Source organism: Xiphophorus couchianus, chromosome 8, assembly GCF_001444195.1.
Source record: "Xiphophorus couchianus chromosome 8, X_couchianus-1.0, whole genome shotgun sequence".
NCBI classification, from domain to species: Eukaryota; Metazoa; Chordata; class Actinopteri; order Cyprinodontiformes; family Poeciliidae; genus Xiphophorus; species Xiphophorus couchianus.
Genome location: NC_040235.1, coordinates 5,235,313 through 5,288,993, shown reverse-complemented (window position 1 = coordinate 5,288,993; position 53,681 = coordinate 5,235,313). Strand labels below are relative to the sequence as shown.

The 53,681-nt window shown below is 42.1% G+C and overlaps 1 protein-coding gene and 1 long non-coding RNA gene across 2 annotated transcripts; both read right to left on the bottom strand.

Moving 5' to 3' along the window:
- Positions 1-4,887: 4,887 nt before the first annotated feature.
- Positions 4,888-27,250, bottom strand: LOC114149903 (NLR family CARD domain-containing protein 3-like). The gene is made up of 8 exons (XM_028026013.1): positions 27,119-27,250; positions 20,697-20,804; positions 20,310-20,538; positions 18,383-20,174; positions 17,773-17,946; positions 13,679-13,852; positions 5,693-5,739; positions 4,888-5,543 (listed from the first exon to the last, which is right to left on the bottom strand). The coding sequence occupies exons 1-8, from the start codon at positions 27,248-27,250 to the stop codon at positions 5,017-5,019; spliced, it is 3,183 nt and encodes a 1,060-aa protein (XP_027881814.1). The 3' UTR covers positions 4,888-5,016.
- A 21,774-nt stretch (positions 27,251-49,024) lies between these two features.
- On the bottom strand, positions 49,025-50,088 carry LOC114149836 (uncharacterized). The gene is made up of 2 exons (XR_003596602.1): positions 50,011-50,088; positions 49,025-49,861 (listed from the first exon to the last, which is right to left on the bottom strand). It is a non-coding gene; the product is annotated as an uncharacterized LOC114149836 (long non-coding RNA).
- Positions 50,089-53,681: the final 3,593 nt, after the last annotated feature.

The window sequence follows — 53,681 nt, the reverse complement described above, 5'->3', positions numbered from 1 at the left end:
AGCAAATTGACTAATACAAATTTCTCTATCAGCAGCTGAGATACCACAGATATTGTTTTCCAGAATAAATGTTGCAAGAAGTTGAGCTGCAATCAGGAATAAATAAGAGGAAACGGGGCAAACCTGTCTCACTCCTCTGGATACTGGAAATCTGGGACAGGAGCCATGCTTCAGTTTAATACAGCAGTTACCTTTCTGGTAAAGAGTCTGAATAGATTTTATTGAATATTGCCCAAAAACAAAATTATCTAAGGCCCGATACTTAAAGCCATGATCTATAGAGTCACAAGCCTTATAAAAGCCTAAAAACCAAATAAAGCTGTTATCATTTATTAGTTGTGAATAGTCTAGTAGATCCAGCACAAGCCTTAAGTTGTTTGTGTTTGTGGGACATGAAACCTGATTGAGATTCATCAATAATAGAACTGAAGGTTTGTTTAATTCTTCTGGCCAAAATAACAGTAAAAACTTTATATTCATTGTTCAGTAAGCAAATAGGTCTCCAGTTGTCAATGAGTAATTTGTCTTTGCCAGCTGTTGGGATCAGAGTAATAAGGCCTTGTGTTAAAGTAGGAGGCAATTCTCCACGACCAATAATTTCTGAAAGAGAGCTGAGAATAAAGGGACTAAGATCTTTGACACATTTCTTATAAAGCTCACTTGACAGCCCATCACTACCTGGTGATTTGTTGTTTTGAAGACTTAAAATAGCCTCTTCTACTTCCTGTACAGTGAGGTTAGCATCACACATTTTGTTATCAGCCTCAGATAAAACTTTACAATGTTTCATGGAGTCAATCAGTAAAGAAGCTTTTTCATCTGAGTATTTAGAAGAATAGAGGTTGTTGTAAAAATTGGAACAAAATGAACCAAGAGTTTTATGATCTGATACAATCTTGTCATTAACTTTAAATGTGTCTAAAGTATTATGAAGTTTAGATTTTTCTAAACCAGAAAAGTAGGAAGAACACTGCTCCACTTCCTCCAACCATCTCGCTCTAGACCTGACAAACGCGCCTCGAGCTTCTGTTTATATATTTCATCAAGTTTAGTTTGACATTCACTAAAGAGAGAAAGGTCATCATCTTTAAGGTTATTATGGCTAATCCTGGATAAAGAAGCTATCTGAGAGCAAAGACTTTCTGCCTCTTGCCTTCTCTTTTTTGCAAGGTTACTACGAAAGGATCTCATAAATTTTCCTATGTCATATTTTAACAGTTCCCAAAAAGGACTAAAGGAGTTTTGTCTCCAGGCTTCCTCCCAGCGGGATTTAATCAGGGATCTGATGGTTTCAATAACATCCTCATATGAGAGACTGTTGTTCATCTTCCAACAGACAGCTCTAGGAATGCCGGGCGCCGAGAGTGAAAGGCTTAACATGATTATTTTATGGTCAGAGAAAGGAGCAGGGTGCGTATCAATATTAACAGCAGCAGAATCGACTTGCTTTGATACCAGCCAAAAGTCAATACTGGACTTTTTAGAAAGATCTTTGGTAGGGAGGCTCCCATCAGGGTTATTGCTGCCGATTCCGATTCCGATCACCCATGAGGCCGATCTTTGCTGATCGCCTGGATTGACTGTTTATTTTTTGCAGTAGTTATAAATGATACTATGTGATGTGGCAAAATGTAAAAATGATCTGGTTATAAATTCACCTAATTAACGTAAACATACAACATACGTGCAGGAACAATACAGCAGCTACTCAGTCAAAAGAACAAGATAAGATAAGATTTATTTGTCATTGTCATCAACAGATTACAATGAGATTGAGATTTGCTCGACTCGAGTTAAGATGCAGGTTATGTGTATATACATAATATACAAAGATAAAGAAATAAATAGTACAAAATGAGAAATAAACTTAGACATCAGAAGATGGTTGCAGCGCCTGGAGGTGTCGCAACAGAATTGACATTTTTAACAAAGTGGTGTCAAGAGCAGAAGTTCTTATGCCTTTGAATTTAGTGCCATGATTGCCATCGGGTAAAAACTGTTTTTTAGGCGATTTGTCCTGGTTTTTATTGCTCTGTATCTCTTGCCTGATGGCAGCAGCTGGAAGAGACCATGGCCAGGGTGTGAAGAGTCATTTAAAATGTCCAAAACTTTCTTGTGGAGCCTGGAAGTGTAAATCTGTTCCATAGTGGGGAGGGGGCAGCCTATGGTTCTCTCTGCTGCCCTAACAACCCTCTGAAGCGCCTTCTTGTCCGCGGATGTGCTACTGCCGTACCAGACACACATACCGTACGTGAGCACACTCTCTATGGAGCAGTGATAGAAGGCCTGCAGCAGGTCTGAGGGGAGACGGTTCTTCTTGAGTATTCTCAGAAAGTACAGTCTCTGCTGTGCCGTCTTCAACAGCTCCTTGGTGTTGGTGCTCCAGGTTAACTTGTCCTCCAACTCCATGCCCAGAAACCTGAACACTGGGACCCTCTCCACACAGGTCCCACTGATGGTGAGAGGCTGGATGTCCGTTTTGTTCTTCCTGAAGTCGATCACCAGCTCCTTTGTTTTGGAGGTGTTGAGGAGCAGGTTCTTGACTTTGCACCACTCTGACAGCCGCTGCACCTCATCCCTGTACTCCAGCTCCCCCTTCCTGCCTGAGATGAGACCAACAACAGTCGTGTCATCTGCAAACTTTATGATCTTGTTGCTGAGGTGGTTGGAGACACAGTCATCAGTGTAGAGGGTGTAGAGAAGTGGGCTGAGCACGCAACCCTGTGGCGATCGGGTGTTCAGGCTCAGAGCAGTGGAGGTGTGGGGGCCCAGTCTGACCCTCTGGGAGCGACCTGTTAGGAAGTCCAGGATCCAACTGCAGGTGGCTGATGGGAGCCCAAGGTTTGCTAGCTTGGACACCAGACGTTGGGGAAGTATAGTATTAAATGCTGAGCTGAAGTCCATGAAGAGCATTCTGATGTAGCTCCCCTGCTTCTCTAAGTGGGTCAGGGCAGCATGAAGTGCAGTGGATACAGCGTCCTCTGTGGACCTCTTTGCTTTGTAGGCAAATTGGAGAGGGTCCAGCTCAGCAGGCAGGCCAGCGAGGATGTGACTCCGCACCAGTCTCGAAGCACTTCATGATGATCGGTGTGAGTGCCACTGGACGGTAGTCGTTCAGGGTGTTGATGTTGGTTCTTTTCGGCAGGGGGACAATGGTAGAGGACTTTAGGCAGGGAGAGACAGTGGCTTGAGACAGGGACTGGTTAAAAATCTTCGTGAAGATTCCAGCCAGTTGGTCTGCACAGTCTGTAAGCACCCGTCCCGACACACCATCAGGCCCCGCAGCCTTCCTTGGGTTCAACTTCCTCATCACCTGCCTCACCTCACTCTCCTCTACTGTGAGAGCAGAGCTGCTGTGGACAGGCAGCTGTGATGGAGTTGTGGTAGGTGTCGCCTCAAAGCGGGCAAAGAAGATATTCATCTCCTCTGCCAGGGAAGTGGTTCCCTCCGTGCATGGCTGGTTGCTGGATCTGTAGTTTGTAATGTGCTGAACACCCTGCCACACCTGCCTGGTGTTGTTGCTCCTGAGCTGCTTCTCTATTCTCCCTCTGTATGATGCCTTCGCTTGGCAGATGCCTCTTCTCAGGTTGGCTCTGGCAGAACTGTAGACTGCTTTGTCCCCAGACCTGAAAGCAGCGTTCCTGGCTTTCAAGAGGCCCCAGACCTCCTTAGTCATCCAGGGTTTCCTATTCGGATAGATCCTCATGAGTCTGTTCCTGGTGACATTGTCCGTGCAGAACCTGATGTAGTCCAAGACTGCTGAGGTGTAGTTGTCCAGGTCCTGATGTGCAAAAACCTCCCAGTCAGTTCTCTGGAAGAAGTCCTGTAGTTGGTGGGAGGCATCCTCAGGCCAGATGGTGACAGTCCAGGTTGTACTGGGGACACGTTTCCACAGGGGAGTGTAAGCAGGGATCAGTAGCAGGGACACGTGATCAGACTGGCCAAGGTGTGCTAAGGGCTTAGCCCTTGTCTGATGTTTGTGTCCAGCTTGTCCAGAGTTTTATCACCCCTGGTTGTGCATTTTACATGTTGATGGAATTTGGGGAGGACTGATTTCAGATCAGCATGATTAAAGTCCCCAGAGACGAAACAAGAGAAAAACCTGCAAACAGTTAAACAAGATTTAACAGTAAAGTTCTCTGGACCATAAATTATTCATGAGTCAAATAAATCTCACAACACTGAATATATCAAATAATGTCTAGTAAAAGAGGGAAATATTCATTCAAAGTTAAATGCAGGTTGCATCAAAATAAACAACCCTAAGTTACTGAATCAAAACTTCCTAAGAGCGGCTAACTGATTAATTCTGGTTCTGATTGTTTCTGACTGAGCCGAGTTATTCTGCAGAAAACAGGAGGAGGGAGAGGAGATTCGGGTAGAAGTTCTGAACGAAACAGAAAATATTAAGATTTTCCCATCCTATACTTCAAAGCATTGACCTCTGACCTTCATGTGATGGGAATGTTTTACTTTAAATTAGGACTTTCTGAAAGGCAAAGTTGATGAAAAACATCTTTTTAATGCAAATATTTAAATTTGACCAAGAAAAGAACAGAATGAGCAGCAAATGAAACAAATACAGAAGAAAAATGGTTTATTTCTCTAAAACACATGAAGAAAAACTGCAGCAAATTTACAAAAGGAAGATTTAATATTCAAATCTGACATGTTGAGAAAAATAGGAGCCAATAGAAACAGAAAATGTTCAGTGATTGAGAAAAACTGATCAACATTTCAATGAAATCTGATAAATAAAAGAAAAGATAAGAGAAACAATAACTTGATATTCAGTGTGAAGCTTTGACTGGAAACAGACAGGAAAACATAAAAATCCTGGAATAATCCTGGAATATTTCTAGCTTCCATCTTTATGGGACGGGAAGAAGAAAAAGTTTCCAAGGATTCAATCAGAATTGTTTCACCAAGAAATAGATTGTAGAGACTGAACTATCTGTTCAACAGTGAGAAAGTTTCTCTGACAGGAGGAAAATCTTTAGACTCTTTAGACTGAACTCAGCAGGGAAAAACTGAGGAACCATAAGAACAGAACCCAAATCCAGGAATCAGAGGTTCAGTGAATGTGGTGTTGAAGGTGTGGAGGAGGATCAGTGAGTCAGAGGAAACTCTGTAGAAGGACAGAATGCCAGCAGGACTGTCCACATACACTGCTACTCTGTTAGAGACAAAGGAGGAGGAGAGACGAGTTACTATGTTATTGTGCCAGACAGAGTAACCATCATCATCAGAGCAAATCAGACTCCAGGAATGATCATTCCATCCAAACACACAGTCTGTACTGCCTCCTTTCCTCCTGATTCTTCTGTAACTCACTGATATATTAACTAATCCTCTCCACTCAACCACCCAGTAACAGCGACCAGTCAGACCAGTTCTACATAGCAGCTGATTCCAGATATCAAATCTGTCTGGATGATCAGGATATGACTGAAGCGCCTTCACACATGTCACCTTCCTGATGTCTTCAGACAGTTTGAGTTCTCTGCTCACTGTGTTTGTGTCGATGGTGAGTTGACAGGAATCTGATGGAGAGAACAAACACAATCCAGCTGCAGTTATTGATCATTTATTGACACTTTGATGATGACTCCTGAATGAGTGATGTGACAGTTTGAAGATGGTTGAATGTGAGCTGCTTTGTTGTCATGAATCAGATGAAAAACACACTTACACTTCCTCAGACCTGGTGTCAAGAATGGGACTCCAGCAGGCTCCACCCTGAAAGGAGGAGGGGGGTCAGACCATCAGTCTCTTTCAGCAGCAAACATGGACATTACATGTCTCTCAGACACACATTGTCCTCCACTGAGACAGGAACAGTCCAACATTTGGATTGCAAACTGCAGTGGATGTAGGAAGGACAGTTGGTGCTGCTGCAGCACAACTCATTTCTCCAAACACAGGAAAAGCTCCAACAGAGAGGAGAAAGGAAATCCCTCAGTAACAACCTGAATTGGAGGAACCAGCAGCAGCTTCCAGGAACAAACCTTGGGAACCTCTGGAGGAGAACATGGAGATGAGATTCCTGCTTTAATCAGTGGATTCATTGATAGAAAACATGACGACTGAAATATCTGAGAGCTGCAGCTCCATTTTCTACAGATCTGCTGGAACATCAGATAGAAATGAAGAATTTCATCATTTCACATCAAATCTGTTCATCTTCCACAGAAACAACTGAATTATTGACCTGAACTGGTTCTAAAGGTCTGGATGGTAAAAACATCCATTGTTTTTATGTCTCATTAGTTTCCAGAAAGAGTTGAAATGTTTCAGAAGCTTTTATCCAGCAGCTCAGTAAAGATCTCTCCTCTTTCCAACCTGATTTAGTCCATGAAGCAGAACATCTCTGCTGCTGCAGCAACAGGAGGAAACTTCTCCAGCTCTCAACTTCTACACTCTGACTGCTTGGAAACAGATCATGGAGGAACAGCCTTTTCTCCAGGCTGCCTCCTCCTGACTCTAGCGCCACCTACTGGCTGCTCACCAGAGGTGGAGAAAGAACTCAAACAATGTACTGAAGTAAAAGTACAAATAAACAGACAAAAATGTTCTCTAGTAAAAGAACCACATTAACATTTTTACTTGAATAAATGTTTAAAAATAATACAAATATTCAAAGTAAAAGTATTTGCTGAATGTATTACCTAATGGCTAATACAATATCATTAAGTGTACCGATCATATTTAATTGTAATACATCAGTAATGAGCCATTTAATGAACAAAGCTGCAGATAAATCATGTTTTTATTGTGTTTACTCTCTGTGACAGTTTAGATTTCTGATCCATCTGACCAACATTGAGTTACTTTTCTTCTCATCTTTGCTTCTTGGGGCTGATTGGTCTGGAGCTCCATCAAATATTGTTTTAAAGTCCTTTCTGTCATCAGTAGATCATCATGGAAATCTAACTGAATGTCTCTTTTATTAATTTAGTCAAAGTCCCTATTAAACTCTATTAAACCCATCCCACTCTTTAATTTTCCTTGTGAGCCGTTCTTAGTCAGGAGAATATTCCAGAAAACTGGGTAATGATCTCAGCCTCCAGATGAGGCGTCTAATAATCTCATTTCACAATCAGCTGAAATCTTCCTGGACACTAGAGTTAAATCAAGGACTGATCCATTTCCTGGATCAACATCTGTTGTTGTTTTTTAAGCCATCCAAACATCATCAGTTCTTACCCTCTAAATATTCTTCTGCTGTTTCTCCATTTACTGATTTGTTTCCATTCCATAATATTCCATGTTTATTATAGTCACCACATATTACTGATTATCTACACCAGAGATGTCAAAGTCAAATACACCAATGGCCAAAAAACCAAATTTGCTACAAGCCGAGGGCCAGACTGGCTGAATTTTTATTAAAACATATTGAAATGATTGCACATAGCCTATTGAACCAAGACCTAACACAGTGTATATTATGTAATAATTAAATTAATAAAGCAATATTTTATTATGGCTCTGTCAGTAACCTCATAGGAAAACATTTTCAATAGGCAAACAGTAAAAAAATTTATTGTTTTAAAAAACTAAATGTTTCTTAATATCAAGATAAAGATAAATACATAAATAAAAGTGCATGCTTTATAAACTGAAAATGCATTATTGTGCTGCTCTATGATCCTACCATCACTGCTTTCAAATAGTAAAATAAGAAAATAATTTAAAAAATCAAATTAGTTGAATTCTTTCTCATGGCTCTTATCTGCCATTTTCCCTGAGTCAATTCAACTGAAAAATAAATATGAATAAATAAAATGCAATAAAATAAAATAAAACACAAAAATCTATGGCATACAGACAAAACAATACTTCCTTCAAACAAAAATCATGTCTTGTACAAACAAATGTAAAAATGTAACTGAATTAAAAACTGAAAAATACGTTACTGCTGTGTTGTGACTTTCACGTTGCTTTCCATGAACAAACAGATCTCCTCACGCAGCTCAAAACATCTTTGCAGCACCTTTCCCTGGCTTAACCATTGCACCTCTGTGTGATACGGTAAGTCACCATACCCTGTATCTAACTTGCCCAGAAATGCTTTCATCTGGCAGTGATTTAAACCTTTTGCGCTGATGATGTTAACTGCTCACTTTATGGTGCTCATTACATGTTCCATTTTTAAGCCTTTACCACACTCTTGGTGTATGATGCAGTGATAAGCTTTCAGCTCATCTGTGACATTTTCCTCACGCATCTTTGCCACCAATCCACTCCTGTGCCCACACATTGCGGGTGCCATGTCTGTGGTTATTCCCAAACGTTTATCCCAAGGCAGCCCCATTTCATTTACACATCTGGACACCTCTTCGTACAGATCCTGTCTTGTGGTTGTGCCATACATAGGACATAATGCCAAAAATTCTTCTTTTATGCTCAGGCTGGAGTCTACTCCACGGACGAAAATTGACAGCTGGGCAATGTCAGATGTCCCCATGCTCTAATCCAGTGGTCCTCAACCCCAGGGCCGCGGACCGGTACCGGTCCGTGGACCAATTGGTACCGGGCTGCGCTACAAATAATTAAATATTTCCATTTTAGGTATTGAGTCTGGAGGATCTTTTATTTTGAAAGTACTTTAACCGGATTCTCTCGGTTATGTCTTGTGCGCCAACATTGAGCCCACAAGCAGCAGAATGAGTTAGAAACAGCAGCGACAGCATTGTCTTTGGTCCTCCCCCTTACCCCGCGGTCCACAGGAAATTTGAAATATTGAGATATTTTAGTCCACGGCACTAAAAAGGTTGGGGACCACTACTCTATTCCACACCAAGAGAATATGCGATGAAATCTTTTCCCTTTCTCAAAAGTTCTTGTATATTGGTGGAAAGCTGGTCTACACATTCATCAATGGTGTTTCTGCTCAAACTCACAATTGAGAATAGTTGTCTTTTGTCTGGGCACACTGCGTCACAAACTTTAAGCATACAGTTTTTAATAAACTCTCCTTCTGTAAAGGGCCGGGCTGATTTTGCAACCTCTTTTGCCTCGAAAAAGCTAGCCTTGACAGCAGCCTCGCTTTGTGATTTAGCATATGTGAACATAGCCTGCCTGGACTTAAGGCCTCATTTTAATTCTAACACGTTCTATACCATTTGTTCGGTGTCCATGTTCTTGTCTTCTTCTGTGTGTTTCTGAGAAGTTTGATAGTGCCTTCTTAGATTATTTTCTTACATTATAGCCAAACATTCTCCGCACAGAAGACACACAGGTTTGCCTTTTACCTCCGTGAACATGTACTCTGAAAACCCCCTGTTCTCAGCGTCCACCTTACGTATTATAATTGTTGAGGAGGGGGTAACTCAAAGTTGATCTCTGATCTGACTGCTGAGTCAGAGCAGAGAGTGCTTGTGCGCAGTGCTGTGACTTTGCGGGCTACTGTTGCATCGTGGGGAATGTAGAGCTGGTGCATGAAAAACGTAATTGAATATCATCCATGGGGCCATAGATAATTAGTTTGTGGGCTGTCCGACCAGCGGCCCTTGACTTTGACATATATGATCTACAGCTTTAATCTGGATTAGCTGAGTCTAATCTAACTTTAGATTACTTTAGGAGATCTATTAACTTTAGATCTCCTTAGCCCAAGGAGAGGGGGCTACCCAAGGAGAGGGCAACCCCTCTCCTTGGGCTGCCACCTTATCGTGGTGGAGGGGTTTGAGTGCCCCAATGATCCTAGGAGCTATGCTGTCTGGGGCTTTATGCCCCGGGTAGGGTCACCCAAGGCAGACAGGTCCTAGGTGAGGGACCAGACAAGTGCAGCCCGAAGACCCCAAAGATGAACGGCACCATTGGACTTTGTGTTCCCTCACCCGGACGCGGGTCACCGGGGCCCCACTCTGGAGCCAGGCCTGGAGGCGGGGCACAATGGCGAGCGCCTGGTGGCCGGGCTTTTACCCATGGAGCCCTGCCGGGCTCAGCCCGAAAAGGAAACATGGGCCCCCCATCCCATGGGCCCTCCACCCGTGGGAGGGGCTAAAGGGGTCGGGTGCATTGTGTGATGGGTGGCGGCCGAGGGAGGGGACCCTGGCGGTCCGATCTTTGGTTGCAGAAGCTGGCTCTTGGGACGTGGAATGTCACCTCTCTGGTGGGGAAGGAGCCGGAGCTAGTGCGTGAGGTCGAGAGGTTCCGGCTAGAAATAGTCGGTCTCACCTCGACGCATGGCTCTGGTTCTGGAACCAGCCTTCTTGAGAGGGGCTGGACATACTTCCACTCTGGAGTTGCCCAAGGGGAGAGGCGTCGGGCAGGAGTGGACATACTTATTGCTCCCCATCTCGGCACCTGTACGTTGGGGTTTACCCCGGTGAACGAGAGGGTAGCCTCCCTCCGCCTACGGGTGGGGAGATGGGTCCTGACTGTCGTTTGTGCGTACGGGCCGAACGACAGTTCAGATTACCCACCCTTCTTGGAGTCCTTAGAGGGGGTACTGGAGAGTGCTCCTCCTGGAGACTCCCTTGTTCTGCTGGGGGACTTCAATGCTCATGTGGGCAATGACAGTGAGACCTGGAGGGGCGTGGTTGGGAGGAACGGCCCCCCCGATCTGAACTCGAGCGGTGTTCTGTTGTTGGACTTCTGTGCTCGTCATGGATTGTCCATAACGAACACCATGTTCAAGCATAAGGGTGTCCATATGTGCACTTGGCACCAGGACACCCTAGACCGCAGTTCGATGATCGACTTGGTCATCGTTTCATCGGATCTGCGGCCGTATGTCTTGGACACTCTGGTGAAGAAAGGTGCGGAGCTGTCCACTGACCACTACCTTGTGGTGAGTTGGCTCCGGTGGTGGGGGAGGAAGCTGGTCAGACCTGGCAGGCCCAAACGTGTTGTGAGGGTCTGCTGGGAACGTCTGGCAGAATCCCCTGTGAGACGGAGCTTTAACTCCCATCTCCGGCAAAACTTCGAACACGTCCCGGGGGAGGTGGGGGACATGGAGTCTGAGTGGACCATGTTCCGTGCCTCCATTGTCGAGGTGGCCGATCGGAGCTGTGGCCGCAAGGTTGTCGGTGCCTGTCGCGGCGGCAACCCTCGAACCCGTTGGTGGACACCTTCGGTGAGGGATGCCGTCAGGCTGAAGAAGGAGTCCTTCCGGGCCTTTTTGGCCTGTGGGACTCCGGAAGCAGCTGATGGGTACCAGCGGGCGAACTGGAGAAAGACCAGCCATGGAGAAAGACTTCCGTATGGCTTCGAGGCGATTCTGGTCCACCATCCGGCGTCTCGGGGGGGAAGCAGTACAACACCAACACTGTTTATAGTGGGGATGGTGTGCTGCTGACCTCAACTCGGGACGTTGTGGGCCGGTGGGCAGAGTACTTTGAAGACCTCCTCAATCCCACCAACATGCCATCCATTGAGGAAGCTGAGCCCCGGGACAATCTCTGGGGATGAGGTTGCCAAGGTGGTTAAAAAGCTCCTCGGTGGCAAGGCCCCGGGGGTGGATGAGATCCACCCGGAGTTCCTTGAGGCTCTGGATGTTGTAGGGTTGTGTTGGCTGACGCGACTCTGCAATATCGCATGGACATCGGGGACAGTTCCCCTGGATTGGCAGACTGGGGTGGTGGTCCCCCTGTTCAAAAAGGGGGACCAGAGGGTGTGCTCCAATTATAGAGGGGTCACACTCTTAAGCCTCCCTGGCAAGGTCTATTCAGGGGTCCTGGAGAGGAGGGTCCATCGCATAGTCGAACCACGGATTCAGGAAGAGCAGTGTGGTTTTCATCCTGGTCGTGGAACACTGGACCAGCTCTACACCCTCGGCAGGGTCCTGGAGGGTGCATGGGAGTTCACCCAACCAGTCTATTTGTGTTTTGTGGACTTGCAGAAGGCGTTCGACCGTGTCCCTCGGGGAGCCCTGTGGGGGGTTCTCCGGGAGTATGGGGTACCGGGCCCTTTGATACGGGCTGTCAGGTCCCTGTATGACCGGTGTCAGAGTCTGGTTCGCATTGCCGGTAGTAAGACGGGCTCGTTTCCGGTGAGAGTTGGACTCTGCTAGGGCTGCCCTTTGTCACAGATTCTGTTCATCACTTTCATGGACAGAATTTCTAGGCGCAGCCAAGGTGTTGAGGGGATCCGATTTGGTGGCCTTAGGATCTCATCTCTGCTTTTTGCGGACGATGTGGTCTTTTTGGTTTCATCAGGTCATGATCTGAAGCTCTCGCTGGAGCGGTTCGCAGCCGAGTGTGAAGCGGCCGGGATGGGGATCAGTGCCTCCAAATTCGAGGCCATGGTCTTGAGCCGGAAAAGGGTAGAGTGCCTTCTCCGGGTCAGGGGGGGTGTCCTGCCCCAAGTGGAGGAGTTTAAGTATCTCGGGATCTTGTTCACAAATGAGGGAAGAAGGGAGCGGGAGATCGACAGGCGGATTGGCGCAGTGTCTGCCGTCAAACGGGCTATGTACCGGTCCGTCGTGGTGAAGAGAGAGCTGAGCCAAAAAGCGAAGCTCTCGATTTACCGGTCGATCTACGTTCCCACCCTCATCTATGATCATGAGCTTTGGGTCATGACCGAAAGAACGAGATCACGGATACAAGCGGCCGAAATGGGTTTTCTCTGTAGGGTGGCTGGGCTCTCCCTTAGAGATAGGGTGAGAAGCTCAGTCATCCGGGAGGGACTCAGAGTAGAGCCGCTGCTCCTTCACATCGAGAGGAGCCAGTTGAGGTGGCTCGGGCATCTGGTCGGGATGCCTCCTGGACGCCTCCCTGGTGAGGTGTTCCGGGCACGTCCCACCAGGAGGAGGCCCCGGGAAAGACCCAGGACACGCTGGAGGGACTATGTCTCTTGGCTGGCCTGGGAACGCCTCGGGATTCCCCCGGATGAGCTGGAACAAGTGGCCTCCCTTCTGAAGCTGATACCCCCGCGACCCGTCCCCAGGTAAGCAGAAGAAAATGGATGGATGGATGGATAATCTAACTTTCATTGTTAATTTCATCTAATTTATTATTGTCTCTATTGCTACATATTCTTTATTAGTTCCTCTACTTGTTTCTCTGAATATAGATAATCTTTTCTAGATGTTGCTCATCCTTCTGTTCCTTTTTTCCTGTCACTGCAACATTTTGTCATGTCTTCAGTACCAATAATATCTGCTTTATTATGTCATTTATCTTCATATATTTAACTTCTTGTCCATCAGCCAATCAGTTTCTTGTATTTTCTCAGTAGATCCATCAGTGGAAGCCCCGCCCAGCCCATGATGCTCCTGGTTTGTGAAGACAGAGAGACAAACTGAACTCTGATAGGAAACAGTTTCAAACTGATTTTCTCTCTCCAACCTCTTGGTTCCACATGGAGCTATATTTGGCCCCCTGCTGCTCTGACTACCATGTCATTGTGGTTCCAGTAGATGGGTCGGTTTCCCAGGCTTATTCAGCACTTTGTGAAAGATTCCTATAGTTTAAATGGGCGGCTGTTTGCAAAGTTACACAGTCAAAAATGAACAGAAATAGCTTGAGTTATTTAGCTTGCCATAAGACACAAAATGAGGTTAAAATTTTATCCATTAATTTATAAATGCCATGGTTGTAAACTAGATATTTAATTATCAAACTATTAAGCTTCAAACTAAATATTTCCCAGCAGACTGACTAAAGACATTTCTCCCTCTTCCTCCTCTATCAGACCTTCTCTGGTCCTGCAGCAGGTTCCTCCATACCTGAGAGCTTCCAGTCTCCAGTGTGGATCCTTCAGTCCAGCCGACAGCAGCTTCACTCCTGAGTCTCCTGGATGATTGTAGCTCAGGTCCAACTCTTTCAGATGGGAGGGGTTGGAGGTCAGAGCTGAGGCCAGAGAAGCACAGCCTTCCTCTGAGACCAAACAGCCTGATAAGCTGCAGACACACAATTCATCACATGATGAGAATATGAGAACATTGAGGTAGAGCCCAAGGTTTGAACTGGTTATTTTCAGAAGAGGAAAAAAGTCAATAAATTAACCCGTCAATAACATGAAATAGTAATAACACTTTAATTCAGTTACATGAGTAATAAAAATCAACATTTGTCACTTATAGAATGGTTCAGAATATAAACATCCTTCATTTTTCCACATCAGGTAGTTCAGGTTTACCAGCACGAAGTTTAAGGTAAATGGAAGAATCGGATATTCAAGAAAAGGTAAAAACAAAGAATAATTGGAGACATTAACAACAGAGGAATAATAATGCTGTACATTTACTAAAAACGACATTATCAGTCTTAAAAAAGTCCGCTGAGTAGGGCAATTTATTATCATATGTAAGATGTGTATATTTGTATGTTGAAACAGCAATAGACTATTTAAAAAACACTTAAAAAGACTGCATGTAACATCCAGGATATACACAATTAATGAGTTTTTTGGGAGCAGTTCTGGTTAGAATGTCTAACAACTGCTGGGAGGAAGGATCCGCAATAATGCTCTTTTTTTTTTTACAAAGATGGATTGCTAAAGTCTTTGCTTCTCTGAGTGTTTCACTGGCATGGTGTATCAAATTTATTTTTATAGATAGGTTTATAATTGATGCATTTAAAACCATGAGAGTTGACCAATCACACAGCTGGTACCTCTACATGTTGCCTCGTGCTGCCACTGCTTGATCTCTGAACCCAGATTGCATGCTCCTCTTTTCACTCAAACTGGACACAGGCTGGCCTGTATGGACATGGATGTAAATATCAGGTGGGTTGGGGGGTAGTTACCACCAGCTGACAGCTCTGTATGCGAGCCGAGAGCAGAGGGGCTATTAAAGCTGATAGTAATACAAAATAAATTATGCTTTTTTTTCTCATCATTTTCAAAGTATAGGATTTGAAACCACAAAATCTATCCATCCATCCATTTTCTTCGGCTTTGTCCGGCGTCAGGTCGCAGGGGTAGCAGCTTCAGAAGGGAGGCCCAAAATTCCCTCTCCCCAGCCACTTGTTCCAGCTCCTTCGGGGGAATCTCAAGGCATTCCCAGTCCAGTTGAGAAACATAGTCCCGTCAGCATATCCTGGGTTTTTCCTGGGGCCTCCTCCCGGTGGGACATGCCCAGAACACCTCACCAAGGTGGCGTCCAGAAGGCATCCTGACCAGATGCCCAAGCCACCTCAATATTGCAATATTACAAAATTGCAATATTGCAGAGTCGCGTCAGCCAACACAACCCTACAATATCCAGAGCTTTAAGAAACTCAAGGCGGATCTTATCCGGGGGACCTGCCATCGAGGAGCTTTATAACCACCTTGGCGACCTCGTCCCCAGAGATTGGAGAGCCCAATCCAGAGTCCCCAGGCTCAGCTTCCTCAATGAAAGGCATGTTGGTGGGATTGAAGAGGTCTTCGAAGTATTCTGCCCACAACATCCCGAGTTGAGGTCAGCAGCACACCATCCCCACTATAAACAGTGTTGGTGCTGTACTGCTTCCCCCTCCTGAGACGCCGGATGGTGGACGAAAATCGCCTCGAAGCTGTGCAGAAGTCTTTCTCCATGGCCTCTCCAACCTCTTTCCACACCCTAGTTTTTGCCTCAGCAACCACCTGAGCTGCATGCTGCTTCGCCCACCTGTACCCATCAGCTGCTTCCGGAGTCCCACAGGCCAAAAAGGCCCGATAGGAGTCATTCTTCAGCCTGACAGCATCTCTCACCGAAGGTGTCCATCAACGGGTTCGAAGGTTGCCGCCACAACAGGCACCGACAACCTTGCAGCCACAGCTCCGATAAGCTGCCTTGACAGAACATGGTCCACTCAGACTCAATGTCTCCCACCTCACCCAGAATTTGTTCAAAGTTCTGCTGGAGATGGGAGTTAAAGCTCCGTCTCACAGGGGATTCCGCCAGACGTTCCCAGCAGACCCCCACAACACATTTGGGCCTGCCAGGTCTGACCGGCATCCTCCCTCACTACCATGGCCAACTCACCAACATGTATTGGTCAGTGGACAGCTCTGCACCTCTTCACCTGAGTGTCCACGACATACGGCAGCAGATCCGATGAAACCATGACAAAGTTGATCGTCAAACTAGGGTGTCCTGGTGCCAAGTGCACATATGGACACCATTATGCCTGAACATGGTGTTCTTTATGGACAATCCGTGACGAGCACTGAATTCCAACAACAGAACACCGCTCAAGTTCAGATTGGGGGAGCCATTCCTCCCAACCACGCCCCTCAAGGTCTCACTTTCCCCCAGCAGAACAAGGGAGTCCCCAGGAGGAGCACTCTCCAGTACCCCCTCTAAGGACTCCAAAAAGGGTGGGTAATCTGAACTGTCGTTCGGCCCATAAGCACAAACAACAGTCAGAACCCGTCCCCCCACCCGAAGGAGGAGGGAGGCTACCCTCTCGTTCACTGAGGTAAACCCCAATGTACAGGGGCCGATATGGGGAGCAACAAGTATGCCCACTTGTTATGTTCTTGGGGCACATTATAATTATTTTTGCTTATTTTTTTCTTTCTAGATTGTTTTGTACTGACTTTAGTTGAATGACTTTTGTTTAATATGCTTTGGAGTTTGGATAATTCCTTTGTGTAATGTAATTGGTCTTGTTAATTTGTGGCTTTGTTGGACCGCCTATAAATAGGCTGGGTTTCAACATTTTTGGAGTCGGCCCTACCGCCCTTCCGCTTGCTCCACCACCGTCACCAATGAGGATGCGTCCTGACGCAGTGCGCGCACGTCCCCAGCCTGCCATGTGGTATTTTTGTTAGCCTTTGTTTGTTTGCCATTTTTCATTGTGATTTTGGCCTGGTGGGACCGGTTGTTCTTTCTTTGCAGTAGATTCTTTTTTGCCATAGTCCAGTACTAGTAGGGGCTTTGACGGCCCTGCATAGGATTGGCCCCCTGCTGTACCGTTTTGTTCTTTTTGATCGGCTCACCAGGTCCACCTTTCTGTTAATACTTTTGGGATTTTTGTTTGTTCCTTTCTTTGTTTTAGGACACGGGGACCGGAGGACGTTTAATTCTCTCTCTTTCCTCCACAGAGAAGTAAAGCTGCTGAACCAAAAAAAATTCAAGAGACATTTAAAATAAAATAATTTTTTGAACCCTCAGTTTTGCCTACGTGTCCTCAAATATGTTGTACCCTTGTTGGACGTAACACAACTGCTGCCCGACGCCGCTCACCATGGGCAACTCCAGAGTGGAAGAATGTCCAGACCCTCTCAAGGAGACTGGTTCCAGAACAAAAAGCCATGCATCGAGGCGAGGCCAACAAATTCTAGCCGGAACCTCTCAACCTCACACACTAGCTCTGGCTCCTTCCCAACCAAAGAGGTGGCATTCCACATCCCAAGAGCCAGCTTCTGCAACTGAGGAACGGACTGCCAGGGCCCCCTCCCTGGACTGCCACCAATCTCACATTGCACCCGACCCCCTTATCCACAAAATAAAACGCAATAAAATAAAACACAACACAAAATTAAATCTGAAAATGTTTCTAGAAAACTCTTGTGCTCAGCCTTAAGTTTAAGTTATGAAACTTCCCAAATATTCAATTTCTACATATTTATAGGTTCTCAGCAGTCCAGGACATGAAAAAAGCCCCAGTTGTTGCAGATCCTATCACAGTCCCACTCTGAAATTCACTGAGTTCCTGAGAGGAATCCATTCTTTCACAAATGTTTGTAAAAACAGTCTACATGCCTAGCTGCTTACTTTCATACACCTGTGGCCATGGAAGTTATTGGAACACCCGATTCTGATCATTTGGATGGGTGGTCAAATACTTTTGGCAATCTCTACTAGCAGCTAGTGGATATAAATCATTAAGATTGAGAACGTGTTACCTGAGAGTTTCTAGGTTGCAGTTTGGACTCTTCAGTCCAGCAGAGAGAAGCTTCATTCCTGAATCCTGCAGGTTGTTGTTACTCAGGTCCAGTTCTTTGAGACTGGAGGACTGGGAGCTGAGAACTAAGGACAGAGCTTCACAGCTTTTCTCTGAGAGGTTACAGTCACTCAGTCTGAGGAGACAGAGAGAAAATCATTAAGAAATCCTCAAAATGTATGTTCTTTCAAATCAACAATGTTTTTATTGGACAGATATTTTACACAGCCTTTGTATTTGTTGTGAACTGCTTCATTCTACAGTTGGACCTCTAGCCTTAAAGGACATAACTGCAGGTAACAAGGAGGTTGGAAAGAGAATTATAAAATTCCATAATTAACTATATTAATCCAATTTCAATTTTAACATAAAGTGGAGGAGTTTTGTTGTCTGAATATGTAACATTATGTTCAGCTGCTGAAGGAAGTCTGTTTCTTTTTTTGCACATACCCCCAATGGGACACTTTGAAGAGACAATGCTCCAATATATAAATTGAAGCATGAATATTTACCTCATGATTAGAAAATTTCTATCTATTAAGAATAAATGCAGTAACAATCTGTGTCCTTACAGAGCTTTGTTGGAGGCTTTAACCACTGGTAGCAGCCTCAGAAGAACCTCCTCTGAAGCAGAGTATTTCTTCAGGTCAAACACATCCAGATCTTTTCCTGATGACACTAAGATGAAACCCAGAGCTGACCAATGAGCAGGAGACATTTTATCTGTGGAGAGCCTTCCTGAACTCAGAGACTGTTGGATCTCCTCCACTAGAGAACGATCATTCAGTTCATTCAGACAGTGGAACAGATTGATGCTTTTCTCTGCAGACCCATTCTCACTTATCTTCTCCTTGATGTACTTAACTGTATCCTGATTGGTCTGTGATCTACTTTCTGTCTGTGTCAGCAGACCTTGTAGGAGTCTCTGATTGGTCTGGCAAGAAAATCCCAGGAGGAAGCGGAGGAACAAGTCCAGGTGTCCATTTGGACTTTGTAAGGCCTGGTCAACAGCTCTCTGATGGAGATGATTTATATTTGACCTGTTAAAAAATGTAGAGAGAAATGATAGTGTATTTTCTTTCATCAGGTTGACACCAGAGTTTATGAAGGCCAGATGAACATAAAGTGCAGCCAGAAACTCCTGAACACTCAGATGGACGAAGCAGAACACCTTGTCCTGGTACAGACCTCTCTCCTCTTTAAAGATCATTGTGAACACTCCTGAGTACACTGAGGCTGCTCTGATATCAATGCCACACTCAGTCAGGTCTGACGCATAGAAGATCAGGTTTCCTTTCTGCAGCTGATCAAAAGCCAGTTTTCCCAGAGACTCGATCATCTTCCTGCTCTCTGGACTCCAGTGTGGATCTGTTTCAGCTCCTCCATCATACTTGACCTTCTTCAGTTTGGTCTGAACCACCAGGAAGTGGATATACATCTCAGTCAGGGTTCTGGGCAGCTCTCCTCTCTCTCTGGTCTCTAACACATCCTCCAGAACTGTAGCAGTGATCCAGCAGAAGACTGGGATGTGGCACATGATGTGGAGGCTTCGTGATGTCTTCATGTGGAAGATGATCCTGCTGGCCAGTTCCTCGTCTCTGAATCTCTTCCTGAAGTACTCCTCTTTCTGTGGGTCATTGAACCCTCTGACCTCTGTCACCATGCCCATATAATGAGGAAGGATCTGATTGGCTGCTCCAGGTCGTGTGGTTATCCAGAGGAGAGCAGAGGGAAGCAGTTTCCCCCTGATGAGGTTTGTCAGCAGAACGTCCACTGAGGTGGACTCTGTAGCATCAGTCAGGATCTCCTTGTTGTGGAAGTCCAGAGGAAGTCGACTCTCATCCAGACCATCAAAGATGAACAGAACCTGGAAGTGTTCAAAGCTGCAGATTTCTTTGGTTTCAGGAAAGAAGTGATGAACAAGTTCCACCAAGCTGAACATTTTCTCTTTCAGCAAATTCAGCTCTCTGAAGGTGAATGGAAATATAAACTGGATGTTCTGGTGGGCTTTGTCTTCAGCCCAGTCCAGAGTGAACTTCTGTGTTAAGACTGTTTTCCCAATGCCAGCCACTCCCTTTGTCATCACTGTTCTGATGGGTTGATCTCTTCCAGGTGGGACTTTAAAGATGTCTTCTCTCCTGATTGTTGTTTCTGGTCTTTTTGGTTTCCTGGATGCTGTTTCAATCTGTCTGACCTCATGTTCATCATTAACCTCTCCAGTCCCTCCCTCTGTAATGTAGAGCTCTGTGTAGATCTGGTTAAGAAGGGTTGGACTTCCTGCTTTAGCAATCCCCTCAAACACAGACTGGAACTTCTTCTTCAGAACAGATTTAAGTTGATGTTGACAAACTGCAGCAAGATGTTCTAAGTAAAAAAAAACATCAGGAAGGAATTAAAATCATATTCTGAAAATAATTTGAAGAAATGTGATCCCATCTCTCCAGACATCAAAAAACGTGATTTATCCATCAGTTTAAATCTTTGTAGAAATCCTCTTACTGCTCTGTAGACAGTCAACCAGCTCCTTCTGCTTCATCTTCCTCAGGAAATTCAGTGTGATCTTCATCACTGCTTCTCTGCTGATCCTTGTCTGCTCTTCATCATCACCTTCCAACACCTCATCATCCTCTCTCTGACTCTCTGAGCATTCTGGGTAATCTGGACTCAGAACCTTCCGGATGTTGTTTAGCTCTTTCCTCACAAAAGTGACAATGTTGTTCTCCAGTAGCTGGAACAGAATAATAGATTAAGGAAACAGACTGACATCATGGAGCCAAACAACAGATGCATGTTGGACAGACTGACAGTCCTTTGGTCTACAAAGTGCAGCATGGAGATTACTGTGAACAGAATCCATGGAAAAGTAGTTGTTGTTCATATACAGACCATGAATATGGAGTCCAGATGTGCTTCATGCTGCTGTTCAGACAGACCACTGGGAATCTCTGAGCTCTGCTGGTCCACACTGTGGAGGAACCAGGAACAATTAGGAAGTCAGGAAATATTCATCCAGCAGTATTCATAGAGAAAATAACAGTTTCACAATGAATTGAAAGCAACTGAATGGAACATCACATGAACAATATACAAAGAAATTAGAAAGAGGAAGATGAACTACAATATGAAGACCAGTAACACCAGAATCACCCAGTAGACATTTTCATTAGTTGGTGCTGAACTTGTACTTCAAAAATTCCACATCGTCAGCAGATCTGATGCTGGTGGAGACAGTTTCCCGGAGCTTGGGAACAGTGGAAGTGAAGGCTCTGTCCACACAGCTCTACTGTGTGGACAGAGCCTTCACTGTGTAGAGCTGTGTGGGACAGTGTGGGACACCCATCAGGTTCTGATGACTAGATCTGAGTTGATGTAGACATGGAGAAGGTCTGAGATATGTGGGTGTGTGTCCATGTGGGAACCTCTCTTGGATGGTATATGGAGGATTTAAAATGGATCCTGTAGATCCCTGGAACCCAGTGAACTCACGTTGTATCTGTGCACACAGAGATGATCAAAAGGTAATGGTTCGTCAAGTGTTATATGGATGTGAGCAATAAACCAGATGATCCAAGTAATAGTAAAGATTTAATGTTCCTGCTGATCCCACTAAGAACCAGCCGGTCCTCTGATGGTCCAGATCAGCTCAATTTGGTTGAGTTCCAGCAGATCTCACCAACCAGATCTCATGAAGCTATCCTTCCCTGCTGAACTGCTCTCACAGTCCACAAGGGAACCAAGTCCTGCTGGTTCGTTTGTGCATAGGCACAGCAAGAAGAGCTTTCATGCAACAGACCTAAGTCTCAGTTACGACAACACAAACTCAAACTGGAGGGTAAACTCAGGCCTGCCTTGGTTCCTTTGTGCATTGTGGAGCAGTAAAGCCAGTGTCATCCTCATGGACGAGACTGGCATTACCAGGTATTTCACAGGGTGGGTTGTGGAAATGTGTTCCACCAATAGTCTGACATGGAGCTAGGAAGCAGCAGATCAGCATCATCAACACCCAGACATGAAGATATGAAGGTGTTGTCAATATGGTTTAGGTTTGGTGAGGAAGGGGACCTCTTCATTATTCTTCATCTTTAAGGCCTTTACTGGCTAGACACATAGTGGAGTTCTTTGATGCATGCAATGGAGCATTGTCCGGCATAAAAATCATTGTTTTCTTGAAAGATGCAAACTTTTTCCTACACCACTGCATTAAAAACTGGTCTTCTAAAAACTGGCAGTACATTTGGAGGTTGATTTTGAGTTAATCTTCAACCTAAAAGGGTCTAACTAGCTCATGTTAAATAATACCAGCCCATACTAGTATCCCACCTTCACCTTGCTATTGTCTAATGCGAAGTGGAGCTCTGTGGCAATTACTGATCAATCTACAAGCCCATCAACCTGGGCCATCAAGAGTCACTCTCATCTCATCAGTCCATAAAACCTTTGAAAAATCTGCCTTCAGATATGTTGTGGCCCCGTCTTGATTCAACTTGTTTCAACTTATGTGTCTTGTTCAGTAGTGGTCGAGTTTCAGCCCTCCTTACCTTGGTTATGTCTCTGAGTTCTGAACATCTTGTATTTCTGGGTGCTAAAGGTTGGAGTTCTGGAATATGATGGCGTCAGGAAGATAATGGCTTCCTGGTAGCTTCACATTTGATTCTTCTCAAATTTTTGGCAGTTAATTTACATCTATTTTTCTCAACATGTTTCTTGCGACCCTGTTAACTATTTTGCAGCAAAACATTTGATGGTCCTGTGATAATGCTCCAATATCTTAGCAATTTCAAGAGTGCTGCATTCTTCTGAAAGACATTTTACAATTTTGGACTTTTCAGACTATGTTAAATCTATTTTTTGGCCCATTTTGCTTGAGGAAATGAAGCTTTCGAACAATTACGCACACTTTGATACAGGGCAGTGCTTCTCAATTCCAGTCCTCAGGCCCCCCTGCTCTGCATGTTTTAGTATAATCTGAATCAGCTTTTATATTTCAGAACAGTTGAAATAGTTCAGCTATTTTGAACTATTTCAGCAGTTCTGAAATTGCCGATTTCAGCTCATTCTAAAACAGCTATTTCAGCTGTTTCAGAATGAGCTGATACAACAACTCAATCAGCTGTTCTATTTCAGAACTGCTGATTCAGATGATTGCATGGCCTCTTCTGCAGCCATTAAATACCACAGAAAGCTGTTAATCACTCACAGATTCAATCCAGATGTGTGTGTAACACTCACGATGTGTTTACAGTTTATAGAACAGACAATCAGACCAGTGCTAGGTTCGGCTACGGGAGTAGAGAAATGTGCAGGTGTATTAATGACCACAGACCAGAAAATACGTTTAAACTGCCGGCTTATTATTTGCTCTTCATCATCTATATTATTAAAGAAAAAAAACAACAATATTACAAACAACTGACGTACAATGACACAAAATTAAATCTAAAATAGTTTCCCCGTTTCTTTCAGAATATTGTATTTATCCCTGCTTGAAATTTTAAAAATGTTAGGTATTAAAGGATACTATTTATTTTAACCTAGGTTATAATTCCATGTAAGTTCAAGTTGATACTGTTAATCTATTTAATTTACAGTTTGGTTGTTTTAATCTTTTAAATCTAATTTTAATTATTTAGAGTTCTTTTAAGAAGTTAAGGTTTTTTAATTTCCTGTTTTAACCATTTCTTGTTTCTATTATAACCAACAGACAATTTCACATTAAACACTAACAATGGATATTGAATGTGGTTCGTGAAAAGAAAAAACAATAAAACACAACAAAAACAATCCAGCAAAAGACCGAATAACTTGTGTTTCAAATCAATGTCTTTTCTTTCTGATGATCCTGAAGGATTAATCCCGTTTCTCTGAATCCAGCGCTATTTCAGCAGGAAAACATGGGCAGGTCATACCAGTTTGGATGAATTGCAATGTCCAGCAGAGGGCGTAGCTCCTGGGTTACGGCTCGCCATCTTGTTTCTCACTAGCGGAATCCAACTCAGAAATCGACTCGGAATTTCCCGGTCCAATTTCCAGCAGAACCTTAAAAGGCCTGGTTTAATAACCAACAAAGCATAACAAAAGTTCTTTTAGCTTTACTTTGTACTGAATAAAATAAAATACTCGCCGATTTGGCGGCTGAACATCGTGTGTGTGGAGAAAACATGCTTCACCCACACCAGCTCATCCGCTACTTCCACGGTTTTTGAACATAAAACAACATAAATGTGCTACTTTAGATTTCCGTTTCAATGAAATAAAATTGTCTTACAAATACATCCTTCACAGAAAATAAAATGCACTTTTTAACTCACCAAGTCCAGTTCTGTAACATATAACACTCCGAACGCAGTCAGTAAAAAAAAGCGGAAAGCTCCTCCTCCGAAGAATGGAAAAGGTTTCCAGTCAGCAGGTAGACTTTTTAATCGTCTATTTTCTCTTATCTCTCTCTCTTTCACAGCGCAACTCTTTGCTTCTGCATTCTCTCTCCTCCTTCTTCGCTCTTTCTGCTTCTTCTTCCAGCGCCAGAGAACATAGCAACCCGGTTGGCTGGAGCAAGTCACATGGGCTACACATCAATGTGACCCTTCAGAATAAGAGATTTTACTCAACTTGACGGTTTTAGCTGCTGACAAAATAATACTCTGTTTTATACAAATTTTTAACCAAATAAAATATCATAACATGAAATACAGCATTCTTAATGTTTGTAATTATTACTTTTTATATTTTTAACTATTTTAGGACCTATTTATTCTCTATTTATTTCCTATTTATGCATTTTATAGCTAGTTTCTATGGAAAGGCTTATTTTTAATGAGGCTATATTAACCTGGGTTACATGTGACAGAAAGGAAAACGGCCAAAACATGCAAGGTGGGGGGGCTTTAGGATCGGAATTGAGAAACATTGATATAGGGTGTTGATCTACTTTATGCCCCATCCTTCCTCATTAAACAAATACACGTCAGCTGAAATTCAATAAACATTCCATGTATACTGCAAGGAGTTGAAAATGTGCATAAAAATGATATGGTCAAAAATAAAACTTGCCTAGTAATTGTGCAAACAGTGTAGGTGTAGTGAAGCATTCAGACCAGAGTTTCTAAACTCGTCATTAATTTGTCCAGTTCTCCAATGTTGTCTGAAACTCAAATGAGATGTTTTGAATCCAATTATATATTCAAGAAGAAAATGCCGCACCTTGAAACTCATTTAATGAAACAGCCCCAAGTCACTGGTAAAGTACACGTGATTGTTCCAACTACAGCTGAATATAACTGAAACTCTTCATCATTAGAACTGAGGAAGACTTTCAGATAAGTCAACATAACAAGATGGGAACAACAAAAGAATGTCCAACTGGTTCCATGTGAAATAAGATTAAATCACTTTGAATGAGAGGGACTGCCCAGTCCAGTTATGACAGTAACATGTTACAGAGAACCAATCAGAGAGAGCTACAGTCCAGACTAATTATTTCACCTTAAGAAGAAGAAAGTGTTTAATGGTGGCAACTAATCAAGGAGGCCCAACTCAACCTGATTATATCTGTTAAACATGATGCAGCATCATCCAGGATGCCTTTAATAACATGTATTCTTTCCACTTTGATTAACTGTAAATGGCTTTGACTAGTGCCTTATCTAGTCCAGAGGACCCCAATGTGCATCACACTTCAGTCATTCTTTGACGGTGGCAAGCTACATTGTCCTGAGACAGGTGAATTGAGCTATCAATGCTGTGGTTCTGGAAAACGCGCCATACACACCATTTCACACAGTGGTGCAAAAAGTGAGTATGCACTGAATGCAACGCACAGGGGTGCTGCACTAGAGGAGGAGCAAAAAATGATGTGGGGATTTTTTTTCTAGTCAGCATTTTATGTAAATAATAGCTGTTTGTGTATGAAATGATCAATAACAGAGGAACAGCACTGATTAGGCGCCCCTCCCCTCCTGCCAGCCGCCCTCCCCTCCCATACAGGTAGCTTGGGCACAGTCCCTTCGAGAATGCGCTGATGCTGGTTTTTTGTTTTATTTGAATTGTAGTAATAAACTTGACATAAAGGAGCTAAAGTTGGGGCGGCAGAAAGAAACTACAGGGCACAAACCAAAAAACGTAAGAAGGGGAAGGATGAATATGTTGGATAGACTAAGAAAAGCTTTTCAAAGTGGTTGAAAGACAAAAGGTAATGTTAGTGTATCAACAAAAGAGTTGTAAATATTCAGATTAGCTTAAGCTAGCCTAAAATGACAGGTGGTTGTTGTCTCCACCCTTTATTGAGTCAATACAGAACGTGATTTATTCTGTATTGATTTAAATGTCAGATAGACACACCTATCACACACATCTCAACAATAAGTGTAATAATAATGACCAAAACAAAACACAGGAAATAGTAAGGTCAGGTAAATTGTTGTTGGGGGACCTAAATAGGACCCCCCCACAAATTGACGCTGTTTTCATGGCTGCTTAGAGACGGACACTACGCAGCTGTGGTGAGCTGCTATCAACCCATGTCTTTTGAAAATGTCCACCTGATACTACACCGTCCTTAGAAGCAAAATCTCTGGCAAAAATACAGACGTGAGTGGGAAGACACACATTCCAGACTAAAAAATCACAGTGAAGTTTAATAGGGGCTTTAAAAAAATGTGTCAGTTGTTACCTAAGTAAGTCCAGAACAGGCTGGTGTCTATTTCGGCTCGTTTGCTGGTAACAAGCACATAGGTTCTGCTCTGCTGGCGGCAAAACAAGGAGGAGGCAGATGAAAGCTTGTAGAACTTTATTCCTCTTGGCAAGTTGAGCAACAACAACCTCTCCACAGCTCGAATCTGTCAAGCTAACACACTCCACTCTTCTTCTTCTCCCCAATTCTAACCATCGCTTTCTACAGCCCCCCCTAGGGAAAGGCTGGGCCTGTAACACTACCCCCACTCTGGATGATGTTTAAACATATTTAACATTACTCCAGCAAACATAACTGGTTAGAACAAATCCCCCAAAATCTAAACTAGAACATTTCATCGATGATCTAATGCGGACAGAGGCTACAGTGCTACAAGACAATACACCTGTAGAATAACGAGCCAAAGTCAACTAAAAGAAAAATAATACTAATAATAATCCACAGCATGTAGTGCATTACACTAGGAACTGAAACAGGTATGCTGTATACATTATTTATTATTTTTTTTAAATATCCACCACCTGAACTGGGCAGTGATCCGCCTACACCCAGATTCAGGCTAATAAATAAAAGAAAACAAAAGAGTTTATTTATGCATGTGGACATCTAGCTGCTGACCCACCAAATCGGTCAGGGTGTCTGCATCTCCTTTGTGGTCTTTGCTGAGGTCCTGCTCTTTGAAGGACCAGTGGCCGCTGCTCCTCCAAAGAATCCTCAGTGTCAACTCCTTCCGGTAGAAACTGGCAAGCTTCATTCTGAATTTGGTTGTCTCCATATGAAACTGAATGGGCAGGCAGAGACTGAGATGGATGGTCCATAGTTGATTCCTCCATCTCTGAGAAGCCATCCCAGGGATTTAAAGGCCCATCATGATCCACATCTGAAGAAGCATTGACCACTGGTGAAGGCACCTCAACTGATGCTGGGCTATGAGTGTCTTGGAAAACCCAGCTATTGTCCAACGGGGTTCTGATGTAATAAGGCTTGAGCTTATCACGATGAACCACTTTAGCTTGTGAACTTGGGCCCTTCTTGATGCAATAAACAAGGTCATTTTCCAGTTTCAAAATAGGGAACTTCGTAGGAAGGGAGGAAACTCCGTATTCTGTTTCTCACTCTCTTAGTGCCTTTAATCAGGAGCCAAACAGCTTCTCCAACCTCATACTGCAATTTGTGCATGTTTTGATCATATTGCCTCTTTGCTCGCTCAGAAGACCTACCCAGCCACTCCCTGCCCAGTTGATGGGAGAGTTGTAACCTCTCTTTCTGTTGCATGACACACTGTGGAATGTTGGAACAACCATTGTCAGGGAATGGAACAGCAACAAGATCGATAGGTTTGGTTATCTCTCAACCAAACAGCATCATATTAGGCATGAATCCAGTAGAGCTGTGCTTGGTGGCTCAGTAAGCCATAAGTGCATATGGAAGCATCAGATTCCACTCCAAGTGGCATCGCTCTGCAGTGGTGGCAAGAATTTTCTGCAAAGTGGCATTAAACTGTTCCACTTGGCCATCGGATTGGGGGCAAAATGGGGTAGTTTTGTTTTTTCAATGCCCAGCAGCTCACACATGCTCTGGAAAAGAGCAGACTCAAAGTTGGTGCCCTGGTCACTATGGAGTGAGTGTGGGGCTCCATATCTGCAGACCCATTCAGACACAATCTTCTCTGCCACAGTGGGAGCTTGCTCATCAGATAGGGGATAAGCTTCCATCCATCCACTTACTGAAATAGTCCTGCACCACCAATATATAGCGGTTATGTCTCTCAGTTTCATTTAAGGGTCCCATCAGGTCAACTGCTACCCTTTCTATGGGGGCACCAACCTGCACAGTTCCCATGGCTGCCTGGGGCATTTTCCTTGGCCGAACAGCTGATGCAGGTACGGCCCCACAGAGTAACATCATCTCTCATATTATACCAATAATATCTGTTTTTCAGGCATGACAGAGTCCTCTGCCCCAAAATGGCCACTTATAGGCCCATCGTGCAGTTGTTCCAATACAGAGCTGTGGTAAGACTGCGGTAATACTATGCGGGTAGAAAACTTTGCCCTCACTGCAATAAAACTTCCTCAACATGAATCCATCTTTCCTGTAGAGTCTCTTCCACTGTAACCATAGAGCTTTGGTGGCCGGACTACACGCTGTTATGCTGGCCCAGGCAGGACGACTTTCCCCTCTATCCATCCATTCCCAAACTGGTCCTATGTTGGGGTCATTCTTTTGGGCAGCAGCAAGCTGCTTGTTAGTCCAACCACAGAACAGGTTAGGCTGAGGTGCTTCGCTCACCAGGTGGACATTAGGATGAGTGGAGTTCTGCCTGTCGCCATTTATGCAGTTGCCCACTACCCCCACTAGAGACTGCCCTGGGGAAGTTGAAAAGTCAGTTTGTACTGATGAGCTATCCATTAGGGCACACTGCACAACCTTATGTTGAAACTGCTTCCTGCTCAGCTCTGGATCTGGGATGTTACATGCACAGTTCTCACAGCAGGGCTTCCTGGAAAGAGCATTTAGGTATTTAATTCCTGGGCAGTGAAGCACTTGGAAATCATACTCTGCCAGTTTCTCTAACTAGCGAGTGAGTTGACCCTCAGGTTCTCTCAGTCTGGTGACCCATCGTAGGCTGCTGTGGTCAGTTCGAATGGTAAAGTGTCACCCCAGCAGGTACTGTCTGAAGTGTGAGGTGAACACCACAGCTAAGAGTTCCTGTCTGGTGGTGCAGTAGTTCTTCTTGGTAGCCGACAGATATCTGCTGCCATATGCCAGGACTCTCTCCTCCCCCTCCTGTATTTGAGAGAGAGCAGCACCAATACCACAGTCACTGGCATCACCATCAAGGAGCAACTCACCGCTATCCAGAGGGTAGCCGAGGACAGGCACTGATGTTAGGCGTCGTCTGAGTTCTTCAAAAGCCTCCTGGCATTGAGTTGTCCAGTAAAACGTGCATACTTTTTGGTGAGCTCGTGGAGTGGCTTGGCAATGGTGGCAAAATTTTCCACATAACTGCGATAATATGAAACCAGCCCCATAAACTGCCGCACCTCCCCCACGTTTTGAGGCATGGGCCACTCCTGTATCTGCTGAATCTTCTGGGGGTCTGTGGCAACAAATTCAGCCGAAACTTTGTGGCCTAGAAAAATTACTTGATCCCAAAACAGGCAGCATTTGGAGGGTTTGAGCTTGAGCTTAGCTGCACGCAGCCTGGTGAACACATGCTCCAGTCATTCCAACATCTGACCAGTGTTTTGTCCTAGAACTATAATGTCATCGAGATAGACCAAACAGGTCTCCCATTGCAACCCTGTCAGGACACGGTCCATGAGCCTTTGGAAAGTGGCTGGAGCATTACACAGTCCAAAAGGCATCACGTTCCATTCAAAAAGCCCTTTACGTGTGCAGAATGCAGCGGTTCTTCTTGCCTGAGGTGTCATTTCCACTTGCCAGTATCCAGATGTTAGGTTGAGTGTGATGAAGAACTTCACAGTGGAGAGGGTGTCCAGAGACTCTTGAATCAGAGGCAGTGGGTACGCATTCTTAATTGTTTGTTCTTACTTGAGATGGATTGCTGTCGATGTTTCTCGGATGGCTCCCACTGGGACAGGTCGCAGCCCTCATGCACCATTGGTAACCTGGCCCCCTGAGATGTCAAGTTGTGTGTGGTGGGCTGCATCAATTGTGTGACCGCACGGGCAGCCATCCTTGTCGCTTCATATCTTTGGGCTATTCCATTATCCAATGCAAGGGTGCACGGTCGCTCCTAACAGTTTTTGGATCAGATCAGGGTCTGCTAGAGCATTAAAGAAAATCTCCACACTGATGTGATCTTGCTCCCTCTCTGTACAGTTGGCATAAACAACAGAGACCTTTTCATAGATGCCATCTCTTAGTACATGTAGAGCTTCTCCAGTTTTCTTGACTCTTTGCTTCAGTTTGATGCCAATAGCTGCAGCATGTTCCGAACAAGGTCCGTAAGCAGCTTCGACCTCCTCAACAATCTGCCGATAGCTCCAATCAGCTGATCTGGGATTCTTATGGACAATGGCTCCAGCCGGACCAGTGAGGCAGAACCTTAACTGGACAGCTTCCGTCTTTTCAGTCCAGTGATTAGCCTTAGCACAGCATTCAAACTGGTAAAAGAAGCCTTTCCATGAACCTGTTCCATCAAAATGGCCTGGCCGCAGTATTGGAATCTTCTCATTACATGTTTGACACTCACTGCTGCCTATGTCATTCAATCCATGCACAAGATTAAAGGAACCGGAGTGCTGATCACAGACTGTATTTTGCAGCTGGGGTGAAATACAAAATCTGTGGTTGTTCTCTACTCTGCCAAATGGTGCTACAACATGATGTATGGAGCCTCCGCGCATGTGAGGGAAATCCAGTCGTGCAGGTGGACAAATTTGTAGTGTGTGGCCAAACCCCTCTGACTGATGAATAAGTGGTACCGTGTTGGTCAGAGATGAAGCTACACAGCGTTCCCAGTTCGGTGCAGTAAGCGGGGAAAGAGGAAATCTGTCAACAGCACGTACACCTCGGCTATCAGCCTTATTATCCATATAACATGTCGTCACATGAGGCGTGGATGCTACGTTTCCAGCGCCACCATGACTTGGATAGAAATGGGCTAAAGTCTCACCGCAGTTTGTTAAAGGGGTTGTAATGTTCTGATGGCGGCGGGGTAAGCGGCCATGGTAGAGCGTAATCAGCAGCTTCGCTCGCGGCTGGAATTAATTCCATACTCGTCACCCGCTGATCATCACCACGCTACTCCATTTCATCACACAAACCCGCATTGTCCTGTCGGGTCTCTTCTATATCCATCAGGAAGGGGTTTAAGCTTACTCTTTGGCTCCTTCCCTCCAAGTGCGTTGATACTTCGGCAGCAGCATTGGCGCCAGTCACAGCCATCTTGGGAACTCCCACAAAGTTCTTTCAGCTTGCTTCATCCATTTCTTGCCATTCCCCACCCCGTTTCTTTTGCTTTCTTTTTTTTCTAGCAGAGTGATCCCGGAGCGAGCCCCCAGTGTTACCTAAGTAAGTCCAGAACAGGCTGGTGTCTACTTTGGCTTGTTTGCTGGTAACAAGCTCATAGGTCCTGCTCTGCTGGCAGCAAAACAAGGAAGAGGCAGATGAAAGCTTGTAGAACTTTCTTCCTCTTGGCAAGGTGAGCAACAACAACTACTCCACAGCTCGAGTCTCTCAAGCTAACACACTCCACTCTTCTTCTTCCTGCTCCTATCCATTGCTCTCCACCGCCCCCCCTAGGGAAAGGCAGGGCCTGTAACACAGAGATATTCAGTGGCGTACACTGGACTGTTTGATATCAGACAGAATGGATTTGGAGAGGAACACCGCATACCCATCATAACCTAAAGAACCAGACATCAGTCTCTTCATCCCTCAATCATTTCCTGAGACCGAAAAATAATATAAATGGCAATTTAAAGAACAAATCATACAAATAGATTAATAGATTAATAAATAAATTAATAAATATTGTGAAGTGAAACCGTTTATTAGGATTGTGTAGGAAAAATCATTGATATTTCTTATAAATATAGTGTTTTGTGGTCAATATTATTTCACCATTGTATTAATGTGGGTGACCAGATTGGATAAGACTTCCTATCAAGCTATAAGAATGAAAGAAAACATGCAGCCCATAGGCGGTTCTAGACACAGGCTAACAGAAGTGGCTCTTTGGCTCACTTATATATTAAATGATGAAATATTGCCCTGTCTTTTGTTTCATTCTTTTTTAATTGCACTGTAGGCAGCAATTTATTCACATATATGTACTTTTATTATTATTGATACTTTAATTAAAGATGAGTTGTACAAGTTTATGTCATAGTGGGGGGTGGTGTGGGGAGTCGCCGAAGCAGTGGCGCCGGATTCATTTTTGAGGTGGGGGAGCTATGGGTGTTTCGTCACCTCTGTTACGCACTTTGAATGTCAGGCGCGCACACTTGTTCAATTGATATGATGGCACGTGTCAATAAATTCAGTGGGTTTGTCCCAAAGTAAACAGTAAACATCCCTTAACTGGAGGACAATGTTTTTGGGTCTACCATGCGCTGCAGTCATAGTGATCTGGTGGAAAATAAGTTGTCGGTGGGGAACATGCAGAAGGCAGCTTTACACAGAGCATTTAGATGGCGGAATGGACTTTATTTCATTTTCCGAAAAGGAGTCTGGAAAAATGTAAAAGGGGATAAATACCTGCAACCGACCTAAGAACAGCTGAATACAGAGATCGACGGTATTAAAACACTGTGTTTGTATGAAGGTTTTGTCATCATTACATCATTGGTATGAATGCACCAGCACCCGGTGAAACAGTTGTCCAACCGGGTGACCCGTCAGCTCTTCAGTTCACCAAACCACACACACACACAAAAAGCTCATAAACCAGCAAACCGCCAGAACTGTGCACACAGTAAAAAGCTCTGGCAGGATCCAAACGACCGCTCTTAGAACTACGGGAGGATTCAAACTCCACTCATTCATTTTTAGCTTACAGAAAAAGAGCCAAGTTGCCAAATTTACAAAAGTAAACTGATCAATAACATTTAGGCTTTGGCGTATTCACCCCCACAGACTCACACAGACTCGCTACCTACAAGATGTTTTGACACAATATAACTTTTTTATTACTCCTAAATGTTGTTAATAGTAACAACATTTTTATTAGATAATAAAAAATAAAAAAAAATTCTTTTCTGTTTTAATTAAATCAATCAATGAATCAATCAAATTTTATTTGTATAGCACATTTCAGCCGCAAGGCATTTCAAAGTGCTTTACATCATTACAAACACAGAAACACAAAGCAATATAGAATCAATAATCAAAACACAGCATTAAGTCAGGTTCCATCAATAAATTTGTAATTGATTACATTTCAAATACAATCCTAAACAGGTGGGTTTTTAGTTGAGATTTAAAAGAAGTCAGTGTTTCAGCTGTTTTACAGTTTTCTGGAAGTTTGTTCCAAATTGATATTTATGGCTACTGATGGCTGATTGGCTTTTGGAAGAGCAAAGAAGAAAAAAAGAATAATGCTATTATTTTTCAACCTGAGCAAAAATGATCTGCTCTACGCAAAGTGTGGGGGAGCATTTGGTCCGGACCCGTAAACGGACATGGCCTGATGTTCTTTTTATTTTTTGTCACCCCAATGCCATTAGAAAGAAAACATTGTCACAGTGCTATATATGGTGACAAATACAGAAATCTCATTTAATTTTTAGGCAGAATTGATCAAAGTTCAAGCCTTTTTTCAGATGTGAGGCCGGTTCACGATCCCAACCCGACCCAAAGCTGCCGCATGTGTGTAAACCTTTGGGTGACTGTTATGATCTGGAGCCTTAAATTTGGTCCAGATCTCAGTGCTGTAGGTTTAGTCTGTACCTCTGTCTGTATATAAACACAGACTCATGTCAGTCACGGATTGCCCGAGTGATTTGCCCGCCTGTGTAAATGTCTGGTGGGACCAGCCGACGGGCAGGCCAGGGTTGTAAAGTGTGGGGCCAATGGCCCTCTGGTCCCCATTGTTCCGGCGCCTATGCGCCGATAACATGTTTGCATACACCTCAGAAAGTATGTAGATGAGCCCCTGATTTCACATATGAACATAGAAATGCTGGGAAATGAGCTGAGCTCACAACAAACACATTTGAAATAAAAACTTTTTAGACTGAACAGTTCGTACAGTTACAGCAGTTAGAAACATCTCACCTCTCTGATGGTGGAGATCCAGGAGATTTAAAGTCAATGTGTTTATCATTTGACCTGTTGCTCTTCATGGACACACAGCTGGACTCTGGTTCTGGTTTGAGTCTCTGATGGATCCTGATAGAAAAACTCATGTTAAGAATCTTCTGTGGAGTAGATTATTTTTTAATCTACTCCACAAACAGATCATCAACCAGATGTTTTAAATTATTCCCATCAGAACCGGTCCAATCCTCCAACATGTTCCTGATCATTGATCCTCCTGAATAATGTCCAGCCTTGTTTAAAGAGCAGAAAGATCTGATTCTGAAACAAACATGTTGATTTGAAATGACTGAGAGGAGAATCTGATGGAGCTTCATTCAGAACCAGATGGTCAATTATAAACCATCTGGTTCTGGATGAGATCCACATGAGATAATCCACCATGTTGGATAATGTTTGAAGCTCAGAGTTGAACCTGAAATCATGAAATTAATTTAAAACTTTTTTTCTTTCAGTATTAATCTGTCAGATTTAAAGAACAATCCAAATATCAACCTAGAAAAGAAATTCACTTCTGCCTTCATGTTTGTGTGTTAATATTAATCTTAAACTAAATAAATGAGTCTGTTTCATCTGGAAGAAAATAGTTTGATGGAGAAAAGGATAAAACACATTTAAATATTTGTGCTTCAAGTCTCATGTCAGTATAATACTTAATATATCTATGTCCTTATTTGTTTATTCTTTACATATATTTTAGAGGTTATAGCAGAAATGTATGTTAATTCTGGTTAAATATTTTGTTTCCTGTAATTCACTAGCAGTATTATTTTACTTATGGTCTCAATATCTGGCCAGTAGGGGGAGTATCACTATAAGAATGATGATTAAATTGATCTCAGTAAAACATCAGATCAGATATTGATATTTCTGTTTACTAGATGGACCCGGATATGCACTGGGTAAAGAATGTGGATCTAAACAGACCTGTTTTATTCACTGATGTTCTTCTATCAGTGAGAATGCATTATTAAGATCCTGTTGATGATTTTTGGTCTTTACTTCTGCAAACTTTAACTATTTTTTTCAATGTATCTATCAAAATGTTCGGCTCCTTCTGCAGAACTGTGCTATATCTTTTGCTAAATTTTACTACTGTACTTTTTGAAATATTTTAGCTTTTATGCAAAGTTTAGCCCCATAAAATCTTCAAAAGTCCACAAAATTCAAGAAAAATTTTCGTTTTCTGTCTTCAAATGATTTGGATTTTGATATTTTTTAAGATTTTTCAATGATTGCGATTTAAGCTTTATGCTGATTTTTGAATGTTTTCAGGTTTACAATGCAATCCTATGATGGAATTATTTAACTGTTGTCAGATACACACACACATACACAGATATACATACAAAGCCCTGTCACAATAAACAATAAATCAATTAATCGAATGATAAATGAAAATGATCAACCTCATTTTAATTCATCACCTTTATCGTTTCTTCCTGCCTTTTCCTCTTTCTATTGATGACTCTGGATGAAAAAAGGCTCAACTCCTGTGCTTTTCACTGACTCCTCCCTTCCTCATTTCCTTAGTGTAAGGGAGGAGTGAACTACTGCATCAGGTAGTCGGATATGTCCATCTACTCTATCTAAATCTAATAACTGAACTTCCTGAGGGTTCTCAGGAGGAACAGCATCAAGGAGAAGCTGCTGGTGTCCTTCTACAAGTGCTCCATAGAGAGCATACTGACCTACTGTATCTGCATATGGTATAACAGCAGCACTACGGCTCAAAGGAAAGCTCCCCAAAGGGTTGTGAATACAGCCCAAAAAATCATTGGCTGCCCTCTCCCCTCACTGGAGGACCTGCACAGCGACCGCTGTCTAAGAAAAGCACAACACATCACAAAGGACACTTCTCACCCCGGACCTTCTCTGTTCACACTGCTGCCTTCAGGCAGAAGATACAGAGCAACCAGAACCAGAACCAACCGTCTCAGAGACAGTTTCTACCCGATAGCAATAACAAAACTAAATGCAATCAAAAACAACCATTAATCATCATAATGATGTATGTGAGAATGTGGCTATTCTTACTTTTTTTTTTTGCCAGTTGTTTGTTGATTCTTGCGTTGTGAATTGTGAGACAGTTATTGTTTGTTTTTGGGCATATGCACCGACTGATGGCACCCTTTGAATTTCGTTGTCCTTGTGACAATGACAATAAAGATTTATCTTATCTATCTTATCTTATAATTATCAAGGACAATATAGTATACATACTTCATAATCTGTGCTCTTGGTTGAATGTAGTTTTTATTTCCACTTTGGTTTTATGTTGTGTTTAATTTTTATTCAAGAGCATTTTTTTTTGTTAACGCAGACTGAGAGTCCATTTTATTTTTGGTTGTTTTGTTCATTTTGTTTACCAGTTCCAGTATTAAGTGTTGTTTTGAAAATAAAGTAATAAAGTAATATTAATTATTTTTGGCAGGATGCCTCATTATGTCATTATCATTACATAGCAGATTAAAATGGTCTTCAAATAATATTATCATTTCTCGCAATATTTTTAAGACAATTAATCACATACATACACACAGACACACACACCCCTACATACATACCTACTTACATACATACACCCCCCCCCCCCCCCCACCACACACACACACACAACGGTGTAACTTTATCATGCAAGTTGGTGGGGACAAGGAGGAGTGGGAGGCGCTAATGCACCCACAGTTACTGGAAAATCTTTTCCTTTTCTGTGCCAAGAATAAAGCCAAAACGTCCATGTGAATGCCATACAATCTGTATCAATAAATTAGGACATAATTCCTGATGTGGCTTGTCAGATTAATAATACCTTTCAAAAATAACTTTTTAGCAGACATTAAACATACTACAAAAAACTTGTAATTTCTCCTGGTGATAGAATTACTAACAAAGGAACTTTTCAGCTAGCTTTTCAAGCTAAACGCTTGCATACAGTCAGGGCCAGCCCAATGCATAAGCAAACTAAGCAGCTGCTTAGGGCCCCAACACCACTAAGGGGTCTCCTCAGTGGAACTGATATATTTATATATATATTTTTAGTAATAATTTCTGTCATCATAACATCAAAAACACACAATTTCACTTTGAAGTGATTTGTTTTTTACAGTAATATATATTTGATAATGTATGTAGAAATCATTATTTTATTGATAAAAAGAAAACAAATATATTGCTCTTGGGGCCCAATGGTGGCCACAGTAAGTACCACATGCTTCGCCGGTAACATGAGCTGCCGTGCAGTGAGCATCCAAACGTCCAAAGCTTTGGTCAGAAGTTAAGTTAGCAAAACAATGTCTCAAAAATGACTTATCCTTCAGGGAGAGAGAAAAGAAACAGGAAGAATAGAAAAAATCCAAGATAAAAGTTTGTCTTAATGTACCTTGGTAATGTAAATTTAATGTAAAAGATTTGTAAAGCTGCTAATAGAAAATTAGCTTGAACGGTCCAGTTCAACAGCCAAACATTTATGCTAGGCTCTTTGTGTTTGTGTGAAAGTGAGTTAAACTTTAAATGAGTTGTTTCTCATGGTTGGCTCAGTTTCCTAGTGAAGTTAAAAGAATAGTGAGAAGCTTATGTGTGTGTGCATGTATGTATGTGGATATTGGACAATTGGACATTTTTTAATCTTTTTTTGCACTTTAACTTGACTGCCAGGTCAAATTGACCCAAACACTATTTATGTAAAAAGTAGACGCAGCCGGGGTTGCAAATGTGTAAAATGAATACATTTTCAGTTAATATTACCTATTATGCACCTATTAAGACAAATAGAAACAATTTCATGCAAGAAAATACTTCCAACTATTAAAAAAAACAAACAAAACTTTAAAACGGGTCAATTTGACCTGCAACATAACAGGAGGGTTAAGTTGATGCCAAACAGAAGAAAATGCAATTAAGTGTTTGTGGCTAAATGGTTATAGAAATATAATAGTTTATGCAAATTTGTCCTGATTGTAAAGTGAATTTATTCAGCTTATTTTTTTTCCCTGTTATTCATCAGCAGTAATTGCTTATGTATGGTGTCAATAACTGGCCAGTAGGGGGCAGTGTCACTACCTGAATGATGATTAAATGGATCTCAGGGAAACATCAGATCAAATATTGAGATTACTCTAAACTACATGGACCTGGGGAAGCTCTGGGTAAAGATTGTAGATCTAAATGGACCTGATTATCACAAAGAAATTATTTCACTAATTTTTGCAGTACCAATTATACATTTGGACTTCACTGTCTCCATGGTACCATGTTATCTTGGAGACATCAATGTCATTGATGTAATACATATAAAAATAAAATAACCTGAAATTCTGTGTAATATCATGATAATGTTATTGTCACATGGCCACAATGACAGATAAATATTGAACAGTTACAGCAGTTAGAAACAGCTCACCTCTCTGATGGTGGAGATCCAGGAGATTTAAAGTCAATGCGTTTATCACTTGACCTGTCACTCTTCAAGGACACACAACTGGGTTCTGGTTCTGGTTCTGGTTTGAGTCTCTGATGGATCCTGACAGAAACATGATGATTAAAACTTAATCTGTTCAGTCTGGATGAAGCAGCAAAGAGGAGCAGCAGCAGCTTCATCATCACGTCTGTTCTGGCCTGATATAGTGAACGCTGTGTGAAAAGGGCTGTGGACAGTTAGAGATGGTGACCTCACCTCTGACCTTTGCTCTGGCTCTCATCTTCCCCACACAGAGTGGTTTTAGAGGGAGGGACTCCCTCCTCTCTGTCCTCACACTGATCCATGCTGCTGAATTCACATCAGCTCACACACACTTTCTACCTTCACCTGCAGAGGAAACACACATCATTCATCTGCACATCAACTCTGATCATCCTTTACATCATTAGAGCTGGAAAAAGATCAGCTGCTCCTCCTCTGATTGGCTCTTCTTCTCTGCTTCATATCAGTGTCAGGTGAATGCAGTCAGACAGCAGAGAGGCAGAGGAAGCTGCCATCAGCTGCTGCACTTCTACTATCAGTCCACTAGATGGAGACATGGAGCAACATTTACATTCACTGATTCAACCTGAACAGGAAGTATTTTAGTTAGTTAATTATAAACTCTATAAGTGTATTATATGTTTCATCATAAATTAACTACTTAATAATCCGGCTGAATCTAAGACTAAATATTAAAAATAATTTTTCATTTTAAATGTAAGCAACATGAAATTGTTGTTTCTAACTTTAATGGTGGAGACCAGAGTTTGACACCATGAAATAAAATGATGAAGCAGTTTGTCCAGAGAAGAAAAGAAACATCAGCTGTTTGTCGTATTTGATTTTAGTTCATCAATAATTTATTAATCTTGTAAATTAACCTTCAAACAGCAGAGAGATGAAACTTTGAGCTGAAATCAGAAGTTAACGTCAGAGAGCAAAAACAAAAGTTGGAAGTTTGTTCCACCACAGAAATGCACAGTACCGGCCACAAAGTCAAGAAATTCTGCTTGTAAATTTATATTATTATCTTTAATTCTTACCTGTGAAAGGTAAAGGAGGTGGGTCCACTTTGTACTATAAAACGGTTGAAACTAGTCCATGCAGCACTTTCTCTCCACTGCCACTTTCAAGATGGCGGTGACGTAAGTAGGACTCAGCGTATTTACGTATTAATGCCTATTGTCCAATCAGCGATTTCTCAGGTCTCACACTGGGACAAACCTCTTCCATTTTGTTAATGTTGTAGCGTTTTTGTAATTTGTAATTGTGCTATGTTAATGTTGTTTCAGGGCTCTGAGTTAAAACTGATAAAGTGTCAAAATGATCCGATTGCTATCCGCTGTTCTGAACTGCTTTGAATTTGTGTTGTGTCATCATTAATGACCAGCAGCCTGATGTTTCTATTGTCTCTTGGTTTGTTTTGCTTCATGTCCGATTGATGAATTTCAGAATGACAATGTCTGTGTTGGTGAAACTTGTAAGCTCCGCTGTTGCAGGCATGTCTGTTTTAAAGTTATATTATCATGAGCTTTATTATTTGTGTATAAAGGACCCGGTCATTAGCCCCGCCCCCCGGCCCAACTCTGACTTGTTCCACTTGTGGACAGCTCACCTGGTTTGTAGTTTTTTCTTTCAGAGCAGAAGAACCAGGAAGCAGAAGATCTGCAGTGAAATCAGACTACAAGTGGCTTATGTGATCTGAAAAAAACTAATATTCTGACTGAATCAAACACTTTTTAAAATTTATTTTGAAAGGAAGCAGCAGGAAACTATTGTATATGAATTTAATGGTGGAGAGCTCTCTTACAAAAGTCTGATTCAGATCCAGGATGAGACATAAACCCAAGCTTGACACATTAGTTCGTTCTAGTTTTATCCGTTTCACAAAATCCAAACCAAACTAAGGAGTTGTGACTATGTTGAGCCAGGCCTAAATAAATCAGATGAATATGTGTTAATAAATGTCTTAAAGAAACCATGAGTTCGGTCACAGACTCACTGATGCTACGCTAGATAAATGACATTCGCCAAACCGCACATCGAACAAATAACATCTTTTGATGGAAGATTATAAGGAATTGAAGAACATCATACTCAAGGCAATAAAACAACTGCTAAAATAGTAAACAACAGTCGATTGATTGAATGCATAATTTGCTCAGAATTTAAATTTTCATACAATTTCTAACTAAAAACCATCATAATCATGCCAACCATTTGCTCAAATAAACAACTTTAAATTTATAAATCAGTAGTGGAAGTCAATATTATAATGTGCGGACCTGATAGTGTTTATTTTTTTCTCTTTTTCTCAGTGAAGCAGATGCTTTTATTCTCCTATTACTTTCCTCATCTGCTCTGCGTTCTGCTCTGTGTATTGTACTATCACTTTTGGATCATCTCTCTGCATGTCTTCCTAACTGTAAACTATGGATCTGGGTTTGATGAGGAGAATGAGCAAAGGAGAGCCTTCCTGCCCCACCAGGACATTTACATCTGGATACATGATGAATTCCTGGGGGAAGAGGAAGACCCTGCATCTGTCCATATTGTTGGTTGAGGATTTTTAAGATGTATATATACACTGCTCAAAAAAATAAAGGGAACACTTAAACAACACAATATAACTCCAAGTAAATCAAACTTCTGTGAAATCAAACTGTCCACTTAGGAAGCAACACTGATTGACAATCAATTTCACCTGCTGTTGTGCAAATGGAATAGACAACAGGTGGAAATTATTGGCAATTAGCAAGACACACTCAATAAAGGAGTGGTTCTGCAGTTGGGACCACAGACCACTTCTCAGTACCTATGCTGTCTGGCTGATGTTTTGGTCAGTTTTGAATGTTGGTGGTGCTTTCACACTCGTGGTAGCATGAGACGGACTCCACAACCCACACAAGTGGCTCAGGTAGTGCAGCTCATCCAGGATGGCACATCAATGCGAGCTGTGGCAAGAAGGTTTGCTGTGTCTGTCAGCGTAGTGTCCAGAGGCTGGAGGCGCTACCAGGAGACAGGCCAGTACACCAGGAGACGTGAAGGAGGCCGTAGGAGGGCAACAACCCAGCAGCAGGACCGCTACCTCTGCCTTTGTGCAAGAAGGAACAGGAGGAGCTGCAAAATTACGTCCAGCAGGCCACAAATGTGCATGTGTCTGCACAAACGGTTAGAAACCGACTCCATGAGGATGGTATGAGGGCCCGACGTCCACAGATGGGGGTTGTGCTCACAGCCCAACACCGTGCAGGACGCTTGGCATTTGCCAGAGAACACCAGGATTGGCAAATTCGCCACTGGTGCCTTGTGCTCTTCACAGATGAAAGCAGGTTCACACTGAGCACATGTGACAGACGTGACAGAGTCTGGAGATGCCGTGGAGAGCGGTCTGCTGCCTGCAACATCCTTCAGCATGACCGGTTTGGCAGTGGGTCAGTAATGGTGTGGGGTGGCATTTCTTTGGAGGGCCGCACAGCCCTCCATGTGCTCACCAGAGGTAGCCTGACTGCCATTAGGTACCGAGATGAGATCCTCAGACCCCTTGTGAGACCATATGCTGGTGCGGTTGGCCCTGGGTTCCTCCTAATGCAGGACAATGCTAGACCTCATGTGGCTGGAGTGTGTCAGCAGTTCCTGCAAGATGAAGGCATTGAAGCTATGGACTGGCCAGCCCGTTCCCCAGACCTGAATCCGATTGAGCACATCTGGGACATCATGTCTCGTTCCATCCACCAACGTCACGTTGCACCACAGACTGTCCAGGAGTTGGCGGATGCTTTAGTCCAGGTCTGGGAGGAGATCCCTCAGGAGACCATCCGCCACCTCATCAGGAGCATGCCGAGGCGTTGTAGGGAGGTCATACAGGCACGTGGAGGCCACACACAATACTGAGCCTCATTTTGACTTGTTTTAAGGACATTACATCAAAGTTGGATCAGCATGTAGTGTTATTTCACTTTAATTTTGTGTGTGGCTCCAAATCCAGGCCTCCATTGGTTAATAAATTTGATTTCCATTGATGATTTTTGTGTGATTTTGTTGTCAGCAAATTCAACTTTGTACAGAACAAAGTATTCAATGAGAATATTTCTTTCATTCAGATCTAGGATGTGTTATTTGAGTGTTCCCTTTATTTTTGTTGAGCAGTGTATATATAACTCAACTTTTGATAACAGGATTTCTGCTTTTTGGACTTGGCGGTTATCTGGTATATCATGATTTTAGAAAACTTTGGCAGCTGTTCTGCCCATTGAGATGCTGCCTGTCTCATACAAGGAAATGCCTTGCTGTAAACACTCAGACTCAGATATTGTGTGAGCAGAACCACAAACAAGAAGAGATTCTTGCTGAGAGAAACAGTTCAGTTGCAGTTCCTGAAACTTAACGGCAGAAGGAACAAACATTGGAGAAGTTGCACTCTGATCATAAGTTTGGCTGATCATGAGTTTGGCTGTCTTGATTTGCCATTGAGGTTTATCAGTGAGAACAATTGTTGTCATGTGAATCTGGCTCCCCACTGAGATGCTGGCGTCGCCGGCTCTCCTCCCTCATTCTCCCACAGATCAGTAACCCAGGCTGTTGCAATGCACCAGGTAGCTGAGTTGCTCACTGGGGCAACTTCATTTCTCCGTCATTTCTCCTTCTCCCAAACCACATGTCCTGTTTTTATATTAACAACATGTTGTTTTTCATACGCAGAGGTTTTTTGCAGCTTCACACTGTGTCCTTAGACAAGGTTAGAACAGCAGTCTTCAGAAACAAACAGTAACATAAATCTTTATAACCTTGAAAATAGTGTTTTCTACCATCATAATGTTAAAAATAATAATAGTACATGACTGAATGCCAGAATGAATTTGCATCATTTTATTTCAGGGAGGGAAAAAAGATCAAGACATGCAGACAAGAAGGTGTAATTACTGACAAACACATTGGATTCTGATGGGTTTGGGCCACCAGGCTGAACTAAGAGCAGCAGGTTACTGGCAGAGGATTAATTACCATGTAACATATGTGCTGTTGGTTTTGTGAAACCAAATCAAGGTTTAATTAAGTCAGGATACCTGATAATTCATGGTTTAATCTTCTATCCTTTTTTTGGGAAACATCACTCAAAGTTTGAATCCAGCAAATAGAAACATAAAATAGTTTGATCAGAGAAAAACCAAAGAAACATCAGCTGTTCATGTTGTTTGGTTGCAGTTCATCAATATTCTAATAATCCTGAAGAATAAAAGGAAGAGATGAAACTTTGACCAGAAATCAGAAGTGGATGTTTTCTAAAAACATCAGAGAGCAAAAACAAACAAGAAAGTTCCTGAGGTCAAAGTTCAAGAAGGAAAATAAAGAAAACTTACAGTTTGTTCAAATGATCCAAAGAGTTGATGAAGAAAATATGAACAACAAAATGAATCTAAACTGAAAGTAAATGTGAGGGATGTGGTGGGACTGATGACATCACAACTCACATGATTTTTAGTTTCTTCTTTCAGAGCAGCAGAAAGTCTGCAGTGAAATTAGAGGCAGGTTGATAAAACCTTCATGAGGAAGGAGAGAAGTTCTGATGAAAATGTTTCATGATGGAATCATGAGGAGAAAAGAGTCCAGAGAAAAGAACAGCTGATTCCTGCTGCAGTAACTGGTCTGACTAGAAATACAAACAGGAAATAATCAGAAAGATCTAAATAAATAATCAGTAGTTCCTGATATCACCACAATACTGCAGCTGAAATCACACATTATTATAATATAGATTATTACTAAAGCTCCTATATACTGTCTCCAATATATATTTTTATATAATTATTATCTTTCTTACTTCTGAATCATGAGGCTTTTCACATTCCTGGGTAAAAGTTACTCAAGAAATCAAAATGTACAAATAATATGAATTCTGATTGACTAGAAGTTACCTGTGGAAAACCACAAGGGTCAGAACTGGGTCCTAAACTTTTCTTACTTTACATAAATGATTTATGCAATGAATCTAATATTTGCTGATACATTATTTTGATCTGGTCAGTTTGGAGCAGCAACAGTTTAATGGAAGGAGAATTACAAATATTAATGATGAGACAAAACTAGATTAACACTAAATTATGGAAACATTTGTAATATTTAGTAACAAGAAAGTAAAAAAATGAAAGTGCATACTTTAAAATGTTATGATTTAGTTTCCTGGGGGTCCACATTGAGCAGGGCCTCACATGGAACATGAACACCTTGGAGCTGATAAAAAAGGCCCAGCAAAGACTGAACTTCCTGAGGGTTCTCAGGAGGAACAGCATCAAGGAGAAGCTGCTGGTGTCCTTCTACAAGTGCTCCATAGAGAGCATACTGACCTACTGTATCTGCGTCTGGTATAACAGCAGCACTACGGCTCAAAGGAAAGCTCTCCAAAGGGTTGTGAATACAGCCCAAAAAATCATTGGCTGCCCTCTCCCCTCACTGGAGGACCTGCACAGCGACCGCTGTCTAAGAAAAGCACAACACATCACAAAGGACACTTCTCACCCCGGACATTCTCTGTTCACACTGCTGCCTTCAGGCAGAAGATACAGAGCAACCAGAACCAGAACCAACCGTCTCAGAGACAGTTTCTACCCGATTAGTTTTTTGGGGGGGTTTCTTACCAGTTATTTGTTATTTCTTACATTGTGTGTGAATTGTGAGACAGTTATTTTTTGTTTTTAAGCATATGCACTGACTGATGGCACCTTTTAAATTTTGTTGTCCTTGTGACAATGACAATAAAGATTTATCTTATCTTATCTTAAGTGAATTTAAAGGTGCACTATGAGAGTTTAATAAAGAAAATATATACTTTTTTACATATTTGTTAAAACTGTCATTATGTTGTGACAGTATGGTATGAAAGATAATCTGTGAAAAATCATTTTCCCCTGTCTTTTCCCAATCACATTTTATCTGTTTCATAGCAAACTGTCACAACATGGTGACAGCTTTAACAAATATGGAGAAAACATATTTTTGATTAAAGTTATATATTGCACCTTGAATAAAATGCAACTACACAGCATTTTTTTGAGAAGTCTGGAATGTATACGGGCTGCACAGTGGTGCAGTTGGTAGCACTGTTGCCTTGCAGCAAGAAGGTCCTGGGTTCGATTCCCGGCCGGGGTCTTTCTGCATGTAGTTTGCATGTTCTCCCTGTGCATGCGTGGGTTCTCTCCGGGTACTCCGGCTTCCTCCCACAGTCCAAAAACATGACTGTCAGGTTAATTGGTCTCTCTAAATTCTCCCTAGGTGTGTGTGTGTGTGTGTGAATGGTTGTTTGTCCTGTATGTCTCTGTGTTGCCCTGCGACAGACTGGCGACCTGTCCAGGGTGTACCCCGCCTCTCGCCCGGAACGTAGCTGGAGAGGCACCGGCAACCCTCCCGACCCCATTAGGGACAAGGGTGAACAGAAAATGGATGGATGGATGGAATGTATATTTTGCATGTTGTCTGTGACTGTTGTTCATGGGGAGAGACATTTCAATAATCTAAAATTAATAGAAAAAATTTAAGCAACCTACTTGCAGATTGTTGCATGTAAAATTCATGAGCAGTAAATATTGTGCTAGTATCAGTTTTGGACCAAAGAAAGCAAGGCAGTTACAAGCCTTTAATATTGTGACGCTTTTTATGGGTCAAATAGACTCAAAAAATGGTAACAGCAGCTGCATGGGGGGCCCAATCTAATTTTTTGTCATGGGGCCCAAGATTCCTGGTGACGCCCCTGCAGACAGATCCAAATGACTGATGAACTTGTGTAGATTTCTCTGCAGATGCAACAAGGAGGAATTTGTGAGGCTGTATGTTCAGATCCCAGCAGCTGAAGTTCTGGTATTTTTAGTGAAGTCGTTTGATTTAATTTATTGTAAGTTATTGAGGCCACAGTCAGTGGTTTTTCTCACTGAGGAGAAAAAGTTAGAAGTTCATCTGCTATATGTGTGATGAGATCTGGATTCATGGTTCCCAAACCAGATGCTCAGATCTTCTCATCTGGAACATCTGGGAGAGCTTCTGACTAAAACTACAAACATCAGGTTCAATGAGGATCTGATAGATCTGAGAAGGTGAACGATGATGTATTACATTTTTTATAAGTTGAATTTTATTTAAGGTGTTTAAAAACAAAGTTTTTAATTTTGTTTGACTTTTTCTGACAATTATGACAGTTTTTCCTTAAAAATTGAGCCAGTTTTATTTATAATTGTCTTATATTTTTCTTCACCATTTCATCAAACTGTGTTAAAAATAAATAAACTCCAGTCACTTGAGGAAACTGTATTAGTGATTAATATTTCTGCTCCAGAAATTAGATATTCCATTTTTAGTTCAATACATTTACTTTATAATTGGTCACCAAATGATTTATAGAATAAATGTCGGCCAGTAAACGGGTCAAAATCCTTTAAAAAATAAAAATAGTATTACATCCAGTAACAGTTCATTACTAAAAACACAAATTAAACACCAATTTAATTCACATAAAAATTAATCAACTTTGTAACAAACATTTCAAACAGATCCTCATAAAATCAGAAAGTTCAGTAGATTGATTTTATTTTCTGAACTTTTTAAAGTTTTATTTTAAAAACCTAATAAAAACAGAAATGTTCAATCTCCCAAATGTAAGAACAATAATGACAATAGAATAATTCAGTTGAATTGAATTATTTTAAGCAGAACCAAGTATGATAAATAATGTAATCATTCACAAGTTCCCCAAATGTGAGCTTCTTTCAAAACGGAAAAGATTTCAATGAACTTCTAAACCATCATATTACTCCTGGGTAGAGACGCTCCCATCAGGGTTTTTCCTGCCGGTTCTGATCACCATGAGGTCCGATCACTGCCGATCACAGATACCGATCACATGGATTGGCTGTTAATGTTTGGCTTTAGGTAGAAATGCTACTATGTGATCTGGCAAAATGGAGCCATAAAATCACCTCATTTAGACAAAAACATGTCCAATACTTGCAGGCTCACGGCTAATTGTTCTGGTTCTGATGGCTTGTTTCTGACCCAGTAGAGTAATTCAGCAGAACACAGGGAGGAGGCAGAGGAACTCCATTTGTTCTCTCAGATTATCTCATGTTAGGACATAGAGAAAGTTACATTAAAACTTTTTTAAAGTTTCCTCCTCAGTACCGCGTAGCGATGGTCCAACAAAGAATTATTGTGATGATTAATCAGGTTAAAAATTGGCTCATTCTGAAGATTTTTAACCATTTAAACCTTTTTTATACAGTTTTATACATTAAAAGATACAAAAATAGATAATTAAATCACTTATTAGAATATATTTATAAAGTTTTTTCCATCTATTTTTAAACTTTCTAACTTCTTTTCTGCAGTTCCAGGGTGAGTCTTTCTTCATGACTCTTTAAGGAATGAGAAGCTCAGCTCAATGTTTTTATCCAACCTTGTTATTAATCAGTGAAATAAGTTGGAGGAGAGACGTTTGGTTCCTGTTGCAGCTCAGTGTTAATCTGGTTAATCTGAGAGATGAGCTCCAGTCTAACACTGCAGTGAGGATTAAAACCGGCCAGACAAGGTGAGGGACGGAGGAGAGGTCACCATCAGGAAGTTTGAACCTCTGCAACAAACTGCATTTTAATCACAACCAGCTGCTGATTTTACTGGGTTTTGCTTTTTCCAATTAAATCCTTTATTTTCCGGTTTGGGTTGAATCAGGTGTGGCCCACGTTGGCGCTGTGGCGGGTCATATCCATGTTGGTTTATTCACTAAAAACAGGTTTACTTTCTGTTATCAGATTTAAATGTAAAATATAGCAGAGATGCAGCGATCAGACCTTTTCTGTCCAACACTGATCTCCAGTTTTCATTCTGCTCTGATCTTCCAGTTCCTGGGATTTTTCCTCCAAAGAGAAAAATGTTCTGCAGGTTCTGAGTTTCAGGTAGAAGTTCTGAATGAAACAGAAAATATGAAGATTTTCTCACTTTAGGCTTCAAAGCATTGACCTCTGACCTTCATGGGATGGGAATGTTTGACTTTAAATCAGGACTTTCTGAAAGGCAAAGTTGATGAAAAAATCTTTTTAATGTAAATATTTAAATTTGACCAGGAAAAGAACAGAATGAGCAGCAAATGAACCAAATGCAGAAAACAATGTTTTTTACTTCTCTAAAACACATGAAGAAAAACTGCAGCAAATTTACAAATGGAAGATTTAATATTCAAATCTGACATGTTTAGAAAAATAGGAGCCGATAGAAACAGAAAATGTTCAGTGATTGAGAAAAACTGATCAACATTTCAATGAAATCTGATGAATGAAAGGAAAAAATAAGAGAACAACATCTTGATATTCAGTGTGAAGCTTTGACTGGAAACAAACAGAAAAACATGAGGATCCTGGAATATTCCTGGAATAATCCTGGAATAATCCCAGCTTCCATCTTTTTAGGACTGGAAGAATAAAAAGTTTCCAAGGATTCAATCAAAATTGTTTCATCAAGAAACAGATTGTAGAGACTGAACTATCTGTTCAACAGTGAGAGAGTTTCTCTGACAGGAGGAAAATCTTTAGACTCTTTAGACTCAAATCAGCACAGAAACACTGAGGAACCGGACCTGAGCCACGAGAACCCAAAACCAGGAACCAGAGGTTCAGTGAATGTGGTGTTGAAGGAGTGGAGGAGGATCAGTGAGTCAGAGGAAACTCTGTAGAAGGACAGAATGCCAGCAGGACAGTCCACATACACTGCTACTCTGTTAGAAACAGAGGAGGAAGAGAGACGAGTTTCTATGTCATTGTGCCAGACAGAGTAACCAACATCAGAGCAGCTCAGACTCCAGGAATGATCATTCCATCCAAACCAACAGTCCTCTACTGTTTCCTTTCCTCCTGATTCTTCTGTAACTCACTGATATATAAACTTCTCCTCTCCACTCAACCTCCCAGTAACAGCGACCAGTCAAACCAGTTCTACACAGCAGCTGATGATAACAATCAAATCTGTCTGGATGATCAGGATATGACTGAAGCTCCTTCACATATGTCACCTTCCTGATGTCTTCAGACAGTTTGAGTTTTCTGTTCACTGTGTTTGTGTCGATGGTGAGTTGACAGGAATCTGATGGAGAGAACAAACACAATCCAGCTGCAGTTATTGATCATTTATTGACACTTTGATGATGACTCCTGAATGAGTGATGTGACAGTTTGAAGATGGTTGAATGTGAGCTGCTTTGTTGTCATGAATCAGATGAAAAACACACTTACACTTCCTCACACCTGGTGTCAAGAATGGGACTCCAGCAGGCTCCACCCTGAAGGAGGAGGGGGGTCAGACCATCAGTCTCTTTCAGCAGCAAACATGGACATTACATGTCTCTCAGACACACATTGTCCTCCACTGAGACAGGAACAGTCCAACATTTGGATTGCAAACTGCAGTGGATGTAGGAAGGACAGTTGGTGCTGCTGCAGCACAACTCATTTCTCCAAACACAGGAAAAGCTCCAACAGAGAGGAGAAAGGAAATCCCTCAGTAACAACCTGAAGAAACTCACTGAAGCCTAAAAGGACATCAGGAAACTAAGGAAACATTTCTGGAAGCTCAACCTGATTTAATAATCAGCATTAAAATACAATCAATCTAAACTCTGACACAACACCTGGATACCTGTTCCATCCACACTCCCACACACAGATGAAGGAATGAAACACTAAACAGCCCTGCTGCTGAAAACCTGCTGTGGCCTCACTGTAATATCCAGAAATACAAACATTAAAAAGGAGAAGCTGCATCACATTCAACAAAGAGTTCAACAAGAATCAGAGATTTGATCTCTGAGCTCAGACTCACAAACCAGGGAGAGGCTTCCATCATCACACACCTCTGACAAACACCTCCAACCTTTCAGCACTTCCTCTACCAACCAACACCACCAGGTGGCGCTGCTGCACACATTTACAATGAGACCAAGAAGAAGAAGCAGCATCCTGAATCCAGCAGCTGCAGTAATGGCTTGTGAAAGTGTCCAAGGAGCATCTGGAACCAGAACCAGCAGATCCAACAGTCCAGAGAGTCTTTGTTTGCATCTTTCCTCTCAGATTTCCAAGCTGCTCTGAGAGGGAAATGACATCATCGTTCTACTGATGATGTCACGCTCTGATGTCACTGATCAGGAGCTGCTGGACTTGTACATTCCAGCATGGAGGACAGAGAAGATCTCAGCTCTGATGAGGAGCTGGCCTGCCTTCAAACTGATTCAGGGTCAAAGAAATATTTCCAGATGAAGTCAGACTAAAATGTTGGATTGTCCTGCTGTTGCAATCAGAGGCCAAGAAGAAGCTTATAAGAAGAAGAATATAATTATTGACCTGAACTGGTTCTAAAGGTCTGGATGGTAAAAACATCCATTGTTTTTATGTCTCATTAGTTTCCAGAAAGAGTTGAAATGTTTCAGAAGCTTTTATCCAGCAGCTCAGTAAAGATCTCTCCTCTTTCCAACCTGATTTAGTCCATGAAGCAGAACATCTCTGCTGCTGCAGCAACAGGAGGAAAACTTCTCCAGCTCTCAACTTCTACACTCTGACTGCTTGGAAACAGATCAGGGAGGAACAGCCTTTTCTCCAGGCTGCCTCCTCCTGACTCTAGCGCCACCTACTGGCTGCTCACCAGAGGTGGAGAAAGAACTCAAACAATGTACTGAAGTAAAAGTACAAATAAACAGACAAAAATGTTCTCTAGTAAAAGAACCACATTAACATTTTTACTTGATTAAGTATTTAAAATATTTAAATTATTAAAAGTAAAAGTACTTGCTGAATGTTTACCTAATGGTTAATACAATATCATTAAGTGTACCGATCACATTAATTGTACTACATCAGTAATGAGCCATTTAAAGCTGCAGATAAATCATGTTTTATTGTGTTTACTCTCTGTGACAGTTTAGATTTAGATTTGTGATTCTATGCATCAGAATATCAGGATGACCTGCGTCTCTCTAACAGTCCTTAACTACAATCATTTTCAGTAAATTAGAATATTTATAAAATGTATTTCAGTAACTCGGCTCACAAGTTAAACACATCATACAGATTAATTCCCCACAAACTGTTTTAAAGCTTTTATTTATAAATTATCATGATTTGTTGCTTACTGTCATGATCTGTGTTCATTTTGAGTCTCTGTCCTGTCCTCCCTTTGATGATTCCCAGGTGTGTCTCATTCCCCGATTACCTTCTGTGTATTTAGTGTCACTTGTGTCTCTGTTGGGTCCTCGTCTCACCTGGCTTCCTGTTCCCTATAGTCTGTGTGCCCAGTCTCTCGTCTCATCCTTCATGTACCGGTTGCTACCGGCGTCCAGCCCAGGCTCCGCCCCGGCCGTGCTGCCCGGCTTTTGGATTTGGTGGACTGAGTAATTTTTGGACATTTTTCATTAAAAACATTTATTTCTTCACATCCTGGGTCTCCCGCCTGCTGCCTTCACTACCTCACACCGTTTCCTGACACTTACAGTTAATGAAAACATGACATTTCTGATCAGATTACAGACCAATAAAAAACCTTAATGTAGAAATTTGGGTCTGATGAAAAATATGTTTAATATCTGCTTAAATTGTTTTAAAATCCTACCAACGAGCCTCATGGGAACCAATATTCTAATTTATTGAATATGACTGTAAATGTAAATATGAGATGGAGATTATTCACATTAATTCAGTAACCAGGATGTGGAGGAGTTTAACGTTACTGGGACATTCATGGCAGGAGACGCTGCGCTCCATGCGCCCCGACCGCAGTAATCAATGTTACTGCCAGTTCAGCTGCTTACAACTATTTAATTGTTTTATTTATTGCAGTCGATTTAAACTAGAAGCTGGTAAGATTACATAAAACTTCTCTAACCTAAATCAGTTTAACACCCAAAACTCAGACAGCGTTTAGCAGCTTAACTTTCCTCGATATGTTTTTCAGATTTGATGGTGAATTTTTGAAAGCTAGCAGTTCATGATATCAGGGAGGCAAAGGCAGCACCAGAATCATTGATTACTTTCAAACTAAAGAACAAATCAAAAAGAGCAAAGCGACTGGATGTAACTTGTAACGCAACGCTTTATAGAAATGTAGTGAAGTAGAAAGTACAGATACTGTAAAATGTAGTGGAGTAAAAGTTCCCACCATTAAATCTACTTACGTACAGAAACATGAAAAATGTCCTTAAGTTCAGTAACAAAGTTCTTGTCCCAACAACCAGGATCAGGTGAAGGACCTCTGCAGTCCCATGATGCTTCCTCTCCCTCTTCTAAACCATCTGATGGGCTGATATCATCCCATCTACTTTATCAATAAAATGTTATTTTCCATAGGCAGAGGAACCGGGGGACGTATCACCCCCCCAATACTGGTGACAGTCACATTCGTCTCACCTAATAATTTCACCGAAGTTGCGAAGAATTTTGAAATCTTCCACTCGCGTGCTTTTATTTTGAAGGCCCCCCTTTAAGGCTCAGAGGGCTTAAAGGCAACAGGAGTCAGAAACTCCATGTGAAAGAGGTAAACAGCCTGTCAGGTAATGTTGCCATGAACATTGTTTGTTTATAATATCTTGCTGTCACTTTACTTTCACATGTTATAACGAAATATTTTTGGTTTAAAACCGTTTTAATTCTGGAATACTCACAGTTCAAAAATGTTACTACTAACTTTGTCTAAAAGTTAGTTACTCTAGTCACAATGTTTTACTTCATCACAATGAGGCTGAAACAGCAGCAAAATTAGCCTTTAGCAACGGCTACACAACACCTGATCAACTGACCACTTAACATGTTAATTTAATTATATTATATTATTTATATTATATTATATTTATATATTATGTTTATTTATTATATTTATATTATATTATATAATTATATTTATGTTATATTATATTATATTA

What these genes read in the sequence shown, in the direction of transcription:
- LOC114149903 (XM_028026013.1), bottom strand. Translation starts at nt 27,250, where the DNA reads ATGAAGCTTGCCAGTTTCTACCGGAAGGAGTTGACACTGAGGATTCTT. An exon ending in ATCTGGACTCCATATTCATG is followed by an intron (nt 20,539 to 20,696) that starts GTCTGTATATGA and finishes ATTCTGTTCCAG; the next exon opens with CTACTGGAGAACAACATTGT. An exon ending in TGCAACCTAGAAACTCTCAG is followed by an intron (nt 13,853 to 17,772) that starts GTAACACGTTCT and finishes GTGTGTCTGCAG; the next exon opens with CTTATCAGGCTGTTTGGTCT.